Below are 72,089 nucleotides of genomic sequence, written 5' to 3'. Positions count from 1 at the left end.
GCACTTCTATGTAACAGCCTGCTCTGCAGCAAAATTCAATATCTGTGAAAATGTCAACCTTGAATTCACTCATTCACTTAATCAACACCTTCCCCAAATGCAAATCCAGCACTGAAAAGTAGGATAATATAAGACCTAAAGAAAATTCTACCTTAAAGACAAAGTGGAATAAAAATATATATATTTTGTGAAGTTTAAACGTTGATTTCCAGACCTTCAGAATGCAAAACTATGCACTCTTCAAACCACTTTCTATAGCTCAAAGACCTTGGTAAACTACACTGGGAGTTACAGATTAATTATTCTTTTTTAAATTAATAGTCAGGAATTCTGCTATTGAGACTTCGTTTTACTTTTATTTGGCAGTGTCAGTGATTTTGTACTTAGACTGCACGCAACACATCTATTTAATAAGAAAACTTTCTGCAATGGCTGAACATGCTGGGGCTCATGTATAATTGGATATATATTTGTTTAGAATATATGTGGGGAACAATGCATGTAAAAAAAGTGTATTTATGTGCATATATTGACTCATTTCAAAATACTGCCAACAAAAAACAGAAGCATTTGCCCCAAGTGCACATGAGACTTAACAAGTGTATATACTTATGGCCCATGATAGCATAAAGATGACAATGGAAAAGGCGTAGAAATAGCACATACTTGCCAACTCTCCCTGAATGTCAGACAGACTCCCTGAAATAGGGGTAATCTCCCTCACTCCCTAAAGGGTCTGGCATTCTCCCTGATGCTGAGCCAGGACAAGACATGGTTGGCTTCGTCATCTGTGGCATGATGACACAGTTCAGAAATTGTGTCCTAAGTCCATGTATTGATGCCTATGGAGGTGGCCATTTTCATGGAGACCAAGATTTAATCATAGACTGACAGGTAAGACAACATGACTTCAGTAATGGAGAGAGAAATGTAAATGACACTTCAGTCTCTAGAGATTCATTAGCTGCTTTTCTTTAACACGTAGTTGCCTACTCTACCGGAATGTCTGGGAGACTCCCGCATTTCTGGGAGACCTCCCGTGCTCCCGGGAGAGCAGGGCAACCTCCTGGTTCTTGCGATAGATAAGTGGTTGGGGCAGGGCTTAATGACACAAATATTGCATCATCTTAGCCCCAATAGTTTAGGGGGTGGGGCTAAAATGATATGATTCGACAAGCCCCGCCCCTGCACGCCCACCTCCCCCGGGATCTCCCTGAAGCTAATGAGGAAAAGTTGGCAAGTATGAAATAGCATAGTAATGTGTCTTAACAGTGTTGGTAGTAATTGGTAAAGTTGCATTACCCTATTTGTACACAATTAAACAAAGTGTTATACACAAGAGAGAATGTTGTCTTGACATTGTTATTAATAAAGGCAAAAGTTGCATATTCCACAAAATATAATTAAGTGCAAACACAAATGCAAAAATTCAACCAGAAGTGGAGTTGACAGTTATCATCATTATCGCATATTGTTACATCAGCTTTCTAGCGCCCCCTAGAAGTATGCCTCCTGAAAGGCATATCTGTTGATACATCCACGTCTTATTGTGTCACAAGTAGATAAACACACCCATGGTGTACTGCACTCAGCCTTTGCCCATCCTTATCTACCTGTGCTTCCATGGGTTTCCTCCGGGCGCTCCGGTTTCCTTCCACACTCCAAACACATACTGGTAGGTTAATTGGCTGCTATCAAATTGACCCAAATATGTGTGTCTGTCAGTGTGTGTGTTAAGGAATTTAGACTGTAAGCTCCAATGGGGCAGGGACTGATGTGAATGAGTCCTCTGTACAGCGCTGCGGAATTAGTGGCGCAATATAAATAAATGATAATGATGATGAAGTGCCGAGTCACCAAGGTTATAATGACCATGACGCCCAAGCGAGAGATGTGTGTACGATAACACAGACTGGAGAGCAGCAGACAAATAGTTTTATATTAATTTTATATTTATTATTAGTGGTTTCTGATATTAGTGGTTTCTGTGTTTTTTACATCTATCAAGGAGAATATTTCTATTTATATATATTTTTTTTCAATATACAGTTGGTGCTTTGATCATTCAATATATTTATTTGTACTATATCCAAGGTGTAAAACAACTGTTAGCAACATACCCTCCCCAAATGCTTGGGGCTTCCTTTATCTGTAACAATGGGTAGAGCCACACTCTACCACTATGCATGTTGTATGGTCTCCCTGCTTGAATCCAAAAGTGTACACTACCACATAGCAAACTATGGACCTCATTTAAAATGTGCGTTTGATGCAAAGTGCAAAATGCGTGACTTTTTACGCTGCACCTGGACAGTCTGCGTACTAGGTGTGCACCTAGTTGCACCTCTAAGGAGTCACAAACTAGCGCAAATGTCACATTAAATTCCAACCCAAGTGTACCTGGAAGATAAATAAAAAATAAAAATAACCATATAGGATGGGAATTGAAGAACCAATAGCAAATAATGGCTCTGGGCATCTCTAAGGTGCATGTTTTTCCTGCCGTATCTCTTGCTCCAGCTACAGGTCGGGTGTAAGTGTCGAATGATAGTGATGACGACTGTGTATACAGTTAGAACATGTGTTTGCAATCAGGAGCAACTGGAAAAATGCATTTTATGTGCAGTAGACATTAATAACATCCTTCTAAATGAAAAAAAAACATGTTCTTTTGTTGCAATTTTATCGCTCATGACTATGGGCCTCATTCAATAAGGATCTTAACTTGAGAAACTTCTTAATTCAGTCTCCTGGACAAAACCATGTTACAATGCAAGGGGTGCAAATTAGTATTCTCTTTTGCACATAAGTTAAATACTTACTGTTTTTTCATGTAGCACACAAATATCAACTTTAAATTTCAGTGTACAGATAAGCTATCAAGTATTTGTGTGCTACATGAAAAAACAGTCAGTATTTAACTTATGTGCAAAACAGAATACTGATTTGCACCCCTTGCGTTGTAACATGGTTTTGTCCAGGAGACTGAAATAAGAAGTTTCTCAAGTTAAGATCCTTAATGAATCAGGCCCTATATTATTAACAGGTGACGTTAATTGAATCATTTATTTTTTGTGCTATCTGATAGGACTTTATATTCCACATATGTATTGGATGTATATTGTGTATTGTGTCTGAGCAGAACGTATCTAGACCTGAATTCAACAAGTAACGTCTCTTCAGATCTGCTTGCAGTTGAACATGGATGTGCATATCCCGAATTCTGAGTATTTGTAAAAAAAAAAATCCAATACTTTCATTATGTGTGTCCTAATTAATCAGGCTCTTTGTCTTCTTCTCTGCATTGCCTCTGCTGATTTAACTACATTTCGTTATGCGAAAGTGCTGCTTTTAAGGAAACAATGATTCTTTGATCTAAACACAAACAAAGTCCAGTATAATGTGTACACTAACAACATATCAACAAGACAATCAGGACAACACAGTAACAATTGGGTTGTCCGTATCTCTTGAAGTATTTACATGGAAGACTGCGTATATTCTCAGGTATTACATATTTGCGCAGTTCTGGGTAACAAAATGCCAAGGTGTCAGTTATCAATCATGGTAAACGAGTGTGGGCATGTCGAAACCTCCAAAACCTCCTTGGTTTTTGAAAAAGTGGAGATGTTGCCTATAGCAACCAATCAGAATCTAGCTTTTATTTATTTATTGCACTCAACAAAATGACAGCTAGAATCTGATTGGTTGCTATAGGCAACATTTCCACTTTTTCTAACCCGCAGTTTAGTAAATATACCCCTATGGGGCATATTCAATTCTCGCTGTTTTCCGCAGCGAGAATTCATAGTAAGCTGAAACCCAGCGAGAAAACTACCATAATAACGGTATTTAAGCGCACTATTACCGTAATAACGATAAAAGTGCACGCGCCGCGGGATTTTTGGCTTTAACGCCAATAATTCAATATGCCCCTCTGTCATTTTGTAGAATGTACAAAGTAAATGACAGCTAGCATCTGATTGGTTGCTATAGGCAACATCTCCACTTTTTCAAAACCGCAGTTTAGTAAATATACACCAAAGAGGCCTTGCTTCCTTGCCTCCTATATGTGTCATATACATTGATGAACAATGATGAGTATTCAAGTTGAAGATCAGAAATTTGACTGAATCATATTTCCTTGATTATTCCAAGTGCCGTATTTCATACATACAACCCTCTCAAATGTGACATTCATGATGACAGCAATTTGATATTTTTTTTCCAGCTTTCAACAAGGATTATTCTTTATCTGGTGTCATCATGATGTAGTAAATCCACCTGCCCCGGAATATTTTATCGCTAACAACATGTGGCTCTTAGAATATGTCATTTGCAGACTGGCGCTTCTTAGAAATCTAACGTTTTGACGGCAAGGTCATATTGTTTTTGTATTTCTAAAGGTCAAACTGACAAATGAGAAGATCAGCAAAGAATCAATGAATCTTTTAAGTCTCTGGAGCTCTATAAATTCAAGTGTCATCTGTGATCGTGGTTTGAAGTTCTTCTGCTTTGTGACTTTATTCTTTCTTGGTCATAGTGAACTTAAAGAAGTTTGTACCACACAGATACTCTCCAAAGTTGACACATACGCCTTGTGCGTGAATTTAATTTGCTGTCCGATTATTCATATGCTAAACAAATTATTAACTAATAAAATATTACAAAGCTAGTGAGTAAAAACAGAAAATAAAACTGCTGATTTGTATCAATTTTGCATTCAACCGTTCACAAAGTTTCCAAATTTCCTTTCATGCTTAGAGAAGTATTCTTTGAATTCTGATGAGTATGTGCCCAAAGAAACATAACTCAGGGTTAATAACATAATTAAAAAAATTAAAGAAGGAAAAAATAAAAATATGCTATTCATTCTCAACTTTGATCAGAAATGTTACTATACCTATTATCTGTAATCCTAAACCCAGTCCTCAGGACCCCTAACAGTGCATGTTTTCCATATCTCCTTGCTGGAGCACAGGTGTAATCATTACTGACTGATACATTGTAACAGATCCACAGGTGGTATTAATTATTTTACAGGTGACCTGGAAAACCTGCACTGTTAGGGGGCCCTAAGAACTGGATGTGGGAAACATTGTCTTACAGGAAACAAATACCATAACAATGCTGTGCTAATTCAATGAGGCATACTTTAGGCAGTTCACTGTAAAGCCAAGAATTTACCAAGCTTCTAGAAATGGGGCATCAGCATTTGATCTGCAACCACAAGCCTTCTGGTGCCCATTGCAGCTGGCAATTCTGCCTGCCACTAGTCTAAGCACCACTTTTATTTCCCTTCTTCATGCAACACATGATTGTTTTGTCAGCAGTTAAGTGCTTCTGGCTCTCTTCCATGTATATATCGATCAAGGGTTGTACAAAAACAAGACACCAACGTCGGTGGTACCTGTAGAACAACATCATAAATGAAATGTTCTAAATTTAGATTTTTGCTCTTACCCTGCCTTAGGTAAACATTCAGCTAACCTCAGTGTATATCAATTTTTGGAAAATGTGAAAAATACAGGAATTCAAGGTTGGTGTTCCAAAACAGCTAACTTCTACTTAGTTGTAGATGGGGTATGGAACCAGAATTTTTTAGAAAATGCTGATGTTGAGCGATAATAGTACGCATACAGACATAGTCATCAATGCAATATTGTGAATATTGGGCTTGGTGAAACAAGAATCATTATCTAGTCCACCCTTAGTCCCAACATTCCCGTACCTATGTATGCATTGTAAAATATCAGCCTGCATATACTCAAAACACACATATACACAGTGTCAAAGTCGTATAATTGGATGAACGAAAGTATATTGGTTAATATTGTTTTATCATGCGATTGTGATCAGTATGCGACGTAACACGTGGCACGGCGCGATCACACGGTAAAATACGAACGCACACACTCGCACTCTCCCATTTAGTTATTTATATATTTCATATTTATAATGGTTCCATTCCACAGTGATTTATGAGCAGATGGTATTTAGTTTATAGTCATATATATATTAAGGTTATATGTACTCTTTAGTGATACTTAAGGTGCAGGTTACAGGAAACATGTCATGTTTAGTATCATTTTAATCCCCTATTCATCCGCAGTTGTCCGGTTTATTCGCCGAAGGGATCGCACATTGCATATTCTAGTTAGCAATGTTAGGGAATAGATGTTACTGACTGTGTATTATGAATAGACTAGCTTAAACTTGCGGGAGAATCATCTGGAATGTTGACCCTCACCTCTAGAGGGGGTTGTTTGAACTGGCCTATGACCTGTTTACACTGGACCCTCCTGAAGCCTGAATCTATAGTAGCAAGCCACATCATCTGTATTGTTTTCTCTGTAGCACTGGGTGTATATATACAAGCTCCCTGGGACCAGCTAGCCAGTCATTCTCTGACCACAGTATTCTGAAGTGAAGTACTGTAGCTGGTACCAGCGGAGCGCAGCTAGCACAGACGGGCGCAGAGGTATGTATGTATCTTTGGTATTGGCTGTACTGTATTATAATTATGTATGGAACTGCTAACTTTTGCATCTGCTAAATAAATTATTTTGTGCTTTGGAAACACAAAAAATCGCTTAGACAATGCTTATTGGAAAACAATAAAATTACTTTAATACACAGAATAATTACCTTTGGCTTATTACTGCTTTATATGAGATATTTAACAAATTACATGTATCTGTGAAAATAATTGTTGGAAAAGGGCAAAGTTTTGCAGCTCTCTAGATAAAAGATAATAAACTTACATTTTTCCAATTAATGAATAAGGAGATTTTTCAGGCTCTGGTTTGGTCTTAGGCACTTATAATAATTTAATTGGGGTCAATAATTCTACATCTCAGCAGAGAAAGTCACACTATGTTTGTTATAATCTGTGAATTGTTCCACAACATACTTATATTAATGGTAACTGAAGATTTGAAAAAAGCACAAACAAAACAACATGGACTAAAACATGAAAAGATTGGTCATGTGATCCTGAAAATGTCATCCAGTGATTATAAATAGAGTTGCAATGATGAAAGTCAATTTATTCTGATGTGTAATGTGTTTTGGATCAATAGAGTCCAAGTTCCGTCAGCCTAGGGGTAGAACAGCAGATTATCATGCTCACCTTCTGGTTGCGCCCTCTATGTTTTCCATAGATATAGCACGGGTCTTCTCCTGAGCCTAAAGTGCAATTATCCCTAAATTATTTTCAGCAGGGGTTTCCTTTAAATGTTCATGTTGCAGAGAAAATCAGCTTATAGGCAGTAAAATAGAAAAAACTCAGAAAAGCAATAATACATATATAAAATGCAAACACGCAAAGTCCTTCTGAATGCAGCCTGTTCCATTGGATGGTTGTGGAACCGAATACAAACAGACATACATATTGTCAGTTTAGAACAGATGTTCAATTACAACACAAAGGAAAAGAAATACACATTTCAATTTTCTTGATGTTTACATTATATGAGCACATCATTAAGAAATTCATCCATCTTTATGTCGACAGAAACATTGGTGAAGTCATTTACAACATCCTGTGCAAAAGACAAGTTTGTGCATTTGCAAACAGTTTTACAGGCAAATATGATGTCTCTGCAAATGCATGCCGAATTTACTGTACAATGTGCAGATGAATAGATAATGGCAACAGAATAGTGCATGTGGGGGCCTGGTATGTCGTCATCATCATCATCACCATTTATTTATATAGTGCCACAAATTCCACAGTGCTGTACAGAGAACTCACTCACATCAGTCCCTGCCCCATTGGAGCTTACAGTCTAGATTCCCTAACATACATATACACACAGACACAGACTAGGGTCAATTTGTAGCAGCTAATTAACCTACCAGTAAGTTTTTGGAGTGTGGGAAGAAACCGGAGCACCCAGGGGAAACCCACGCAAACACGGGGAGAACATATAAACTCCTCACAGGTAAGGCCACGGTCGGGAATTGAACTCATGACCTCAGTGCTGTAAGGAAGAAGTACTAACCACTTAGCCATCGTAAATTCAAACGTATATTAACTGGGAAAAGTTGAAGGCCTGACTTCCTTGTGTAACAGGTCCCAAAGCTTTGCAGATATACAAAGAAGCTCGCTATTATTTTGGTTCTTAGGCTGGGATATAATTGGGACAATGTTTGTTCATTTGGATGGATCAGTGCATCGCTGGGCCTCTTAGCAAACCTTAGGTAGGGGCCTGGTGATCTCTCTGTAGCCTCCTGGGCCCCCCGTTCTGCTCTGCCATGCACCGCTCAGAAGAGGACTTAGCTCTGCTCTTTTCAGAGGAGTGTTCCAAGGGCCTTAGGCAGCAAAGCTGGCACCCATGGTAGTCCCACCACTGTTTGTTCCCCGAGGACCTGTACTTCATCTCTCTCGGTTGAAACAGAAAGTTAGAGATAATGCCTAATACATGCAAACAATACATTGCCTTCCCACATTAAATTATCTGATTGTTTAAAATGAAACTTAGGCTTAAACAAGCACTAAAACCTAATTCACAAAATAAAAACTGTACATTGCTCAGTGATTACATTTGGGTTACGTTTAGGGGTGTCTTGTCTTTTCTCTTCAGATTAGGTTGCTTATTAACATCTGGTTGCAATGTCCAGAAAAATGTGGTCTGAAAACCACTCCTGACTATGTATATGGTCATCGTCCAGCCAGACTAATGGCTTCCCGTCTGTTCCAACCAATCAGCCCAAAAGCCAAAGTGCTGGGTCTTGCAGATGTGGACACACATGAATGACCAAATCTAAGAGAGGTCATGATGCTGGATTTTTGGACTGAGCAGTTCTATCATTCATTGGATGGGCAATTATTGTCCTATGTTATAGCAAATTCTTACTGACACAAACGTGTACTCACTCATTTTAATTAAATAAGATGAGTCTGTGGGCATGAAAACAACAGAAATTCAACCTCACATTTGTTTATTCAATGAATGATTAGTGGATATGAGATCAAAAGACCTCAGGGTTAAAAAAAGCCAATTCTCCTCAGACCATGCAGCATAATATTACAGAAGTACAAAAACATTGTCCCATGTTCTGTACTTCCCATTGTTCAGAATCACATTCTGCTTTATCTCTGCTGGTAACACGAGCCGATGCAGATGTTCTCACTCCGGACTCTACGCTTAGAAGAACAAGGCACTTAAGATTTTAATTAGTTGCATTTATTGATGTGGAGCAAACGCTTCATTCCCAGATGTTCAGATTCAGCAATACAGATGTTAATTAAGGAGGTTAGAGCTGCAGAACAGTCACTCAGGATACACAACAGCAGCTATCCTGAATTATTGTGATAAATGTTAATCAACAGGTAATGTCTAAATTGGGCACTAAAAGATTGATTTCATAATGTGCTTTAAATGGTATCCATAGCAGTAAATCAGACATTTGAATATATTACTCGAATCTACATAGATTCATTTAAGTTAATATTATATCTACCAAGCGTCCTAATTTTTGGTAACCAAAAGGGGGCAGGCTTGTTGAAAGAGGATGTAGAGTTGACACTAATGGGTGTGGTTTGGGTAAATCTGGGTGTGGCTTTGATTTTCCAGTTTAGAATGTTGATACATGTGCGATATCAGATTGGTTACTGTGGATCGCTGCAGCCTATCAGCTCGCTAGGAACCAGTGACATCACCAGGGTTTGTAGCATCACTACTTTCTAGTGAATCAATAGACAGCAATGTCATGGATGTTGGTTCATAAGATAAATGGCTGCTTTAACCAAATAATTTTTTTTTAAAAGCACAACTTAAATAGCATTGGTCATCTCCATATGTGCAACTACGTCTGCTTTACAGGCCTGCAAATGTATATGTTTATGCCTTCATAGTGTATTATCAGATGACAATGACTTTTGAAAAGTAATACCGAGCTGCAAGAACATTGACATGCAGAGAGATATTGGTAAGGTGAATTGATGATGGGCTTTCAAGACAAACTGTTCAGTCAACGTTGAGATCATTTTACAAAATAATTTCTGACAGAAACTTAAGCCTCTAAAACTAAAGACTGGCGGAAAAGTTATCCAGTACTGTCATAGGATTTAAATAAGTAAAAATAAATATCCCTCCTCTTGTGGGGGTTTTGCCCATTCCCCTACAGTCTGCTTTTTAAGGTGGAGAAATTGGTATCCTATGCACAAGGGGCAGGGTGACCCATTTATTTACCAAAAATTATGTTTCCTCCATGTGTCACTTTAAATGAATTGTAAAGATTTTGCAATATTATTTTATATTGCATGTGTTGTAATAATCATTGGTTGCTGATGTGATAGTTGATGGGTTTTGTGCGATGTTAATGATCAGTGAAATAATAGCATCTGAAATGGAATCAATTACATGGTGATGTCATATGTCATGTGATGAGGTCAATAGAAGCTCATTGGGGGAACCTTAACTGTGCTCTTAACTTGATGGGGGGAATTCCAGGTATTGCGCAACCCCAACAGCGTAGATTGTTACATTGTCGCAGTTTGCCCCCAATGTACTCCACGGACATTTCAATTACCCCCTAAATATCTTCAGTCCTTATTTAAAGAACGTTAAAAAATGATATCTGAATAAACAGTCAATATAGATTTCTCTGATTTGATTAGAATTTATAGTGGGGTAAATGAGCGCACTTTTACTTTGATTATAGCTCCAGTTAATGCCACAAATCTTTACAATTGTTCCTGGTCAGATGTTTCTCAGTTGCAGAGAAACTTGTTATAAGTTCTAGAATGTGTGCAGTACAGGGATCAGCATTCGGGGTGTAAGATGTTTTGTATTACTGGTATCAGGGTGTTACATAGTGTTTGATGGAAGGTGTTGGAGTGTAGAAAGATATGAAGGCACCAGTAAATTTGAGATAGATTTCAATGCTTTCCTACCAGTAAGAGCCTGAGAGATTAGGTTAGATGCAGAGAATATTCCTTTCAGGTTACTTCAATGATGTTTCTTTTAAGCAGTCAGTGAGACGGCAACAGGTGGATGGGGCAAAATGAAAGTGAAAGTATGTGATTTAGGCCTCTCGCACCACCAGGAAGCCTTAGAAAATGTGCTCGGAATGCTGCACTCGCTCTCACCCCAAGAGAAGAAAAACGCTGTGTTTCCAGCCAACTTCTACATAGAAGTAACTAATAATTATAGTTTTGCCTGCAAGACACCCCTGTCGAAAGTTGCATATGACTAGCTCATACTTGTCAACTTTTGTGTCATTTTGGCACAATGCTTGCAACGCGACGATGCAACCGCGGCATTTCCCTGCACCAAAATGACGAGAATCGACGCAAATCTCATCATTGTACAGCTCTCTTCACTAGGAAGAGCTAACGGAACTCTGGAATCTCAGGACATTCCGAGAGGGTTAGCAAGTATGTATTAGCTGTAGCACCTAACACTCAAAAAAAATACCCTGTATGTTCAGCTCTCATACAAACAGGACCTGAACATCGCTTGACAATTTTTATTCAACATGTTTCCCGTGGGCTATTCCTGAACTATTGAGTTTTAAACTAGAAGTTGCATTCCCAGCAGGGCAGGGGACTGAGTAAGTTAACCAAGGTCAAAAACATTCAAAGAAAATCAAGCAATCTGTTATTAGTAATTGTAGTGTTAGCAATCTGAGTTCATGTAAGTGAAAAATTTTTGTTTTAAAATAATACATCAGTGCTTTGCAGCAAAAAGAAAGTTTAATAAAGATCGCTGCCAAGTTTGCCAGTGCATTGAAATGCCAAAAACCCATCCCCTAGCTGAAATGTCAAACTATACGGACCCTTAAAAGTTTAAAGTTATTTTCTTTTAGACATATGTGAAGTAAATTAAATTAAGTAGTTTCGCAACTGTTCCTCTTAGACAGGAGCTTACGTTAATTGTGTGCATAAATCATAATCTACCATAAGTGGTGATTTAATTCGGGATACATTAATATTCAGCCAGCAGCTTACCAATTAAACCAAACGCCTTCCATAACAGCCTAACGTACAAAATTTAATTCAAAGCTTGATTGCTGAAACACTTGGTAATTTAAGAACATTGATTAGTAATTTAAGATGATCAAACGAAGATGGGTGTTAAACATTCAATCCCAAACCTAAAAGTGAAGATAACGTACACACAAGCCAAATTAACAAGGTACATTTCCGACACAGAGACATCAGTATTGGGGAAAATTGGTCAGAAATCATTGAATGTTTGAAAGCATAGCAGGTGACACCGTTAACATTTATTACACTCCATCCATCGGTGCACTAATTAATTTAGCTGAAATCAGCACATCAATGAGAAGTTCGGTATTAATAAAGATTAAATTTTATCACATTGTTCAATAAACTTCCTTCAGTAGACAAGTCGTATCTGTCATCTTCTCCTCTACAAAACAACAGCATAAAGTAGATAAAAATGAGATGAGCCAACAGTTTTATTCTGATTTGGACTGTGTACAAATATTGATATTTTGTTGACGCCAAACAGTCCAATTAAGTAATATGAGTCAGGGCAGGTTTTAGACGGAACTTATTAAAATAATGAAAAGTAATGGTCATATTGTGGGACAGGAAATGATGTTAGCAGGTCAGGGTATTTGGCATTATTTAAGTTATTTAACTAAAGTTACAGGTTTGCTACGTTAGTTCACAGAGAAAACCCATATAACAATAAAGTACACAATTGGTTCGTTAATTAAATTTACAATAGGTTTCTTTATCCGCACCTATATAAGGGTTATTGCTGATAATGTCGACTGAATCTGTATCTCTCTATATCCACACATGCCACCTCATAGCCAGTAGCTCTCTATATCGCCACCAAATAACAATCCAGCACGGTGGCTCAGTGGCAAGCACTTCTGCCTCACAGCACTGGGGTCATGAGTTCAATTCCCGACCATGGTCTTATCTGTGGGGAGTTTATCTGTTCTCCCCATGTTTGCGGGGGTTTCCTCTGGGTGCTCCAGTTTCCTACCACACTCCAAAAACAAACTGGTAGGTTAATTGGTTGCTATGAAATTGACCCTAGTCTCTCTCTATGTTTGTTTGTGTGAGTATGCTTATGTTAGGGAATTTAGACTGTAAGCTCCAACGGGGCAGGGACTGATGTGAATGAGTTCTCTGTACAGCGCTGCGGAATTAGTGGCGCTATATAAATAAATGGTGATGATGATGATGAAATAACGAATATACTGCCAATTAACCGTGCATGCCACCACATAGCCAATTTCGCTTTATGTAATGTCACATGCTACTAGAATGCAACATATAGCCAAAATACTTCAATATAGCTGTAAGAAAAAGCTCAGCCTATTGGCCTGTCAGTCTCAAAAGAACAATGGGGACCAGAGTTCATTGTGCAATATACTCTGGTCCCTGTGTGTCACATGGTAGAACTGTCAGGTCTTTGCTAAGTTGCATTAACTCATAGCAACCAATTAGCTTGTATGGCTCTACTGCACTTTATATCACGAAAGCTCATGCCTAATTGGTAGCCTTGGCTTATTGCACATTTTTGCCTTTACTAAATAAATCCCATATTTTTTTTAAATTCACTGTACTATTAGTTATCCATCGGTCCTTAACAGGGTTGTGAACTCCATATAGATCATTTAATTTCTTTTTTAGATATAGATTCATCTAATACCACTTTCATACTGCCGCCCCGGCAATATCCCGGGTTGTTTACCCGGGATATTGCCGGGGCAGAGGGCAGTATAGATAAGAAGATTCCCGGGTCGGGCGGGTTCATACTGCACCTGCCCGACCCGGGTTTTACAAAAAAAAAAGGTGTAAAAAAATGATTTTAATTAATAAAAAATACATAACAAATGTTTACTTTACTTATTTTCAGCCAGTGGTGTCTCCGGTGCGTTGCCGCCGGCTGTCAGGGGGATCTCTGGGTACTAAAATGACGTAATTTCTAGTCCATTAGAAATGACGTCATTTTAGTACCCAGAGGTCCCCCTGACAGCCGGCAACGCACCGGAGACACCGCTGGCTGAAAATAAGTTAAGTAAACATTTGTTATGTATTTTTTATTAAATAAAATCTTTTTTTTTTACTTCCCCATTTTTTTTTTTTACAGTATGAATGGTGAGACGCGGGAATTACACGGGTTGCACCATTCATACTGCAGGCGAGCGGGGTCCAACCCGGGAATTACCCCTCGCAAAATCCAGGGTCTAAGTCCCGGGATTTTAGACCCGGGATTTTGTGGTTGGACTATTCATACTGCACCAAGACCCGGGTTTTTCAGCGTGCCTCTGCAAAAACCCGGGTTTTTGGTGCAGTATGAATGGGGTATTATTTCCTTACTTGGGGGGTATTCAGTTGTCAGCTCCTGTGGGTTTTTGACGGCAATAGCGACCATTTTTAGTTAGTGCAGCGGGAAAATCCGTGCTATTCAATTGAAAAAGAGAAAACACTGACCCCGCATGTTAAATGTTGTGTTTGCGAGCTTTTAGGGGAGTGAAGGGGAGTTTTAACACGGTCATGTATAACACACAAAAAAGGTTTTGCATACATTTCCATACATTAGATTGCATTACACATTGATAATATCTACATTACAGCATATTTTTTAATTGAACTATTTTTTAGAATCATCTATACCATGTCAAAACACATTACTATATTCATATTTGTACTAAAAACATACATAAATATAATTAATTAGTGATCGTATTTATTTATTTTTTTTATGTTTATTTTATTTCATTATTTTTTCACAAGAAAATTAACTTACACAAGTTAGGCATTAGGAAATTTAACTTTTTTTCCACATTATTACATGATTTCAAATACTTTTCAGAGGTTTTTTATTTTTAACACAACTGAAAGAGGTGCAAGATAAAACAGCATATTTTCCTGTTTAACCCCCTGCGTTAAAAAACAATTGAATAGCTTTTAACGCGGCTGCCTCTCGCATACCCTATACTTTCAATAGACCGTCTACTGGAGCGCGAAAGGACCGTTTCATGAAAAAATACTGAGCGTTAAAAATGGAATTGAATCGCAGGTAAAGTTCACTAACTCGAAAATGATAAAAAACAACATTAAAATGACTTAACGCGGTCAAAAGAAAAACTTGCTGACAATTGACTACCCCCCCCCTTAGTATACATTTTCTTGGAGCACAAATAATCTGTCATGAAAATCATGAAAAAATTATGGCTTGCATTTTTTTTAGATGTGTACATTTTTTTTGGTGTGTTTGAATATGGTCAGAGCACCTAGTCATTCTTCATAACTGGTTACTCACTGACGTACAGGAGATGAGATGGGCAGAGTATTAGAAATATAACAGAAGCACAAAGTATTTCAGCTCAATCCATCTTGGGCAGCACAGTGGCGTTGTGGTTAGCACTTCTGCCTCACAGCACTGGGGTCATGAGTTCGATTCCTGACCATGGCCTTATCTGTGTGGAGTTTGTATGTTCTCCCTGTGTTTGTGTGGGTTTCTTCCGGGTGCTCCGGTTTCCTCCCACATTCCAAAAAACATACTGGTAGGTTAATTGGCTGCTATAAAAAAAAAAATTGACCCTAGTCTCTGTCTGTCTCCCTCTCTGTCTGTCTGTGAGTGTGTGTCTATATTAGGGAATTTAGACTGTAAACTTCAATGGGGCAGGGACTGATGTGAGTGAGTTCTCTGTACAGCGCTGCGGAATTAGTGGCGCTATATAAATAAATGATGATGATGATGATCTTGGTATCGACATGTGCAAGAGAGGGATTAGTCCAGTGTTTCCAAAATACGGGCCTCAGGGACCCCTAACAGTGCATATTGTCCATATCTCCTTGCTGGAGCACAGGTGTATTCATTACTAACTGGCACATTGTAACAGATCCACAATTGCTGCTAATCATTTCACTTGCTCTGTTAGGGGTCCTTGAGGAATGTATTTGGGAAACACTGGATTAGTCTAACATAGCCATTCCTACCATCTACTCATTAACAGCACAGAATTGACATGTGGGGCAACCTGTCAGTCTGGTATGGGAAGATTGTATAATAAATCCACCGTTATATATGCCCAAATTTCATACTTGCTATCAAATTTTTAGTAAAAATATTATAAATGGATACTGTGGCTCCTTTTATGTCAGATATGGGCCGTTGTGCCTCGAGAGGTTCTGGGTACGCCCGCACATAGCTCGGAAAGCAAGTGGCATAAAAATATGAAATTCCTTTGTTTAAACTAAAATAAAATGTTGCAGAAAATGAGTTAGCGAAAATAGAATTGTTACATCAACAAACTAGTTGCAAAACAAAGGAGGGGAATTAGCTCATCTCTGTTAGTGAGGATAGAATGAGCTTTGGACTATAATCATAGAAGACAGTTTTTATAGTGCTCAATATCAATTGGTAGCTTAAAAGCCAAAAGAAGATTATCATGTGTAACTTTTTTTTTTTAAAGCAAATGAAGAATAATTGATTTAACAACCTTTCTGTCAGGCCATATTTTTGTAGTTGAGTGAAAAACAGCATAATATCACAGTTTCAGCAGATTTCTGTGTTTTTATGGTGTTTCGGGACACTTAATGTCACCATACCAAGTATTGTATAACTCAATATAGGGACATTGTGTGTCCCAAACATTGGAATAGGCATAGCAAACTGCTGATATTGTGATCATGTGTCAGTTCTTTATTCAACTACATAAATATCTGGTTGCATGTAAGCACATCACGCATGAAGCTATGGAAGTAGGCCTTACTAGCTACAACTTCATGAGTTAAAGGGATTTCTGTGAGTGTGGTAATGTCAGGATCTGCCTGCAAGCTTATGCATTACATGCTGCTTTGCCTGGCAGTTGCTGCCTTTTTGTCCTTATTATTGTATTTGTACTGGCAGTATCTCCATTCACCAGAGGTGCTGCTATTGTGTCTTATTGTTTGCATTAGGGGTTTACCTGCTCACCAATTATTCCTTGCACCTGGGTGTGTTCTCATTTATACCTGTCACTCCCAGCATACATTGCTGGTTATTTTTGTCACATTCTGTTGTTCCTGCCTTCTGCTGTGCTTATGCTTTTCATGCTGCCTGGGATCTCTCCATATCACTGCTTACCTGCTACCAGGAACCTCTCCATATCACCACTTAACTACATCAGCCATCTACCCGGTATTTATGCCTGCATTTTCCTGTATGCTCAGTATTACACTATCAGATTGTAATTCCAGCAAAAAACATTGTGTGTTTTCACCTCATTCTTGGCTCCTGAGCTGTACTTTTTATTTGAATCATGACAGGTAATAACTTGTTTAGTTGTCTAGCTAATTATGTTTAATCAGACATGTTATCTTATATGTAGAAAAGCAAGAATAGGTGTATTATAATCAATATGGTGAACCTGATTCATCAAGGAACGCAAAATGAATGTACTTTGCGTTTATAGCAATGGTAGTCATGTTTTCCCCAACAATAATGCCGACACAAGTTACGTTGACGTGAAAATTCCGATGGTCACCAAAGCAATAATGTGAAAATATAGACTTACTATCTAGTAGACATACTACATTGTCCACACGCTTTGTGTCCGCCACATGTAAATTCCAACTCTGTAAACTCTCTCCACTCATAATGACGTCACTTCCAATAGACAAAGTCACATTGCCAGGTTTAAGGCGCCAATGGTCTGACCTACCACCTGTATAATATAATCGAGGCAGCGGGTCTACCCATTGCCGCTTTAAAACTCAGTCGTCCAGTTGAAAATAGCAGATTTGTGGCTTTATAACTTGGCCCAGCTGCCTGGTCGGTCACATTTGTATTTTCTTATTCTTTTTATATTTAGGACGTGATTCATGCGTCATCGTGGCCCCGCCCCCTGCTGTAATAGCCTAGAAATTGTTATGATATAAGACCAATGGAGGGAGATTACTATAGTGCAATTTCAGCCTTATAAAGAGAGTGAAAGGGGCAAATTTAACATCTGTGTTCCAGATATGCAAGAAAACAAATGTATTCTATATAAAAAGCAGTTTAGTAAATCAAGCCCATGGAGTCCTTATGTGGGTCCTCGTGCAGATCGAGGTTCAATGCCTGTGTCCACTGTTAATCCAGATCTGATTGGAAATGCAGCTGCTTTGTACCCCTACGGCTAAAGTTACACCTAAGAGGAAAAATGGAACAAGTTGTTATATAAGGTATGCAGCAATGCAAAATAAAATAATATAATATAAAAAAGACATGGCTAAAAATGTTAAAAAAAAAACCCTTGCTTCCTTCTTTATAATTACATGTATGGGATCTTTTACCAGGAAACCCAGCATTCAAAACCAGAAAGACAACAGCTCTCATCAGGCAAGACCCAAGTCCCACGATAGCAGATCTCAAACCTGTATTATCTTTTTACTGCTTCTCTGTTAAAAATAGACAATAGTGTTAATATTATACATGGGTCAACATAGCTGCCCCATAAAAATCAAGAATTGGATTAGTTTGAGCCAAGTGTTTTTCTTCCCTTTAAATAAAGTCTGAAATAAGTTGAACTTTAGATTTATCGCTGGGATTAAATCTCTCCAGTTTCATAACTATATTAATCCTGTTTCACAGACTACACTATTTCCACTTCTATATTGAAGTTTCAGATAACCCCGTCCAAATAAAGACTCAGTATGGGCTTATCATGATATCAGCTGGATACAGACTGTCGCTGGCTTAGGACTGCTCAATGTTATATAGCAGAGCGGGTCAGTCAGTAGGATCGCCAACAGGCCTTCTACGTTTACCGCAAAACTAACTGTGAAGCCAAAGATTTATAGTATAAATATAATGTATATTTCTGTATAAAGTGGTTAAAATGTGACTGTCTGCTAGGAAATGTTTGTCAGTCTCCTGCAGCTCTATTTCTCTGCTTTTTGGGGTATTTGCAAGAATACCAACTTGCTGCTGAGATAGATAGATAGATAGAGATAGACAGATAGATAGATAGATAGATCGATAGATCGATAGAAAGATATGATATAGATAGAAAGATATGAGCTAAATAGATAAATAGATAGATAGATAGATAGGTAGATATGAGATAGATAGAGATATATGAGATAGATAGATTGATAGATAGATAGATTGATAGAAAGATTTGAGATAGATAGCTAGATATGAGATAAATAGATAGACAGATAGATAGATAGATAGATAGAGATATATGAGATAGACAGATAGATAGATGGATTGATAGAAAGATATGAGATAGATAGAAAGATATGAGATAGATAGATAGATAGATAGATAGATAGATATGAGATAGATAGAGATATATGAGATAGACAGATAGATAGACAGACAGATAGATAGATAGATAGATTGATAGAAAGATATGAGATAGATAAATAGATAGATAGACAGATAGATATATAGATAGATAGATAGATAGATAGATAGATATGAGATATATAGATAGATAGATAAATAGATTTTTTAACATAATTACAGTCTATTGAATTAAATGTTCACCAATTTTAACATAGAAAACTATTCCACATTATCTAAAGCTGCACTTGAATTGTACTATGATTCTACAGATCCCCTATACTTTAATTTTTTTAGAGTAAGCCCTCTGCAGTACACCTGTGTCTCAATACCCCGATTTCCATTTTTGCCGAAAATATCTTCATTAAGAGCGACATCACCGCGAAGAAGAAAAGCACGAAGATGCCTCAAAAGAGCAGGAAGACTTTTTTCCATGTAAAACACTGAAAGCAAATTCCCATAGTAGACAAGCTGTTGTGATTGTGTCCTGGTCCCGCTGCTGCTTGTTCTTTCATTTTGCATTTAGGTGAAGAGGATGAAATTGTCACATTGTTCGTTAATGCATTTACAGATAACAGAACACGCTTTATACACTTTGATTCTTCTCCACTCAAGCATGAAATGTTAGCTCTATCCAACAAGCTGTGGATTTCAAGCACCTCCTGATTTGTTTTGGACTTTTAAATTAACGCTTGTAAAAATGCATCACATTAAAATATTACATCTCCTCTCCATCAGACAACTCGGAGGCAAAGTCTAGTCATGTCGTAACTGATAACTTAAAACTTGAAAATGTAATTTGCTGAAAACCAGGAAAGCTTTCAGTGAGTGTATTTTTATGCAGGAGTTTATCTTTTTTTCAAAATGGCTCTTACACTTATTAGTAATCAATTATAATTGTGTGAAGTTATTGAACAGTTTATAGAATGAATCTAAATTGCATTTAATTTTTAAAGGACTTTTGGTTTAGAAATAATTAGGGATGAGCGCGCTCGGATTTCTGAAATCCGAGCCCACCCGAACGTTGCGGATCCGAGTCGGATCCGAGACAGATCCGGGTATTGGCGCCAAATTCAAAAGTGAAACTGAGGCTCTGACTCATAATCCCGTTGTCGGATCTCGCGATACTCGGATCCTATAAATTCCCCGCTAGTCGCCGCCATCTTCACTCAGGCATTGATCAGGGTAGAGGGAGGGTGTGTTAGGTGGTCCTCTGTGCTGTTTAGTTCTGTGCTGTTTAGTTCTGTGCTGTTTAGTTCTGTGCTGTTTAGTGCTGTGCTGTGCTGTGCTGTTTAGTGCTGTGCTGTGCTGTGCTGTGTTCTGCAGTATCAGTCCAGTGGTGCTGTGTGCTGTGCTCTGTCCTTCTGAGGTCAGTGGTGCTGCTGGGTCCTGTGCTGTGTCCTGTTCAGTCCAGTGGTGCTGTGTCCTGTGCTCTGTGCTTCTAAGGGCATAGTTATTTCCCCACTATTCCCAAGTTTTTAAAAAATAAAAAAAAAGTAAAAAATAATAAAAAATTAAAAAAAAAAAAAAAATATATAATAATTATAACCAAATTTGCAAAACCAATCCAGCATTATAAGTCCATTGGTACTGCAATATTACCAAGTTCACACATTCTGCAGTATCAGTCCAGTGGTGCTGTGTCCTGTGCTCTGTCCTGCTGAGTTCCGTAGTGCTGCTGGGTCCTGTGCCGTGTCCTGTTCAGTCCAGTGGTGCTGTGTCCTGTGCTCTGTGCTTCTAAGGGCATAGTTATTTCCCCACTATTCCCAAGTTTTTTAAAAATAAAAAAAAAGTAAAAAAAAATAAAAAATTTAAAAAAAAAAAAATATATAATAATTATAACCAAATTTGCAAAACCAATCCAGCATTATAAGTCCATTGGTACTGCAATATTACCAAGTTCACACATTCTGCAGTATCAGTCCAGTGGTGCTGTGTCCTGTGCTCTGTCCTGCTGAGTTCCGTAGTGCTGCTGGGTCCTGTGCCGTGTCCTGTTCAGTCCAGTGGTGCTGTGTCCTGTGCTCTGTGCTTCTAAGGGCATAGTTATTTCCCCACTATTCCCAAGTTTTTTAAAAATAAAAAAAAAGTAAAAAAAAATAAAAAATTTTAAAAAAAAAAAATATATAATAATTATAACCAAATTTGCAAAACCAATCCAGCAGTATAAGTCCATTGGTACTGCAATATTACCAAGTTCACACATTCTGCAGTATCTTGTGCTACATATAATGGAGACCAAAAATTTGGAGGATAAAGTAGGGAAAGATCAAGACCCACTTCCTCCTAATGCTGAAGCTGCTGCCACTAGTCATGACATAGACGATGAAATGCCATCAACGTCGTCTTCCAAGCCCGATGCCCAATCTCGTAGTACCGGGCATGTAAAATCCAAAAAGCCCAAGTTAAGAAAAAGTAGCAAAAAGAGAAACTTAAAATCATCTGAGGAGAAACGTAAAGTTGCCAATATGCCATTTACGACACGGAGTGGCAAGGAACGGCTTAGGCCCTGGCCCGTGTTCATGACTAGTGGTTCAGCTTCACCCACGGATCTTAGCCCTCCTCCTCCTCCCCCCCCCTACAAAAAATTGAAGAGAGTTATGCTGTCAGCAACAAAACAGCAAACAACTCTGCCTTCTAAAGAGAAATTATCACAAATCCACAAGGCGAGTCCAAGGATGTTGGTGGTTGTCAAGCCTGACCTTCCCATCACTGTACGGGAAGAGGTGGCTCGGGAGGAGGCTATTGATGATGTAGCTGGCGCTGTGGAGGAACTTGATGATGAGGATGGTGATGTGGTTATTGTAAATGAGGCACCAGGGGGGGAAACAGCTGATGTCCATGGGATGAAAAAGCCCATCGTCATGCCTGGTCAGAAGACCAAAAAATGCACCTCTTCGGTCTGGAGTTATTTTTATCCAAATCCAGACAACCAATGTATGGCCATATGTAGCTTATGTAAAGCTCAAATAAGCAGGGGTAAGGATCTTGCCCACCTAGGAACATCCTCCCTTATACGTCACCTGAATAACCTTCATAGTTCAGTGGTTAGTTCAGGAACTGGGGCTAGGACCCTCATCGGTACAGGGACACCTAAATCCCGTGGTCCAGTTGGATACACACCAGCAACACCCTCCTCGTCAACTTCCTCCACAATCTCCATCAGATTCAGTCCTGCAGCCCAAGTCAGCAGCCAGACTGAGTCCTCCTCAATACGGGATTCATCCGAGGAATCCTGCAGCGGTACGCCTACTACTGCCACTGCTGCTGTTGCTGCTGTTAGTCGGTCATCTTCCCAGAGGGGAAGTCGTAAGACCGCTAAGTCTTTCACCAAACAATTGACCGTCCAACAGTCGTTTGCCATGACCACCAAATACGATAGTAGTCACCCTATTGCAAAGCGTATAACTGCGGCTGTAACTGCAATGTTGGTGTTAGACGTGCGCCCGGTGTCCGCCATCAGTGGAGTGGGATTTAGAGGGTTGATGGAGGTATTGTGTCCCCGGTACCAAATCCCCTCGAGATTCCACTTCACTAGGCAGGCGATACCAAAAATGTACAGAGAAGTACGATCAAGTGTCCTCAGTGCTCTTAAAAATGCGGTTGTACCCACTGTCCACTTAACCACGGACATGTGGACAAGTGGTTCTGGGCAAACGAAGGACTATATGACTGTGACAGCCCACTGGGTAGATGCATCCCCTTCCGCAGCAACAGCAACAGCTGCATCAGTAGCAGCATCTACAAAATGGCTGCTCATGCAAAGGCAGGCAACATTGTGCATTACAGGCTTTAATAAGAGGCACAATGCTGACAACATATTAGAGAAAATGAGGGAAATTATCTCCCAGTGGCTTACCCCACTTAGACTCTCATGGGGATTTGTGGTGTCAGACAATGCCAGTAACATTGTGCGGGCATTAAATATGGGCAATTTCCAGCACGTCCCATGTTTTGCCCACACCATTAATTTGGTGGTGCAGCATTACCTCAAGAGTGACAGGGGTGTGCAGGAGATGCTTGCGGTGGCCCGCAAAATTGCTGGACACTTTCGGCATTCAGCCAGTGCCTACCGCAGACTAGAGGCACATCAAAAAAGCTTGAACCTGCCCTGCCATCACCTCAAACAAGAGGTTGTGACGCGCTGGAACTCCACCCTCTATATGCTGCAGAGGATGGAGGAGCAGCAAAAGGCCATTCAGGCCTACACAGCCACCTACGACATAGGCAAAGGAGTGGGGATGCGCCTGAGTCAAGCGCAGTGGAGACTGATTTCCGTGTTGTGCAAGGTTCTGCAGCCATTTGAACTTGCCACACGAGAAGTCAGTTCCGACACTGCCAGCTTGAGTCAGGTCATTCCCCTGATCAGGCTGTTGCAGAAGCAGCTGGAGAAAGTGAGGGAGGAGCTGGTAAGCCATTGCGATTACAGCAAGCATGTAGCTCTTGTGGATGTAGCCCTTCGTACGCTTTGCCAGGATCCGAGGGTGGTCACTCTTTTAAAGTCAGAGGAATACATTCTGGCCACCGTGCTCGATCCTCGGTTTAAAGCGTATGTTGTGTCTCTGTTTCCGGCGGACACAAATCTACAGCGGTGCAAAGACCTGCTGGTCAGGAGATTGTCCTCTGAAGAGGACCGTGACATGCCAACAGCTCCACCCTCATTTTCTTCCACATCTATGGCTGCGAGGAAAAAGCTCAGTTTTCCCAAAAGAGGCACTGGCGGGGATGCTGATAACATCTGGTCCGGACTGAAGGACCTGCCAACCATTGCAGACATGTCTACTCTCGCTGCATTGGATGCTGTCACAATTGAAAAAATTGTGGAGGATTACTTTGCTGACACCATCCAAGTAGACATGTCAGACAGTCCATATTGTTACTGGCAGGAAAAAAAGGCAGTTTGGAAGCCCCTGTACAAACTGGCTCTATTTTACCTGAGTTGTCCCCCCTCCAGTGTGTACTCGGAAAGAGTTTTTAGTGCAGCGGGGAACCTGGTCAGTGAGCGGCGAAGGAGGTTGCTTCCTCACAACGTTGAAAAAATGATGTTTATAAAAATGAATAATCAATTCCTCAATGAAGTACAGCACTGCCCTCCAGATACTACAGAGGGACCTGTGGTTGTGGAGTCCAGCGGGGACGAATTGATAATGTGTGATGAGGAGGAAGTACACACTGTAGGGGGAGAGGAATCAGAGGTTGAGGATGAGGACGACATCTTGCCTCAGTAGAGCCTGTTTAGTCTGTACAGGGAGAGATGAATAGCTTTTTTGGTGTGGGGGCCCAAACAAACCAATCATTTCAGTCAAAGTTGTTTGGTAGGCCCTGTCGCTGAAATGATTGGTTTGTTAAAGTGTGCATGTCCTATTTCAACAACAGACCTCTCAACTGCAGCTCATCCCTCCTCTGCGGGGATAATGTCTCCTGTGCTCTGACACGTCACTCTGTGTACTCTCAGCCTCAGGATCTGACACTACAGCTACCATGCCTCTTGTAGCAGCCCTCACTCCAGGGCCTCTTCCATGTGCAGTGTCCCCCTCTCTCTTGGGTTCACTATAGTGGCATGGAGTTCTCCCCCTCATCCAGGGCACACATTCCTTGCCCTGGCTCAGTCACCACGCTCAGACTTCCAGGCAATGCTGGGGGAGCCTGGGAGCTTCCACCCCAGGTCCCCAGCTACAACTCTCCTCTCCTGTGTCTTCTCTCTCTTTCTGACACTTTAAAGATCGTGCCTTTAAATGAAAAAGTCAGTCTTCATTGCACGACTATGTGCAAGTGCAACAGGGACATTTTTTTGGGTTTACAAAGTCAAACAATAACACTACGACCCTGTCTGTCTGGGGTCTGTCAATGACGAATTGTCTGGAGCATGTTTGGAGGAGGTATTGTGGCCCCGGTATCAAATTGGGTACCGGGGCCACCCCACTATGCAGTCCAGATACTTGTTTGGTGGAATTCCGACACGTGGAGGGTTTTTTAATTATATTGTGGCCTCGGTACCAAATTGTGTACCGGGGCCACCACACTACGCAGTCAAGATACTTGTTTGGTGGAATTCAGACCAGTTGAGGGTTTTATTATTATATTGTGTGGACCACTCTATCTATACCACACTACAACTCTATACCACTCTATTTCCTACTTTAATTCTATTTAATTCTATTTCCTACTTTAATTCTATTACTAATTAATTAACATAAAGAGGAACAAAAAAAACCAATTTTACCAAAAGTATAATATGACTTAGACTTACAAACACTACACTTGAAAGATCGTGCCTTTAAATGAAAAAGTAAGTCTTCATTGCACGACTATGTGCAACAGGGACAGTTTTTTTCTTTACAAAGTCAACTAATAACACTTGGACCCTGTCTGTCTTTAACATACTTGATGGGATCTCAATGACGAATTGTCTGTAGCATGTTTGGAGGAGGTATTGTGGCCCCGGTATCAAGTTGGGTACCGGGGCCACCCCACTACGCAGTCCAGATACTTGTTTGGTGGAATTCTGACACGTGGAGGGTGTATTTATTTTATTGTGGCCCCGGTATCAAATTGGGTACCGGGGCCACCCCACTACGCAGTCCAGATACTTGTTTGGTGGAATTCTGACACGTGGAGGGTGTATTTATTTTATTGTGGCCCCGGTATCAAATTGGGTACCGGGGCCACCCCACTACGCAGTCCAGATACTTGTTTGGTAGAATTCTGACACGTGGAGGGTTTTTTAATTATATTGTGGCCTCGGTACCAAATTGTGTACCGGGGCCACCACACTACGCAGTCAAGATAGATAGATGCGTATCATAGATAAAGTACATTCAGTGGTGTGGGGCAAATTGAAAAATATTCAAAATGCACTGACATTATCAAAAACAAGAGGTTGTCACACGCTAAAACTCCAACATGTATATGATGGTGAGGATGGAGGAGCAGCCGTATGTGTAGTGTAATGCAGACCTGTTGAAGGTTTTTTATATATTTTATTGTGGTGCCCAGTGCCCACTCCTCTAGGCAGTCCAGGTACATTTATTGGTGCGATTCATAAAAGTTCAGGGTTTTTAATATATTGTGGTGACCCACTCCTCTACGCAGTCCAGGTACATTTATTGGTGCGAATCAAACAAGTTGATGGTTTTCTTATTATATATATTGTGGTGACCCACTCCTCTACGCAGTCCAGGTACATTTATTGGTGCGAATCAAACAAGTTGATGGTTTTCTTATTATATATATTGTGGTGACCCACTCCTCTACGCAGTCCAGGTACATTTATTGGTGCGATTCATAAAAGTTCAGGGTTTTTAATATATTGTGGTGACCCACTCCTCTACGCAGTCCAGGTACATTTATTGGTGCGAATCAAACAAGTTGGTGGTTTTCTTATTATATATATTGTGGTGACCCACTCCTCTACGCAGTCCAGGTACATTTATTGGTGCGATTCATAAAAGTTCAGGGTTTTTAATATATTGTGGTGACCCACTCCTCTACGCAGTCCAGGTACATTTATTGGTGCGAATCAAACAAGTTGGTGGTTTTCTTATTATATATATTGTGGTGACCCACTCCTCTACGCAGTCCAGGTACATTTATTGGTGCGAATCAAACAAGTTGATGGTTTTCTTATTATATATATTGTGGTGACCCACTCCTCTACGCAGTCCAGGTACAATTATTGGTGCGAATCATAAAAGTTCAGGGTTTTTAAGATATTGTGGTGACCCACTCCTCTACGCAGTCCAGGTACAATTATTGGTGCGAATCATAAAAGTTCAGGGTTTTTAAGATATTGTGGTGACCCACTCCTCTACGCAGTCCAGGTACAATTATTGGTGCGAATCATAAAAGTTCAGGGTTTTTAAGATATTGTGGTGACCCACTCCTCTACGCAGTCCAGGTACAATTATTGGTGCGAATCATAAAAGTTCAGGGTTTTTAATATATTGTGGTGACCCACTCCTCTACGCAGTCCAGGTACAATTATTGGTGCGAATCATAAAAGTTCAGGGTTTTTAATATATTGTGGTGACCCACTCCTCTACGCAGTCCAGGTACAATTATTGGTGCGAATCATAAAAGTTCAGGGTTTTTAAGATATTGTGGTGACCCACTCCTCTACGCAGTCCAGGTACAATTATTGGTGCGAATCATAAAAGTTCAGGGTTTTTAATATATATTGTGGTGACCCACTCCTCTACGCAGTCCAGAAAGATACCTTTTTGCAACGTTTTGGACTAATAACTATATTGTGAGGTGTTCAGAATACACTGTAAATTAGTGGAAATGCTTGTTATTGAATGTTATTGAGGTTAATAATAGCCTAGGAGTGAAAATAAGCCCAAAAACTTGATTTTTAAACTTTTTATGTTTTTTTCAAAAAAAATCCGAATCCAATACCTTAAATCCGAACCGAGACCTTTCGTCAAGTGTTTTGCGAGACAAATCCGAACCTCAAAAATAACGAAAATCCGGATCCAAAACACAAAACACGAGACCTCAAAAGTCGCCGGTGCACATCCCTAGAAATAATTACATGTGTCAACTACCAAAGTTCAGGCAAATCCTTCTGTTATTCTATGTATTAAATTAACCCAACAGCAAAGTGTCTGGATCCTTGCAGGCACCATCCCTGGCTAGTATTTCCACAAAGGTTTTATCTGCTATAACTTTTTGTCCAGGAATATCTTACAGTTTGTCAGGCATTGTGAGATGATTTGGTCCGAAATCTCTGTTCTCATTGGTTTTCCAAGATGACGTGTTTGATTTTTTTTCCTGCGCCAACTGTCTGCTGATGTCAAACAGAAACAACTTGGACTTTGAGCATCTGCACATGGGTGATGTCTTCCTTAGTCAGCAACAAGTGACCGGCCCTCTAAACGATGGATGTGGCCAGTCCCTGACTCTTCTACCATCTGGTTACCATGTCTCACTCCCGCATTCAAGATTTCCCTTGAGCTGCACCCCATCTTTGAAGCAATCTCCCTTGTTCTTTAAGGCTATCCCCTAACCCAGTGTTGGCTGACCTGTGACACATCAGGTGTTGTGAAACTACAAGTCCCAGTATACTCTTCCAGCAATAGGCTGCTATATATTGGCAAAGCATTCTGGGACTTGAAGTTTCACAACACCTGGAGTGTCACAGGTTAGCCAAAACTGCCCTAACCTAAACTACCCTTCCTCTGTCTAACTTTCGCTTGCCCTCATCTTCCCCTCTACATGATCCTTCTTTAATATCATAGTATCCCTCACGCTCATCCTTCCTCCGCTCCTCTTACTACCAGCTCTCTTTCATCACCCCCTTCAGGATTCTATTCAGCTCACCCTGACTCCCCACTTTGCATTTCCTGTTAGTCCCCCCTTTTCTTTAGATTGTAAGCTCCAATGAGCAGGACCCTCTGATCCTCGTGCCCCCCTCTTCCTGCTACCTTTGTCTTCAGCTCTCCAGCCTCACTTTTGCACTTTTAGAGGAATATATTTCATTATACATTATAATGTGAGGCTTTCAGAGAAATGTTATAACATTTTTGATAGTCTACTACAAAATATTAGAATCTTTTTAATGATAGATAGATAGATAAATATATATAAGATAGATAGATATGAGATAGATAGATAGATAGATAGATATGAGATAGATAGATATATATGAGATAGATAGATAGATATGAGATAGATAGATAGATAAATTCTTTACCATAATTACAGTCTACTTAATTAAATGTTTACCAATTTTAACATAGAAAACTATTCCACATTATCTAAAGCTGCACTTGAATATTACTATGATTTTACAGATCCCCTATACTTTAATTTTTTTAGAGCAAGTCCTCTAAAGTACATTCGTGTCTCAATACTCCACGTCCATTTTTGCCAAAAATATCTTCATTAAGAGCGACTCCACTGGGAAGAAGAAAAGCACAAAGAAACCTTGTAAGAGCAGGAAGACTTTCTTTCATGTAAAACACTGAAAGCTAATTCCAATAGTAGACAAACCATCGACTGTTACACTAATCCCCTTCCCTTGGTTCTCCTCTTCTCCCTTACCTTCGCATCTCCATCACTGCTCTCTTTCTGTTAGTAGCCTACACTGCTGGGCACAGGTTGAGCTTACTTTAGCTCATTCCCCACCTCTCCTCCTTCCCTTTCCTAGCTTATAAGACTTCTGGAATTCACTCATACCTCTTTGCCCTGTGCACCTGTCCTCAACTGAGTTGGTTTTATTTCATTCTGGTTTTGTTTTTGTACTGCCCTTTATGCCGTTCCGTTATGTCCATGCTCTATGTTACGATGCTATGCATAGGCAAACCGAGGGGTGGGGGTGGGGGGTTCCTAGTGCCTGGAAACTGCCCTTCAAGCCTGGGGCACTGTATAATTGAGGTGGCTGGACCCTGTCCCTGCATCACACGGCTCTGCTTGAAAAGGGAGTGCTGCGTTGACCTAACAGTAGTGCACGCAGCATTGCCCATGTATATTATGGGGATAGGGAGAGTTGGTGAGCAGCCAAGTACTGTCTAATATTATAGCCTTGCCCCCATGCATTCTGGTCACGCCCACTGGTGGCATGGTGTGGAAACCCCCCTCTACAAATCCTGCGTTTGCCCCTGCTACTGTATCCTTTGTGGCGCATTAAAATTCCATAGTGCCAACATCCCTGAGCTTGTTGTCACTATAGCAGGGCCTTTCATGGTCTCCCTATTATACTTGTAACCAGCCCAGGGTGACTGTCATTGCGGCTGGATGAAAGTTTCAGAAGATATTCTGTCTGTTGCTTGTATTATATTGTTTTTTTCAAATTATACAGTTTACTATGTATGTGAAGCACTTTCTGTCCTTAAAGTATAGGTCAACACCTGAGGGTAAGTGTATCAAGCTGAGAGTTTTCGATGGGTTTGAAAAGTGGATATATTGTCTATAGCAACCAATCAGATTCTAGTTATCATTTATTTAGTACATTCTACAAAATGAAAACTAGAATCCGATTGGTTGCTATAGGCGACATCTCCACTTTTCAAACCCATCGGAAACTCTCAGCTTAATACATTTAGCCTCTGACCTCTGCCAGCTCTGAACTGGTGAGGAATTACAATCGATTTGCAGAGAGAGAATTGCCAGACATAGCAAGGGATACTCCAGAAAATGTGCTCTCTCCACCCATTTGTCTCATTACAAGAATTGCATTCTGCAAAATGAAATCAAGCATCTACTCCTCTTAACAAAGCACCCAATTGTGCCTCTTTTATTCTAGGAAAACTTTCACACCTCCCAACCCTTCCCCTTCGCAAAAGCAGGCCACTTTGCTCCACAAACCTCTGCACCCTGGCTGAAATCTAGGCACAATTGTTCATATAGTCATTCACAGAGGGTCCAAAGGGCTGCTAGTCTTTGACAAACCAGTTTCATTGTGAAGGCATGCAGAGAAACGCTTACTTTCAGAATACTCTGGATTTGGAAATTTCACCCAGGACAGCAGAACATAATACCTAAAACACATGTGTATACATACATATTGTGATGGTTGTATACCTGATGGTGATAGTTTGCTACCTGTTTATGTCCTAGAGTTTGGAATCCACCTCAACAGGATGGAATGGGTGTGTCCACATCTATCTGGTGCTCAGTAGGGTAGAGGTAGTGGGTGAATGTGAGGCCGTTGGGTATCCCGCAAGAGGCTGGAACGATGAGAGGGCCAGTTAGAGACAGCAAGAGGTCCACCAAAAGGTGAACTGGACAGGAGCTCGGGATAGTGCTTGAGTTGTAGGACAAAGATATAAAATCACAAGTCTTCTACAGTGGTCAGACAAGCATGAGCCATGTCCATGTAGACCTGGAACCATGCTAAGTGACCCAGTGACTGTCTGAAGAAGGAGCCTCGACAATAAAAGAACAAGGGAGGTAATACTAGGTGTTTGTTTTCTTTAAGTCAGTTCTACTTTCAAGTTACTGTAAATTAAAACTATGTTATGTTCAATTTTTTTAATTACCTGGTGGAGACCTATGACCTATGTTTTACAAATAACTATACTTTCTCTTTATGCTTTTGGCAAGTGCTTCCATGCAAATACATTGCATCCCCATTTGTGGCTCTGTGTCCCATACACACATTGGGAACGGTAAAATTGGCACTTCAAGGTCCCTCCTAGCTTTACTCTTTCATTGACACTTAATTTAACTTCTTTCTGTTTCCATTGTAAAACTTAATTTCTTTCTGTTTCAATTATAGTAGAACAGAGTGACTTTTCCTTGCGTTCCTATTTATTTTCATGAATTTACTTTAAGTTTGTCTCAATGAATAACAACCCTCGCTGACAATTTCGAAGCACAAAAAATTAATAATTGTCTCAGGACGGGGTGAATAAATCATAACGGAAACCTTAATGCAATGTGTAACTTGGCATTTAAATAGAGATATTCCTATTTGCATTTCCAGTTCATATTTGTGGATGTTAGGAAAGTATGTTTCTATGTTTTAGGCACATCTGAATCTTTAAGTAGAGTATGGTATTAATAATGAATATATGCATATCTCTGTCTTCTTTCAATATGATTACATAATGAATGAATAGCTCCCATCTAACTAAAGTTGCTTTTAAGTTGTAGAGGTCTGTTATTTTTAGACACCATGGGGAATCAATTGCAACACACAGCAATTTCCGTTCGCCCTTATCTCCTTATCTCTTTTTACAGATAATATGTCGGACTCTGTGCTCTTAATTAAATAAAACGTTTATTGCTTTTTTTTTGTTTTTTTTATACATTTAATTGAAGAACAGCTTCTTGCAATTCTTGCCGAGCACCTAGGCAATAAATTTCCAGGTCTTTAGCCGAGATGAGAGAAACTACTCGGAAAAGTTCAAATTAAGTTAATATTGGTGTTTCCCCAGTTGGTAGAACAATTTGCACATTTAGCACAATTATAGTGTTAGAAATCAGTTAGGAAAAAGAAAAACAGCCCTTTAGTAGTCAAGAATCTATCCCATACCTCTAATTTCAATAATGTTATTACCATTCTAGGGTACTGTTTTGATAGGGAATCACTTCCGGCATCTGCTAGCAAAAGTATCTACTTAGCATACCTAAAACAGTAGGTCAATGTGGGACAAGCTGAGGGGGTACAGGGAATAAGGCCAATAAGGGAAAATATGGAGGGGCTTCCCTTTGTAAACTAAATATTTGCTGTACAATATGAAAACACAGGAATGATTCCTTATTGATATATGTGACTGCAAATAACTATCACCGTCTCCAGGCCACCCAGCAGGTCACATGCTCCAGGTCACCCAGCAGGTGCACAGGGAAAGTTCACTAATTGTCACAGTTATCCAGAGCAACCAGCAGGTGTACAGGTGTATTGCCGACTGTCACATTTTCACAATGGTAATGCATTGTTGTAAATGGAGGGTGGACATTTTGCGAAATAACTCTGAAATGATGCAGCCGATTATTTTTTTACAAATTTACAGACCAAGACCTTTAATTTGGTATATGATATGCCCTGCTCAGACAACAGCATCATGGACATCTGTCACTCATAAAAGTCGTACTTATGTGACTTTTTTCTAAGCACCAGGAAGTGATAACTCTGTATCTTGCTTTGTAAATCAGCAGAGAATTCAAGATTTCAATTTGAGTGTTTGAATCCTAAGGATTCTGACTACATCTTGGTAAATCCATTAGGATTTGTTTGAGTCCTGAACTGAGTCCTGGGCTTCAATACAAAATTTAAAAAAAGTAAAGTTTCTCTTTCATTTCCCTATAATAGATATAAAACATTTTCTTAGAATAATTGCAGGGTGGAAAGACATTCACATGCAATTTTAAATGTACCCTATAAAGTAGTTTTATGCAATCACCACTTTCCTTATACAGTTTGTTTAAATATCATGATACAAAGCTTTCTAATCATCTTCCATTATAATACGAGCTAAATTGGCCCTGCCAGAGAGCACCTTACGAATCATCCGTTTTAATTAGTGTGTAGGTATGCAAATGTTTTGCAGTTTTAGAGCAATGTTGAATTATACTAATTAGCATAAGAGGACTATAAATCTTAATGGTGTTTTTATGCAACGTTAGCACAACATGACCTATCTAAGAGCTTTTAATTGAATGAAAAGGATAAAAGTCCAATGCAGGGAATATTTGTTTAAGATAGCACAACTACAGAGGTTCCTACTCTCCATGTTCTCTTATTTTTACCAAGAGAATCCCCTTTCATGGGAAAGGATGCTCTGGAGAGAATGTAGTTCTAAAAAAAAATATATTTCATTCCTGAGAGGTTTGTTTAAATGTCAGAAGCACAGCTGTGAACAGTTTTGTCTTTACTCTGCTGTAAAATATTTTTGTACTTCTAACTTATGATGTGACCCAACTTAGGTTCCATATATCAAGGTATACTGGGCACTCATTAGCGTTACTGGCTCCCAGCGCTAAGGCCAAGGGGACTATCTGCATGACATTTGTAAGTTCTCCTGTGTTTGGTTTTCTCCTGGGATCTTCGGTTTCCTCCCATAGTTGTGTCTGTATGGAATTGTTTGTTCACTTGCTCCAAAATTTATTTGCATTATGTTCTGTTTGTGTACTGCTTACATGTTTGGGCAGAATCTGTGGCACTTCATAAATAAATAAATGATGATGATGATGATGATGATGAGATGCATGAACAGATAAAATCAAGATTCCATTTATGTTTCACTGATGGATACTATCACTTACAATCGTTTACAATTGAATGAATCGTTCAAACAGGTTTGGATTTATAATTTATTATAATTAATTATAATTTATAATTGTGACTGGTCTGTATTGTCTTTAATTTTACCTGTAACAAACAATGGTTCATTAAAATATTAATACTATTACAAATAATATTATAATAAATAAAATAATAAATAAATAATATTATAATCTATTATATATTGGTGGAGTAATACATAATATTCACTGATGAATACTATCACTTACAATCGTTTACAATTGAATGAATCGTTGAAACAGGTTTGGATTTATAATTTATTATAATTAATTATAATTTATAATTGTAACTGGTCTGTGTTGACTTTAATTTTACCTGTAACAAACGATGGTTCATTAAAATATTTATTTTTTATTTTAGTGATATTAAGGAAAACATGTTAGGTATGGAGATGAATGTTTCAGAAAAATATTCGTTTCTGTGAATTCCATTGTTTCACAGACACAGAACTGATTCACAAAATTCAAGCAGAAAAATCGGACCGCAATTTTAGTTTAAAATGTTACGGGTTTTTCTTTTTAGACTAATTTTATTAAAAAGATAGCACAAAACCACAAAACAACAACGTGAACAACCATTAAAGAAACATTTGTGAAACTAATTTGTGAAAACAATAAATAAATAATAAGAGTTGTTTGATTTTTGGTTTTACAAGTTGATGAACCCAAGGGCTAAAATCAAAAAGTCAAATAACTAAAATCAATAAATCTAATAGCTTAGGTAACTGAAGAGTTTAGTCCCCATTTATCCCAGAGCTGTCTTGCACTAATTGTGAAAAATAAGAAAAATGTCCTATAGTAGGGGTGGTTATAACTATCCAAATCTCATTGGCACATAGAGTCCATGCTTTAAATTTTAAACAACATTCAACAAGAAATATATATAGTTGCCCAAATATTTTAATTTCCAATTGATTCACTGAATCTATTAATGTCATCATTTTTTAAATTAAAATCTATTGCTTTCATTTATTAAATTATTATTGATTAATGGATACAGCGCTTCTCTATTTCTTTTTTACAATCCTTCATTGACAGTTTCAGATATCTGTTGTGGGGAGCTTCGGTCCATTGCTATACACTATTTTTATGATTTTTTTAGTGCCTGAGTAAATAATTGTTTCAGAATCTATTAATGAACTCTCGTATTCGCTTATGGTCAAGGCAGTGATGCCATTGCAGTTGTATCCATATAAGCAGTCTTTCGGTCACTAGTTTCACACTGTATTATGTGTCTTCTGTTTTTTGTGGGGTACCATAAGGGTAACGCCATCAAACTTTTACTTTTAACAAGTCTGCATTGAAAAGTTAAGGAAACTCGGCTGCATTTTACAACCAACGAAACTTTTACTTATTCAGGTTCAAATGCCCTTTGAATTTCTGGATTCAAGTCTTAAAACTTATTGAAAGAATATTTTGAGCACATGTATATTTTAAAATGACTGTTTTGGAAATTTTTTGAAAAGTTTGGGTCTTCCAGAAAAGATTGATTTTATTAAAAAAAAATAAAAAAATAAGGAATACCCTAAGTCTCAAGAAGAAGTTTAGCAGCTATGGTAGGAGGTTCAATAAGAAATGTGTGCCCTTTGATGATGTACGAATCACTAGAGACACCGGCTTCAAGATAGGTGAGATCATGTGAGGAAGAGAATCTCAAAGGATTGCTCTTCTACACCTGCTGAAATCCCAGAAGCTTTGACACTCTACGACCTATTCTCTTTCTCATTCATTACCTCTTCAAAACCTCACATCTCTTTGTCATGTCTAAACAATGTAACTTTAAATTGACATTTTAGTATGTCTCCCCAAGCTGCAACGTGGTTCATTATAAAGTTTACTTTTTTTCCAGAAACATTGTGAAGTTGCTCAGAGGTAGCCAGGAATTTCTGTTATTACCAGGTAAAGGCGTTTTGTTGCAAAGGGACAAAAATGTAGATTTTACTTTTTTCCAACTTTTCTCCTGCATCCTTTTCACACTATGCCGATAAACAGACCTATAATTATATTGTTAATTATTAATACAGTTTAATTCTAAATCAAGCCACTTCTTCTATTTAACAAACTTAAGGGATTAAAAAATGACATCATTTATTTAACAACACTTACAGGACATCATTTAGATTTCAGAGCAAATCCAGGTAAAGTGTGCAAATTTGCACGTGCTCAAGGGGTGCAAACGCAATTTTTTGTTTTTGCATGCAAAAAAAAATACTTCTGGGGTAGTAAACAAATACTGGACAGCTTTATTTTTATGCTGCGATATTGAGTTGAGGTAGGACGCTACCCCTCCAAACTATTAAAATATTTTTCTAATAACATGAAGTGCATATATTTTGTGCGAATGCATCATTTTGTCTGCTGAGTACATACTCAGACACTCAACAACACCATCCCTTCATATATCTCAAACCTCATATCAAGATCCTCTCTCTCTCTTACCCTCTTAGATCTCCCTCTGATCTGCACCTCGCCTCGTCTATAGCTATCGCCTCTCATTCTCACCTTGCAAGACTTCTCCCGTGCTGCTCCCCGCTTATGAAATTCCCTACCATGCCCAATCAGACTTTCCCACAGCCTTCAAATCTATAAACAGACTCTATTTTTTAGAGCTTGCCCTACTCCCACCTATACCACTCACAAATCTGTCCCAATCTCCACTCTGAGTCACACTAGCTCCTCTTGTTTCTGCTCTTCCTTCTTCCACTTAGAATGTAAGCTCTCTTATGAGCAGGGTGCTCCCAACCTTTTGTTTTCATGTCTGTATTTATTGTGTCTATCTTGTATGTCCCTGTTTTATGTATGTCCTGTTTTCCCCACATTACTGTGCTGCGGAGAACTGTGGCACTTTACAAAGCCATAATGATAATAATAACCTAGTGAACTGTTGTTCACTAGGTTACCCTGCGATCTTTGGTTCAGGAATCACGTAGGCAAGGAGGAGAACGAAAGATGCAACGATATCTCTACTTTTCCTTCAGTAACACAACTGAGCTTAAGACTGAACACTTTAAACTATACATCAGCGGATCACCAGTGTCAATAGGAGTCTCAGCAAAGTTTCCCACCCACCTAAGCCATGCAATAGTTCCTCAGGCAAAAGTGTCTGTCAACAGTAGGATCAGGGAGTCCTGATATCTTTACTGTTCCTGGCCAACTCCCCACTAACATAGTTGGGCTCTGAGTATCAGTCTCCCCACTCATCCATTCATGTGAGTGCACCAATTTACTCAGAACCTGGAAAGTATCTCCCATTGGAGTGAGGGGAATGACAGGTCCCCACATGGAACAATAACCTCCTTCCCAAGGACAGCAAAGATCACCGGGTCTGCAGGTAGAGAACAGAAACTCAACACCAGTCAGCCCTGCACCTTCCAGGATATCAATCCTCAGAAAATTCCCTGGAGTGGCTCCGTGTATCTGTGGTCAAATTCCAACAGTTTTTCTCCCTCCCCTGGGCAAACCCCTGGGTCACTCCTTCTTAAACATTAGTGGGTGCTGGACCAGGTGGTTGGAGTAGAAGTGGAGATAAATCAGCCTTCCACAGTGGCTCCCCTGCTGTGTTCCTGCCACAATGACTGGGCCAGTCCTGTGCAAGACAAAGGCTTGGCTTTTGCCACCTCCAGATCTTTGCACCCAGTCCCTTCTGAAATTAATCTATTCCACACATTTGGTACATGTCACGGCTTCTAGCTCTCTCTCACTTCCTGTCCCTTTCTTCTTACTCCCCCATGTGCCTGCAATAAGCCCTTCCCATATCCACTGGACAAAATTTAAGAACTCATCCTGGGGTGACCATGTCCATGTAACCCTGCAAATTGACGGGCCACGGGGAGATGTTATCTTGGTAGTGTGGCCCGGTCCTGTAATAATAATAGTAATAATAATTTTGCATCTCTTCATATACTGTATGACAACTTGAGTGTTGTAGCGCTTGTCTAAAATCACTTTTGGACGCCTAATTTTTGCAACGTATACCTTTTTTTCCCTTAAAATAATGTAAAGTGTAAGGGCGCACAAGGGCTGTCTTTAGTGTATGGGACACATTTCTACTTTTCAATATTTGAATTATATTGGTTTATGTGCCATTATAAATGAGGTTTCTGTATAAAATATGCCTCGGTGTTGCAGAAGATATCCCACTGAAAGTAATGCCCAAGCACGTGGCATGAATTAATAAGGATATTGTGTTCTGCTGAACAAGATGTTGCCTTTGCATTGAGATGAAGTATCAGAAACAGGCTGACCTATCTGGTATCTCCCATCAGATGCAACAAAATGTTGCCCCCCCCATGGTCAGCACCGGCTTGATCCTCTAGCTAATGTATGTAATTGTATCAATGGGATGTTCCAGTATGGATCTGGGGTAACCCACAATATTTCACTTTCAAATGCTTGTTTGCCCATCGATTGAATCCACACACATTATACATCTTCCAAAATATGACAGTGTTTTAAAAAGTCTTTAATTCTGCTAAAATTCTCCCCTCTTAAAACATGCTAAACCATTAATGTCCATATTTGCGTGCATGACTAATTGTCATATTTTTGTCACCAGAAACAAACCTGAACTTACAAATTTAAAATTCAGTCCTTGGTTACCCTGGAAACAGGAAACTTTCCCGTCCTTATGCAAAAATAATGTTACTGCAACACGTATCTCTGCCAGCCACTAAAAGTTTCAAATATATCTTGTGCCGAAAAATTGTGTGAGGACAAAGAGTTCAAATGTTCTGAATAACAGCAAATATTTGTCAGAGTTGTAAACTTTATTCCGCTAGTTGGGGTTTAATACTTTCTGGCTAATTATAGAGAGTTTGCAGACACATACATGTTGCCTTATATAGCATAAATCAGTTAGCAGGAGTCTAGTGAAGTAAATAAGTTTGATTTTCCAATTATTTTACAGCACGAAAGTAGATAAATCATGTAGAATTATAGTTAAATTAAGTGAAAAGAGAATGCAAACCAGAAAACGGTTGCAGAGGGAAAGATAAACTAAGGGTGGTTTACTTACCATAAATGTACATGATCTTTGCAATTGCAATTACTTTAGGTGGCTTCTGCGTTCATAAATGCATCATCATCATCACTATCATCATCATCACCATCATCAGAATTTATTTGTAATGCGCCACAAATTTTGCAGCACCTGACAGTAAACATATAAATCGAGTAAGTAAGAACAAACAACTTAATAAAATACACAACAGCAAAACATGTGAGTACAAAGACAAGAACAAATCGGAGACATACAATTAAAAAAATGAGTTAAATGTAAGATCATAACAATCACAAAAATAGAAAATAAACATAAAAACAATAGAGATACATACATCATCATCAACATTTATTTATATAGCGCCAACAGATTCCGTAGCGCTTTACAATTGGGAACGAACAGTAATAAAACAATACTGGGTAATACAGACATACAGAGATGTAAGAAGGCCCTGCTCGCATGCTTACAATTTTTGGACATAAGACAAACGGCAGAGAGGGCAATACTCATGAGAGCTTACAATCTAGACGGAGGGGAAAATATGAGATAGTAGGATCATAAGTGACAGGAGTGGACATTGCAGGATGCAAAGGAGAAATATGTATCATTGTTATTATTATTATTATTATTATTATTATTAACTTACCATATTCAATTTCTCTAGGGATTTGTGGAACATCAAAAGAAATAAGGAACAGACTGTTTGCTCTTCTTAAAGCATCACCTGCTACAATAAAAGCATCATTATAGAGGGATGAGGCTTGGCAACAAATGGAGGTAGCTTTGTAGTTCCTGGGTTCTGGTGTCTGTAAGGCTTACACAGTGGCATGTTACATCTATTTAATTATAAAACAAGGTACTTTCACCCAAACAGAGAGACAGCCTGTCCGGTAGATTCTTGTAAGAACCTATAATCTAAGCAAAGATGAACTAAAATGGTTTTATTCCCTCAAAATAGCACTCCTACCAATAATCACATGAGCTACAGCGGAAGCAATCCATGAGAGATGAGAAACTGCTCCTGATTGGCTGTCTGTCTTTTAAATAGGTGGGCTTAACGGACATGAACTCATTTCACGTTGGTGGCTCTTCGGGGGCAGTCCGTGTCATATATGAGGGTTTTTTATTTTTTTATGAATCAAGAACAAAATAAAAAAATCAAGATATGCATATATTTATCCAACTGCACTACAGAAAAATTGGTGGCACAATTATGTCCGTTATGGATGATGGAAATGTGTTTGATTTAATTACTAAATGGGGGCACTATGATCTATTTATTTTATTAAATGGGGCGCAATGATTTATTTATTAAATGGGGCACTAGGATTTATTTATTAAATGGGGGATATTATGAATAATTTTTTATCAAATGGGGACACTTTGATTCATTTATTTATTTATTAAATGGGAGATAAACCATATGTGATTTAGGGATTTTGAAACAGCCACGCATCGCCATACATGGAAAGTGGTTTGGGTTTTCCTTCACCGATCCACAGAGTAGTAAACTTGGTCAGGGGGGAAAAACACCAGTGTATTGTGGGCATATGTCCTTTGTTTCTCCCCCTTTGTTTTTGTCTGTCTTACCTTCTTCCTCCTCTTCTGCTGATGTTTAGGATGGTGTCCTAGTGGCTGCTGACCAGAGCGACGATGACGAACAAAGGTACAACCATGTCTAACACCACATAATTTAACCTAAGGATGTCAGGCAAGCACGAACTTCTGATTTTAATAATTTTCCTTATATGCTATGCTATGGTGCTAGCCATGTCCACTAAGGACCATGGAATAATCTCCCAGTAGTTGTGACTGATACAGTAAAAGACTTCAATAATTCATGGGACAAATATGTGACTGTTACTAAAACTTGAAAGTAATGTATAATTTCTATGGGGCATATTCCATTAGGATTCGCGTCCGTGATTACGTGCGGTTTTCGGGTGCGCACAGAAATCTGTGATGTTTCGGTAACTTAATGACACTTTGCAAGCGCAGCTGCACGTGTTCGCGGGCGCGAATCATATTAGAATATGCCCCTATATGTTTCTATATGTTCCTAATTTCCTACCACAGGCATGCACACAAATTCACAGGCTAATTTTCCTACGCAGCCAATTGGCCTACCGGTATGCCTTCAGACTGATCATGTAAACAATGTGAGAATATTGAAAATGCAGTCAGAGAGTATCTAGGCACCTCTATACCAGAGCTGCATCATCCATTAGGTGACCTAAGCACCTGCCTATGACCCAGAGGCCCAAATTACCCTACCCCATTTGCCCCATTTAACAGTTCTATTTAACTGAAGGGACGGATTTACTCTAACCGGTTTGTATGTAGCTGTTTTTTTAACAAAGGAGGAGGAATGGGGATCAAATCAGTATTTTGCCTAGTGCCCCATGGGGGGTCTTTATCTGGTTCTTCTCTAAAAGAAAACCCTACTCAGAATCACAACTTTTGGATACACTGTAGAATGCTGTATTAATACTTCTACACTAACTAACACTCTCCAAGCGGAGTACTTGTAATATACAATGGCAGAAGCATTCTGAGAGTTTTTCAATAAGTATAATTTTATGAACTGTGTTTAATAATTGCCTGCCACTTCTAGCCAGTAATGCTACACTTGTTATGTTCTTCAAAAACACTTATCCCATACTTACATAACTTTGAGATATTATAAGAACTATTATTAGCGTTAGGGAGGAAAACAGTTTTTTTTTTAATTATTTTTATTTGTTTTTTTTAGTTTAATAACACTGATACCAGGAGATACCAATGAGTTGTCGTTATATTAATTTTGCGTGTCAAAGTCTTTTTTACGCTTTTGAGAAATGTGATTAATTTCATATTTTTTTTCATACAATACTTTTTATTTCATTTTATTAATTTTTATGTTATATATTTCCTTAAATACAACAATTGATCTGCTGTGTGGATGCAATTGTTTCCAATGTACAGAACGGAGTATCCAAGGGCAACAGCAAAAAACAAATAGGCCCGATGACATAAGACCCCTTTAATTCACATTCTGGCACATTTTGTACAAAAATCTAGCGTAATTTGTTATTTTTATTTATTAAGGCAGAATCTCCAAGTATTTAAAAGTGTGCATCCATCATTGATGGAAAGCTTTTGTTGCTTTTATTTTAAACTCAGATACAGATGATATAAACAAAACTAGATTATGTGTATTTTATGAACATTCACTCTGTTTTAAGACCCTTTTAGAGATATTTATTGAAGCATTGTTTGTGTTCTATAAACTGTATGTAAAATGAAATTGAAATTACATTTGCCAACATATAAAAAACAACATTTAAAGTTTGTTTATCTAACAATTATTTCAACATCTATAAAAGAAAAAAAAAGTCTTTAAAGAAATTAATAAAAGCTTGGCTCTAACAATTTAAATATTCTTGCGCTGTTTCTTGTAATAGCAAGTGTTTGAGTGTATCTGACACTGTTCTATGCAAACCATTCATAAAGTTTATCATTCTCGTTATGGTTTGGGCTGTTTCACGTTCCTGTACAATGGATGATGGATCGAGCACCATTACCTTACCGCAACAAAGCCGTTACACCTTCCAATCATAATAAATCCTCGCTTTTACTAGGGATGAGTCTTATATTGCTCCCATCTCTTTCTAGTTAGTGGGAAATGTAAAATCTAAGGTAATAGATAGCAAACAGTAAAACAAAGTCTTTGCAGCAGTTGTTCATAAGGAACATCAAGTGTTGGTTTCCAAAGAGCACTTTAGCAAATGCTTATGTTACAGATAAAAGCTTTGAAAGATGCATTGGGACGTGATCTTCGATAATGTGACTCTGAGGCTTCCATCTATGGGGTCTACCTATTAATGTATAGCATTAGGATATATGAGCAATGCCCAGCTTTTTCAATGATACATCCAGAGTTAACTTACCTCTATACGCATGTGTGACCCCCTTGCCCGGTTGCAATGAACACCCACAGTTGAGACTTCAGTTCCACTAAGTAATTATTTTTTTTAAATAGTAAAGAAAAATGTGTTATTCTAATAATAAAACATTTTTTTATCCATTATCTTTTGTTTTCACCATCCTGAGATGGCGATTACTTTGCATGGGGAAACTTTCACCGAAGAAACGCAAAGTGAAACTTAACGCCAGCAGGGACTTTTCTCCCTATAATAAATAGACCCCTATATTTTGATCAAACATAGAACATGCTAACTTTTTTTCTATAAAAGAAGGGATAAAATTCATATCTGATCTGTAAATGATCCTAGGCCTGGCAATGGGTCGCATGTGATTGACAAAGACAACGTCTTATTGGCCAATTTCCACTGACTAACTTGACACATAAAATAAAGACAATCTTAGGGTTAGAATCAATTTCCTGCGTTGCTCTTTAGAACAACATGGGTTGCGCACTAGTACCGTTACTACGGTAATAGATGTGCATTATTTGCGTTACTATGGGGGCCCTGGCCCTGGCCTGCCTGTGTAGTTGGAGGAACCACCAACTTGGTGTGGTCACGAAGCTTTGGCAGCTATGTAAAGGGCCCCAAGAAGTTGCTGTCCTGGGGCCCGAAATACCTCTTGACGGCCTTGGACCTGGTATTATGTTTCTTTTGCTTGTAGACCAAATCTCTTTGCTCAAGGCAGTAATATGTCTTTCTGCCACTAGAATATGACATTAGACGCAAATGAAACACATTGTCAGAATAGTCCCAGTCAGGTAGTCAGATCACAGTTTAATAAACAATACGTTTCCTACTACTACTTAAACAAGATGATATTGGACACAAATGAAGCAGAGTGGCAGAGCAGCCCAGATACGTAGTCAGATGTCTTATTTCGGTCTGTGTGTGTGTGTTAGGGGATATAGATTGTAAGCGCCAAAGGGGCAGAGAATGATGTGAATGTGTTCTCCGTACAGCGCTGCAGAAGTAGTGGCGCTATATAAATAAATAAAGACATGGGGATGATGATGATGATGATATTAATAAGAGAGACATTTCTTACCAGTACAACTAGAGTCCAACATTTCTTAAAATTGCAAGGAGATGGCAGTGGACACAAATGAAACAAAAAGAGCAGCCTCACATATATAGTAGGATGGTAGTTGAATATAAGATGAAGGTGGACAAAGTCCAGTATTTCTCAACAGCACAAGAAGATTACATTAAATGTAAATGGATTAGGGTTCAGGGCCAGGGTGGGCATTTTCCTCAATTTGCTAAACAGTCTCATCCTCATCAGTGTCAACCAAGACGTCAACAAGACCATCAGCAAATATAACAATGTCAGACTGTGGAATATCAAATATACAACGCATGGACGCTGTTACAGTCTCTTCATGGGTATGGGAAGATTAAATTAGTTTCTTCTTCTGATTCTCTGATTACCTGTTTTGGAGGTGACAGCCCAATGAAAGGCGATGCATGAGAAATGACAGGCATGGTACAACCTTGGTGGCCACTAACTTTGTCACTGGGCATTCTAGTGCGAGCAGTGGCAGGGCAAGTACAAGAAAAGAAAATGCCTGTGTTCTGAGCCTTTTCTTGCCACCGTGAGTGTGAACGGAATGTTAGGTTTTCCCTTTTTTTTTAAGGTTTTTGTTTTTAATAAAATTCATAACAATCATTATTTTTATCATTATGTTTTATGCCTTTAATGCTTGAAAGATATTCTGTTTCGGGTGCCCTGTCTGACAATTTCTTCCTACATGATTGTTACTAGCAGTAGTCCCGCTGCCAGTGCTAGATGCTCCTGTTCAATAGACTAATCAATGACAGCAGCAGTAAGGCCATGTGCTGCAGGGTTACTGCAAAATAATCTCTTGTTTTGCTGCCAACACACCAGGTGAATGCACAATGAGGTAAGGAAAACGGCTAGAGAAGAATTGTGCTATCTTGCAAAACATCAAATGGTGCACAATATTTTTTACTACATTTTTTTTTTGCTTTTTTATTACATTTTATTTCAAATAGTGATTTACATTTGTTTTGTGTGCGCTTCACTGAGCGCTATTTTTATTTGCTGGTCTTCATTTCTTTTTCCTGCTTGCTACGCCACATTTTCCCCAGAATAACAGTTGTGTCCATTTAACACATGTGCAAAGAAATTAATTAAGAGAAGCTATAATATCAACTTGATCTGTCAATGGAACACACATAAGGGTAGATTCATCAAACCTTCTAAAAAAGGAAAAGTGGAAGTGTTGCCCATAGCAACCAATGAGATTATAATTATCATTTCTCTTGCATAGGCTAGAAAATGATAGCTAGAATATGATTGGTTGTTTTGTGCAACATCTCCACTTTTCCTTTTTGAAAGTAAGATACATCTACCCCATAATATTGTTTAATGTGAGATTTTCTACTTAGCAATATTAATAATCATTAATAAATAATATACTAATTCAACTAGAAGTCTTCTTAACTTAGTTGTTTCCTCGATCACTTTTCGCATAGTATCATACATTTATTTTATATAGTGTTTTGTGTTCGCTTGTTTTGTGTGTGCTGCACTGAACGGTCTCTATAGATGTTGTTTTACTACTGTTTTTTTGCTACTTGTAAGATTTTCAACTTAGTAATCAATAATATTCAATAATCATTCACGTAAAAGTCTTCATGAATAGTTTTAGGGTTTTTTTGCTTTCTGACTTTTATCTCTCATAATCCCATAAATATACTTTAGATATATTTTGCTTAATGTATGTTTTACTACTGCATTAGATATACTTTAGAGGTTTTATTGAATCATTAAAGTTAAACATTACATGCCGTTTTAAATAGATGAAGGGAGTCAAAGACACCATTCATTACAATCAGGAAGCATAATTATTTTTTCATTGTACAGTACACACCACTCCCATTTCTGTCTGTCACCATTTCTATAGGGCTGTGATTACCTTTACATTCATTAATTAATATTAATTTATTATTAAAGTCAAAGGTGACAAACCTTGACACCCATAAGACCCCTTCTGGTTCAGGTACAAATACAGCGATGTGAGAAATCACACACAGTTGTCTGTCAAATCAATTCTGTTTATTGAGCTCACAAAACATTTATTTATACAGAACAATTGTGCGTTCTTGACGTTTCTTGCTCACACCAGGTTCCATATCTTTGTAACACTTAGCACATTCCTTTTCTTTACACACTATGGGCCTGATTCATTAAGGATCTTAAATGAAGAGGTATCTTATTTCAGTCTCCTGGACAAAACCATGTTACAATGCAAGGGGTGCAAACTAGTTTCTGTTTTGCACATAAGTTAAATACTGACTGTTTTTTCATGTAGCACACAAATATCAACTTTAAATTTCAGTGTACAAATAAGCTATCAAGTATTTGTACACTGAAATAATATACCTCTTCATTTAAGATCCTTAATGAATCAGGCCCTATGACCTTTGTAGGTTCTGCAACACATCTGCTCAAGGTTGGCTTCCTCGGTCAATCTCGCATACCATTGACAAGAACATCTTGTTATCGAGTTTCTCAAAAAACCTTAGCCTTGAGAAATGCAAACACTTTTATATTTCTTGTAGTTAAGCAGATTACACTTGAAGCATTTCTGAAGCATTAATGGGGAGATCATTACCACTTTCTCAGTAGTATTACCGTATTTATTTATTAATGTTACTTACAGAGCACTATAGGCCACAGACCCATTCTCACCTGTTTCCCAGCAATAAATGATGGCCATCATCATCATCATCATTTATTTATATAGCGCCACTGATTCCGCAGCGCTGTACAGTGAACTCATTCACATCAGTCCCTGCCTCATTGGAGCTTACAATCTAAATTCCCTAACACACACACACACACACACACACACAGACAGAGAGAGACTAGGGTCAATTTTGATAGCAGCCAATTAACCTACTAGTATGTTTTTTTGGAGTGTGGGAGGAAACCAGAGCACCCAGAGGAAACCCACACAAACACGGGGAGAACATACAAACTCCACACAGAAAAGGCCATGGTCAGGAATTGAACTCATGACCCCAGTGCTGTGAGGCAGAAGTGCTAACCACTTAGCCACCGTGCTGCCCCACACAAGAGGTAATAGTATATACACATTGCAAACTCCAAAGCTTGAGAGTTTAGGGCATCGTTGAAAAGTGACATTTGCCCTGCTTTCTATCACAGGTGAACAGTAAATACTGAGACAATCTCAATTTTCTCCTACATAGAAATAAAATAAAGTAATATTATTCAGTTGTAATAATATAGATTTTTTAATATTGCATTGACTCTCCAGTGCAGCTTTGTTAACAATCTGCAATTTATTAGAATTTATCTCCAATGAAAACCACATACTGCAGTTCAAAGGCAGCGGTTAAAGAGAAAATAATGTAAAAAAAAAAAGCTCAAATGGCAAATGTGACATGTCAGTTATGTTTGCTGTGACATCGCTGGCCATGCACCTGTGTGCAAATCTACCAGTGTGTCTCCTTTTATCCACATAGGGTCGCTTAGGCTTCTTAGAGAAGCACAGAATTCCTAAGGATTTAAAGGTATCTGCTTTCACCAAAGAGATGGGATGGATATTATTACAGTCAGAATTAGTTAAGTGCGAAATCTATAGTTAGTTCAAATTTCTATTTTATCTCAATAACTCACAGCCTGTAAGATATTAGTAGCAATGTAGGGTTAAGTGTTTAAACACTTAACCTTAGGGGTCCCCACAGTGCCGCTTTAAATTTCTATTGACAGACGTCACAATGATGTCAGCCTGCAGAGCCGAACACTCGAACCAACGCTCCCATCGGAGATCTCCTGCGTCAGGTTGAAGGTAAATCTGTTTATTTTCTACTCTATTTTTCATGATTTCAGATTTTCTTTGTAAGACTTCTCCATGTCAGAATAGTGGTAATTATAAAAACGATTACCACCGTTGCATCACACAATACTAAAACACAGGGGGCATTACTTTAACTAGCAATAAGCAACATCTTGGTGAACTTTTGTATGAATAGAGGTTCACTGAAGATTGTTTCACTGAGGTGCAATGTTCCGGCAATAATCACAACCTCTGGTTTTGCTTCACCATTGGGGGAATGCTATTCCGTACTGTATTTGTAAATTTTCATATCTAGGAATTTATAGTTTATGAATAGAGCTGGGAAGATTACATTCATTTTATTCTTCTGTGATGTGTAGTTGGGATAGGACTGGGAACACTTCGTTCCACCTCAGAAAGATGCTAAATTGTAGTGGCCAAATGTGAAATAAAGCAAATATTCTGTCGAACAGTTTTGAAAAATGTTCTCATCTCTAATGATGACCAAGAATCGGACAAGGAGATACTGTATATCTAACAATTAAACAATAGCAGATAATCAGAGACTCAGAGACTCATTAGTTGCATTGTGTTCCTTTGCATAGAGCAACCCCCTTTTTTTTTTTGAGAAATATTCCTCGATACTCAGGGCCAAGACTGAGACTTCATAAAAATGTGAAAATTGGTAGAATGAGACCAAGTGGCCATGACAAGTTTTGCTTTTGCTATACACACACACACACACACACACACACACACACACACACACACATATAAATACAGCTCTGACACTCATGAATGCAAAATAATGTATACAATATATTGCAGTCACTTTCAAGACATCTCCGAAGAAACATGGAGTCTATGCTCAGAGACATACGAGTTGGTAAAAGTCATATAAAAGTGTCAGACTAAGTAAAGAGAAAACAATTGGAGGATATTGACACTAATTTAAAGAACGAGATTAGAACATCTCTTATAAATAGTGAATGAGTACAATGGGAGGCAGTAATTATTGTAAAGTTTGTTCAGTTTATTTGTTCTGATATCCAGTTCATTAGCCCATTATAAATTAAATAAAAAAGCCATTTGTTCGGAGGACAGAGACTTAACCATTTTTGAGCATTTATAAGTGCATTTTAAACAGCAGTTGATTTAGCACGTTAATAATGGCTAAATCACAAGAGAAAGGCTCAAGATTGATTGCTGAAAGGACAATATTGTACTTTGACCTGATATTGCTACGTGTGTGGGCCCAAAATTATTGTCCGACTTGTGTGTGGTCACAGGACAACTGAAGACATTGTGCACTTGTAATATGATTGTTCCACCCTCACAGTGAACAACTGGAAAGGCCCAATTTGGCCATATACATGGGCCAAACTTGGAAGCACATCTGCTTGTTTGGAGTTTGTGTGAGAATCTTTACTAAAAGACCTTAGTAGACTTTCTGACCCCTATACAAGAGGGGTAACTTGTAACTGATTCCCAAAACTACAGTGTAGTAAGTTTTCATAAGATATCAGTGTCAGTTCTGATGTATGTGGGGTATCTTTCCCCTTTAGAGCTATGGACAGATTTGGAGCTTTGGTTTCAAGAGAGATTTTGTCCTTGAATTTAGTTGCAGAACGACTGCAGATTTAGGTAAAACTTAAAGGTTTAAATTGTGTGCCAATATCTCAACTAATGTTCATAGTTATCACTCAACATAAAGTTGAGGCTAGCAAGCTGCATTTTTAAAACTCTTTATTTAGAAAGGACACATGTGAAAACAGGTACAATAAACCAAACAATATCAATACACAGATGATTTGCTTCAGATTTTGCATTTTACAGCGGTGAAAGAGGCAGTGAAAGGACAGAGGTAGACAAACTACTTCGGCTTTCCTTAAGGCACCAGGGAGCCCAAACAAGGTCAAAATTGTGTGGCTTGTCGTGGAGATTGTAACTGATACTTTCCATACTTGAGATATGCCCAACATAGTTCTTAGGAGCCAACACGTAGGTGGGGGGGGATATTCCAGTGGTTGGCTAACGGGGATCTAATGGCAGCAGGGATATGGGAGATCAGCTTATTAGAGCAATCACTGTACCGAGGAGAAATTACAACCATTTGAACAAGATTAAGGTCAAGGTAGTATTTTAAAACTCATTTTAAAACTTACCCTGGAGTTGATGATAAGAGAACCGTAATGTTAAAGAGAAGACTTACGTCATGTCATACATGGGTACCTAAGATAAATACTCTTTGATTACTTTTCCCCATCCATGGTACATTTCTAAGACATTTACCTTCCTTAAAACCTATTCCCGATTAGACAGGAAAACAAACTCACAAATTTATCAAAGGAGCTATCAGTGCTATTTAAATGCAAGCTACTAATTTCCCATTAATATCATTGAAATTTTCATGGCAGGACTCACTCTTGATTATAATGCCAAATAACATAGACACATGAATGGAGGTTTTCTCTATAAAAACTCATGAACATGGTTTATTTAATATCTGTAAAGAAGGCGTATAATTCTGAACCACTTGAAGATAACAGATACTGCAGTCTGTGCATAAAATTGGGTCCCTTCCCCCACTGCTTCCCATGCAAAAGAATGCAAAAATTAATAGCACTTCAAAAATAATCACACTCATTCTTTCCAGCACCAAGAACACTGTGAAACTCTCCCTTCAGGGAAGATCCATTAAAAATACAATGTAGCAATAATATACAAGAGCAATTATCACGCAATGCAGCGTGTTTATTACAGTGCTATTATATCTTTATGAGTCATTGCATATATATATTATATATATAAATATATATATATTTTTATATATACATATTGCTCCTGAGGAAGTCTGGATTGACCCAGACGAAACGCGTTGAGCTTGCCTGTTACTTTATGCAGGTTCATAAACCCGATGTAAGTGCTTTTATTACTTTGTCAATTAAATTGATTTGCTTACTACATCGTATTCTCTCCTATCTTATTCTGCCGCCATTTGGGAGAGTGATTGGTTACGGAACACGTGTTCTAACAAGGAAAATCCTGGTCTATAATCTGAGAAGTGCCATTTGGAAAGTGCTGTTTTCCTAAGAGATATCTGGTACGCAGATTGTATTTATACTTTAATGTGAACGGGCTTTACACTGGGGTCATAAACACCCTCTTCACTATAAGTGATGGTGGTATTGGCACATGGTGTGGTCATCATTGTCTCATGTGGTGTGATTGATTATACATACAATACTACACTATGTTTGCTTTTTTCTACATTATCTTTCTATTGAGCTGAGGTCCAGAGGTATTGCCATTGAGGAGGACCCAGTATATGACAAGATCTTCATGCTAAACCTCACGGTACGCATGTTAATACATTTCCAAGGTTCTATATTTTGATTTACACTATGAGGAGCCCCACCTGTCTTCTGTTGCATATATATATATATATATATATATATATATATATATATATATATATATATATATATATAGAATAGGAGGGGTAGAAGAAATTGGTGGATGATATTTTTAAAAAGAGACTTAGGGCTAGATTTACTAAGCTGCGGGTTTGAAAAAGTGGGGATGTTTCCTATAGCAACCAATCAGGTTCTAGTTTTCATTTATTTAGTACCTTCTACAAAATGACAGCTAGAATCTGATTGGTTGCTATAGGCAACATCCCCACTTTTTCAAACCCGCAGTTAAGTAAATTTAGCCCTTATTGTTTATTGGTATATAATGTAGGAAGGTCATTTAAATTCATTTTCATCAACTCATCAACTTTTACAAGGATTTATCATTTTATGTAGCGTGGTGTCTTTAAGGACTAAGTTATATAAAAACATATTAAAGTATTATTTTATACATTAGGCACCAGAATACATACAGGCTTTGCTAACTGACCTTCCAGAAACAGCTATTTATCAAATAAATTGCTCTACACCAGATCTAGGATAATATATTGCAACAAAAACTTAAGAGACGCACTTTGTTCTTTAAATATGTAGCACGTATTTTGCAAAAAAATGTTTGAGTAACTTCTCTCAAGGCAACCTGAGGCGTTTTGAAACATTTCTCCTGCGTTTATGACCTTCTTTGCTGTAGAAGAAAGCTGTTTTTTGAAACAGCTGCATTAATGAACAAAAGGGTAATGACACTGTCTAGCAGACGTTGGTCTTAGTGTAGCTCTAATACAAGGTAAAGGATTCTATTTTTAAATATTCTATCTGTATTTTCCATAGTATGGTAAGGAAAATAATTTAGTTTAAATAAGGCTTATGTTTAGTTATTTTCTTAAACATTCACTAAAACATAATCTTACATTGCTATAAAGATTTAAAGTAAAAAAAAAATATATAAATTGAAATTAGTGCTTCAAAACATAACATTGTATAAAAGTAAATATAATTAAACATTGCTACTTATTTAATTTATTTAATTAAGATGAAAATGTTCTCTACATAACTTCTGCTTTAAAGCCAGAACACAATCTACCCAGTGTAGATCTACACGGTGCAAAGATGCACTCCCAGGGATGCTACGATGCTTCGGAAAGGATGCAGAGATCCCAGCTTCTGATGGGGTGTAGACTACACCCAATCAGAAGCTGGAATCTCTGCATCCTTTCTGAAGCATCGCATAGCTCCAGTTTTGGGATGAATGGTGACCGTTACCGCAGGTAGGGTGATTTGTTTCACCATCCCTGGGAGTGCATCTTTGCAAGTAGCCCCACAAAATGTATAGATATGATGTAGAAGGAACGTAGACAAAACACTACCAAAAATATTGTCACCATCACAATTGTTGCCCACTCATCTCAGTACTCATGTTTTTAGCGTCCACGTGCATTCACTGTGTTCTACCAGGTGAGTAAATAATAAAAACCTTACACAAAGTATATATTATAGCAGCCCTATTGACACATCATTGGAATAAGAAGAGGTGAGGTGTCTGCATAACACAAATATTAATGTAATACTAAGCTTAAAATATACAAACGTGACACATCATCATCATTTATTTATATAGCCAGCGGCGCACGGAGTATTGTCGGGGGGGGGGGTTTCCCCCCGCCGACCCAAACAGCAGCAGCTCCGTTTTGCCAGCGCTGTCTTATACAGCAGCTGCGGCGCTGTCTAAGAAGCGTCTGCGGCGGTGCTGTATACAATACAGCACCGCCGCGGACGCTTCTTTGACAGCGCCACGGCTGCTGTATAGGACAGTGGCCACTTAGCGCAGGGGGGGGTTTCTAGAGACTCAGAACCCCCCTGCGTGCGCCACTAATTCCTCAGCGCTGTACAGAGAACTCACTCACATCAGTCCCTGCCCAGTTGGAGCTTACAGTCTAAATTCCCTAATACACACAGAGAGAGACAGAGAGAGACTAGGGTCAATTTGTTAGGAGCCAATTAACCTACCAGTATGTTTTTGGCGTGTGGGAGGAAACCGGAGCACCCGGAGAAATCCCGCACAAACATGGGGAGAACATACAAACTCCTCACAGATAAGGCCATGGTGGGGAACTGAACTCATGACCCCAGTGCTGTAAGGCAGAAGTGCTAACCACTGAGCCACCGTGCTAAAAAAAATGTTTAAAATAAAGACTGTCCTAAAAGTAATCAACACAGGAAACAATTAAGAGAGAATTAAGTCCAAAAGTTATATAAGCAGGACTTTAACAATCAGCCATGCGGAGCCTTTGCACACGGCTACTTCCCAAAGTGAAAGATGGACGTGTGACATGTTATGCGCTGCATGGAGAGACGAGCGTATTTGCACCAAAACTACCTTACATATCTCTACTTTGGTACTTTAATAAGTGGTTAACGAAGTGTTATTCACAAATTGCACTACAATGTTTGTATTGAACTGCAAAATGTTATACATAAAACATATAGGGCCTGATTGAACGAATGCAATGAGAACGCAACTTGCGTTTTAAGAAATTGCACGTAACTTGTCCGCAAGTACACCCGTATTCAAGTACAATCGGATCTCAAGAACGCTTGCAAAAAAAAAATATTTTATAAAATAAATGAACAATGCTTAAAACTATGATTAAAAAAATGTGTTTTATTTTTTTTTACATGAAATACATATAACAGGATGTTCTTAATGCCTACTGAACATAAAATGCATTGTTATAGTTTCTCTTCCTTTCAAACACATGTTGTGGCATGCATATGTTTAGTCATCACTATCAGTCAGCATTTACACCCCCTCTGTGCTGCCCATCTAGTCGTAGGCAGTGGAAAGTGTAACTTGGGTGCCGACATAAATTGGTTGCAATTGTGTTCACTGGTGTAAGGTCCGTTGTCTAGCATGTGCATTTGAATTTAGAAGGTTCCTTTAATCCCCTTATTTATAGACATAGTCTAAATGCTATGTTGATTATAGATATATATATATATATATATATATATATATATATATATATGCACAGAGACCTTTATTACTGCCAGGATTATTGAAAAGGTCGCTGAACTCAATGGATCAACGTCAACTTTTCTTTGCTGAAACTATACTGCCGGTGAATTGTTAAATTGTTATTTGTCAGCTGTCTAATGTACTTTAAAAGATTGTGGAATGCACTTTGGGCACTTTTCCGTAAAATGACATGCCATGCTTATTTTTCCGGAAACATGTTTTGCTGAAAGATTTCTCCAAACTGATGTACTGCATTCTGCATGCTATATTAAAATCCCCTCAACCTGTTGCCTGTCGAAACCTTCTAAAGGTGAATTATCAGTACAATTTTAAAATGTACATGTAAAGTGTAATTGTAAGCAAAAGGGAATATTAGTTATTAGAAAATCCTATGTGCTTTTTGCAAGTAACGATCTTCAGTACGTATGGCTTGTGTGCAACTGCAAGGGATTAATCAAAACTTGTCAACTTTTATAACCTGTCTTCCGGGAGATACCAGAGGATAGGTCATGTGACAGGGGGTAAAATAATCTGAGGCTACGGGGTCAGTTAGACTCAGGTGCAACATGTGATGTGATGAGTTTAAGACACAAGATAGACCTAGAACTTTGCTACAGCCAAGTAATGCCAAACTAAAGCTTTAATCTGGATAGCTGATGAAACCATTAGAACGGTTCAAGCACACTTGCTTGCCTTTGAGATTGTGAAAGCACAACTGAAACCTTTACGGTCTGGTTCTACATGTGTTAGTAACTGGGACTGATGCAATTCACTATTGCATTTAAACTTCACAAGATAGAATACAAGCTTTCTGTACCAGTGACAAAAGAGCAGTTAATAAATGCCTATAATGATATATTCAAAGGGACAGTGGAGTCCGACCCAGGGAAATTACATTTTGAACTCAACCCAAGTGTCTCACCAATTCAGTGTGCCCCACGCAATGTGCTCACAGCCAATTTGCACCTGTGACAAATCCGACAGACTGGATAAGCAACATGGTCATTGGTGCAAAGTCTGACAAGTTTAGAATTTGTATTGCTGCAAAATTTCTAAACCAAGCCCTGAGGAGATCTCACTACATCCTGCCAACATTGGAGGATGTCTTGTACAAGTTGCCTAAAGCAAGCCATTATATGACAACCTTTTGGACTCCCTGGGGCAGGAAAAGATGGCTTACACTTCAGTTTGGAGTCTCAGTCGCACCTAAAGTCTCTCAGCAAAAGCAACATGAGCTCTTGACTGGGCTTAGTGACATTGAGCCAATAGCGGATGATGTTCTTGTGGTTGGCTGTGGCAAGACAGACAAAGAAGCAGATGTTGACCATGACAGTAAGTTACTAGCACTGACTGAGTGTATCAGACAAGTAAAACTAAGACTTAGTGTAAAGAAACTGCAATTTAAGCTTAAAGAGGTCCATTTCTATGGCCATATCCTGCCCTCTGAATGTTTAAAAGTCGACTCAGAAAAGATTAGAGCAGTCAGCAATGCCAGACTTCGGTGGACGTTCTCCCCCTAGCCTGACAGTGAAACCATGCAGTCCAATGGTGCAAGGAAGGTAAAAAACCACGGAGTAAATGTATCAAGCTGAGAGTTTTCCAGTGGGTTTGAAAAGTGGAGATGTTGCCTATAGCAACAATCAGATTCTAGCTGTCATTTTGTAGAATGTATTAAATAAATGATAGCTAGAATCTGATTGGTTTTTCAAACCCGCCGGAAAACTCTCAGCTTGACACATTTACCCCCACATGTCATCATACCAGAGAGCCATCAGAATGAAAGCATGGAACATTTAACTATGGTGGAGAGTATTTCACATACACCATTGAGGATTCCTCAGTAGAGCTCATCGACACCTATTAAAGCTACGCAGACTCCTACCTGACAGAGCATTCCTTGCTCCCGGAGCGGTCCTCAGCTATGTCCCAATGACAGATTCAATTTATAGACGTATAGTAAACGTTTAGCTGTGTCATAATACAAAAAAGAAAAAGTGAGATGTTATAGATATTATCCTTATGTCAGACCCACGATGTGGTGCAATGTTATTGGTTTATATTGCCAGACTTTACCTTTGACCTGCATGTGTTGTGTGTTCTGTTCCTGTTTGAACATGACTATAGCTATCTAGCGGTTTGTGTGTGAGTCCTTATTGAATACATCAGAGACATAGACCATCTTCCAGGAGACAAAGATAGATTTACTAAAGTGTGATTTTGCAAAAACACACGTCTTTTGGCACCACCGCAATCAATACAGTTCTGTAAAATATTTTCCCTTTTCCATGTTTACCTACAAAATCTCTTTGGCTACTGGAAATTCAGTCTTAACTATCGTCTTCCCAGCTTAATTCTTATACAAACATTATGTACACTGACACCCATTCTTTTTAAATTAAGAAATAACGGCACAGGAGGCTTGCTTGCTGGAGAAAGGTCACAAATTTATTGAATTAAATCAATTTCAGCGGTGGTGAAGAAAAGCATAAGCCAATCAGCTCCCAGACAATGCTAACACAAAAATGGAATGACCCATCGCCCATGACGCTTCTAGGCCGCAAAGCCCAAATCTCACTCGTCTGGCTCAGTAGCTGGGGCCTGTCCACACAGCTGACACCCCATAACCCCCCCAGAGGGGAGGTATTGCTAACAATGAACCTCCCTTTTGAGGGAGAGTGATCCAATGCCACCCGAATGCGTCATCTGTGGCCGCTGATTGGCCTGCTTCCTGTCGAGCCAAGACCCTTCTGAAAAGAAAAGACATGTTAAACATACAAATCAAAAACCACAAACCATAACAGGGACTGGGTAGGTGAGACAATTTTCAGTGACAAGAGGAAGAAAATCAGCTAGGCTTAAGTCAATATAATGTCCACTTGCCTGAGGCCATCCCCTGTTACCTCTTCTGATTGGCCAGCACCTGCCAACTATACACAGGCTAAAATCTTAACTGTTGCAGGATCACACACAACCTAGGCGCTTATGTGCCTTCAGGCCAATACCAGCCCTCAGCTAGCTAATTTTCTAATACAGTACAGAACGACACTCCGTGTAATGGAAAAGCAAAAGGTGAAATTGAACTCAATATTTCGTCTGTGAAATGGTCTGTTCCACTATGAAACATATTTAGAGCAAGTTTCTCTAGCCGGCTCTGATCTGATGCAAAATCCTTTTGCGAAGATAAAATTGCAATGCGCAAGAAACACCCCTAAAAATGCACCTTTCCACCCCCTTATTTCATCATCAAAGTCTAGGAATACTTGTATAAATCTGACATCTAAGGTGAGTTTTAAACCTTATTTATTAAGACCCTACATTATATAAGATTTACTATAGCTGCCTATCTCAGTGATTGAAAATTTTATATTGGGATATTTAGAAAAAAAAAAAAGTATGTTGGGACTTGGGCTTCCAGTCCCAGCTTAAAATAAAAAGACACAGAAGAAAATGTAAAATAACAACTATTTTATAAAAGGATAAGTGCTTTATTTTATTTTACTTATTTTACTTATAAAGTATAAAGATAAAAGCTTTATTTACTTATAAAGCATTTTTCTGAAGATATCCCCTGCTAATGTCATTCTGATATGGTGGTAGCAATTGGAGGACTTTTGCCGCTGCTGTCCAGGCGGAATCTTCACCGGAGGCCACCAGAGAAGGTCACAATACCCGACGACAGCCTTCACCAGCCTGGGGGCATTGGAAAAATCCCTAAGCCTTTCGAAATCTCCCATTTTCCCCGGATCTAGGGATTATTTCCTGTGATAAATAGACCACTATTTATGAAAAAGTCAAATAACAATATAAAATATATTTTATTTAAGCAATGCATTTTTATTATTGATTGAAGATAAGGTTACTGCACAACCGTCTCATGCTTTCAATTTTACTTTTGTTCTGAGTTTGACATAAAAATTCTACCAGCATATTTTAATTTCATGCTGGTAGAAAATAAAGAAGAGCTCATATATAGAGAGGTCACGACTGCCACTGATCAATACTGTGATGTGCAGCATAATCTAAGGCTACCAATCTATCTCACTGACTTTCTTTAAAATTACATCTTCTCTACATCTATCCCTACACACATGGTGACTGAAAAGTCAATACCTATTACAACCTATCTCATTCTGCCTTTTGCCTGTTGGTTCTTTCATCTCTGTAAGATTCCTTGTGTTCTTTGTTTAGGCAGAAAACATTTTAATAACATCAAATTGAGGTCTTTGCAGAGTGTTAGGGGAAATCGTTAATATTTTTTTTAAAGAAGTTATTTTAATCTCTTTTATAGTTAGACTGAAAAGTACAAACACTGTAGTCCATTTTTAACTTTATTTGCTAATTAGTAATTTCAAGGGAAATTTGACCATTATATTTCACATAACACACGTTCATGATGAGCAGAGTGGTGGAACCTTGTTGTAGAGGTGACTCTATACACACCTTCATGATGAGCGTAGTGGTGGAACCTTGTTGTAGAAGTAGCACTATAACAGACCTTCATGATGAGCGTAGTGGTGGAACCTTATTGTAGAGGTGACACTATAACAGACTTTCATAATGATCAGAGTGGTGTAACCTTGTTGTAGAGGTGGCACTATAACACACCTTCATGATGATCAGAGTGGTGGAACCTTGTTGTAGAGGTTGCACTATAACACACCTTCATGATGAGCAGCGTGGTGGCCTTGTTGCAGAGGTGGCACTATAACACACCTTCATGATGAGCAGAGTGGTGTAACCTTGTTGTAGAGGTTGCACTATAACACACCTTCATGATGAGCAGAGTGGTGGAACCTTGTTGTAGAGGTGGCACTATAACACACCTTCATGATGAGCAGAGTGGTGGAACCTTGTTGTAGAGGTGGCACTATAACACACCTTCATGATGTGCAGAGTGGTGGAACCTTGTTGTAGAGGTGGAACTATAACACACCTTCATGATGAGCAGAGTGGTGTAACCTTGTTGTAGAGGTGGCACTATAACACACCTTCATGATGAGCAGAGTGGTGGAACCTTGCTGTAGAGGTGGCACTATAACACACCTTCATGATGAACATAGTGGTAGAACCTTGTTGTAGAGGTGGCACTATAACACACCTTCATGATGAGCAGAGTGGTGGAACCTTGTTGTAGAGGTGGCACTATAACACATCTTCATGATAAGCAGAGTGGTGGAACCTTGCTGTAGAGATGGCACTATAAAACATCTTCATGATGAGCAGACTGGTGAAACCTTGTTGTAGATGTGGCACTATGACAGACCTTGATGATAAGCAGTGTGGTGGATCTTTGTTGTAGAGGAGTCACTATAATACACCTTCATGATGAGCAGAGTGGTGGAACCTTGCTGTAGAGGTGGCACTATAACACACCTTCATGATGAGCAGAGTGGTGGAACCTTGTTTTAGAGGTGACACTATAACACATCTTCATGATGAGCAGAGTGGTGGAACCTTGTTGTAGAGGTGGCACTATATAAATAAATGGTGATGATGATGATCCATCCTCTCAGCCCCTTCTATGTAATTATGATTTAGCATCATTTTAATAAGGGTACAAAATGATTGAAAAGTAACCCCATAAGTAAAACACAGTGCAAGTTTCGTTATGGTAGAGAAGCCAGCGTCCTTCTCTTTGATAGTAGGATGACACATTTCATTTAAAATATAAGAGGAAAATTAAAATGGTAAAATATAATTGGACTTAGCAATAAATCACTTTAAAATTCAATTTAATGGTGTTGTTCCTTTATTGTTTATGATCTTGCATAATCTCTATGTTTGCTAATTTAATTGATATCATAATGAACGGTGTGATGTCAGTGATTTAATCATCTTTAACATGATCCTCAGTGACATCATTATTGATTAGAGATGCTCAGATTTGTTTCAAAGCGGTTTCCAAATTGATTCGTTGAATCTATTCTAAAATGTAAAAGTTTGTGATAAATTCTCAAAAAATTAGATATACTAAAAGTGAGCAGGTTTGACAATGATGGAGCCGATTTGAACATATATGAGGTTGTTCGAGCTTAAATAGCTTCATTGTACTGAATTTACATACTTTAAAATTGCTATGAATGTAGCCATTGAAGTCAAGCCACATACTTAAACTTTACCCAGAAATATGAATTCGAAATTTAGTTGGTCCAAAAATAGCAACTAATCTGCCAAATTTGAACAATTAAGCATCATTATTAATGATGTAATTTGTCATGTGATTTTATAAATTATTTCATCAGAAAACTCTTGCATGCTGCTTTAACAGCCCAATTTCCTGTTTCTTTTAGTTTCTCCTAAACACATGGAAGAGAGGGTCACAACCACCCAGACCCTATGCCTTTGTCATTTATTATGTATATTTCTTAGTACGTATGGGAGAGGAGCCACCATGCAATCATAATGGAGCTAAGTGTTCATTTGCAGAACAAAAAGAATGATTGCTTATCATTGGTGCACATCCGGGATGCCAGAAAGCAATTAAAATCTAAATTTTTATAGTATTTATCTAAAACATTCAGAATTATAACTCCAGATATTAGGCAAATGTATTTAAAATTAAAAAAGTGAATAAAAAAAAAGAAAATTAGGTGATTCAAATCTGTACTGTAATATAAAATGGGTATATATATATATATATATATATATATATATATATATATATATATCTAATGCATGCCTGGCCAATCTGTGGCTCTCCAGTTTTCCTGAAACTACAAACCCCAGCATGCTTTGCCAGTAGATAGCCATCTGACAGCTGGCAAGGTATGCTGGGACTTGTAGTTTCTGAAAAACTGTAGAGCCACAGGTTGTCCAGGCCTGTTCTTAAGAGAAAAGGTAGTTTGATTGCTGCTGCTATCTTGAATAAGTATCTTGAGAGAAGGCAATCTATCAACCTACCCTTTTATTCTCTTCTGTGAAGTCCACACTGCACAGATGTTGGGATTAGGTTGTGAGGGGGGTGTTTTTTCCCCCAAACTGACTGCTTCGGATCAAGTTTTCAATAAAGATATGCTATGGATTAGAACTGATAAAGATTGAGAACGATGGCTTTGATTGACAACACATAGAGGGAGATTCAACTCAGCGCAAAGCTGAAATTCCGCTGGATGTTACAGTGCTAAACTATTGTATATTTTTGCTGGTACAGAATATGGAAATGCGGCCAGTAGCACAACACTCGAGGCTCCAAAGGGACTTGTTGCCAAATTTCATCTCACCCATAGAATGAAAATCAGTAATTAATTTAGAGTCTTAGGAATATATTTTAAAAATGGGTGTTTCTGTGTGTTTTTATTTTAACTTTATTATGGTTTTTTTTCTGTACCAGACATAGGAAACATATGGCTCTCCAATAGCCAGAAATAACTTGCTGGGATATGTAGTTCCCCAACGGTGCTGTCAATGTGAGGAGAGGTGCAACACAAGACAGTTCTGTAATCCTGTGCTTACTTTTATCATTATCATCATTTTTAACAATGTGGGAGTGGAATTGCGGATAGCTCAAGGAGCGCCTCTCCTTACGCTGACAGTGTGCAGTTGTGTGCTAGTTGCATAACCTCCAATATTTCATTTTTATAAACACTTTATAAGGATGACACCAGGTTACCTAACATTGGCTAGACCCAATTTCCCTCTCTGGTCACCGGCCACTGGTTGGCATCGGTTGCAATCCACAAAGGTGCAGCAAATGTGAAAAGTGCAGTACAAGACAGTTCTGTAATCCTGTGCTTACTTTTATCATTATCATCATTTTTAACAATGTGGGAGAGGAATTGCGGATAGCTAGAGGCGCGCCTCTCCTTACGCTGACAGTGTGCAGATGTGCGCTAGTAGCATAACCTCCAATATTTCATTTTTATACTTGAATGTCTCAAAATTGGTGAAAGGTAGAGACTTCACTTACACTGAGAAAAGCAGAAAATGATTTCCTAAATACAAATACGTATAGGCAGGATGACAGAATCACATTCCCGAGCATCAAATAGAACTGTCTCCTATATTTTCCTTATCGTTCTGAATCCCACTTCTGCCAGCTATCCACTTCTAATACTTCCTTTTCATTATTACCTAACTACTCCTCTCATCACTGTCACCAATGACACATCATTAGTCCGTAATCTCACCTTCGTCTGCTGATGTCTGGAAGAATTTCACACGAGAAATAGACTAACTGGTAACTTGATTTTCTCACATTTATAAGAGAAACCTGTCTTTTTGCAGCTTCTCAACTTGAAATTTCATAAACATAAAAGTGTCAGCTTTGCCTATTCACTCGGATTTCTACTGCAGGGTGTATTTCTGAGCTAGATGCCATGGCAAAATGTGTTTACAGCTCCAATCTCTCTGCACAGTGGAATTTTACAGGATTGAGCTAATAGACATTTTGCTGTAAAATAAAGTGAAAATTGGAAGTCTTTACAAGATAGCAGTTCTAGTTTGATCTACGGATTATCTTCGCTACCCTCTCCATTAACTTATTCGGTACATTTCACACCGAGATTATTAATGTATTAGTGTGTAAGAATATATATCCAAAATATACTGCAGTATATTTTTACAGTTTGTGATATATGTGATATAGAGTGCTATTTTCACAGGTTGAATACTATTGCATAGAGCCGTAAACAGCCTCGATATTCTAAGGGTTGTCGGTATAAGTAAATATATTATAGACAATCAGATTGGATTCCACTGAATCTGACAGGTCAGAGATTTACTGATCCGAGTTGGAACTGTGATTGAGTCTAAATTTTCCACTTACCTGAGATCTGAAAAGTAACTTTTTCGTGATGTCGGAATTTTGCGAACTTTGGACTATGCAATGTCTATATATATCACTCCCTTCTCATAATAGCCATCATTTTGTGTTGGGGAACAAGTAGGAGAAAGTCCAAAGTTTAAAACGTTCTGCAATGCCTGCAAACAAGAATGAAAAAAACATGATTTGATATTGGTATTATAGCACTAGCAGACTTCTCCTGATGCAAACATGAACAATTTCTTGCTTGAAATAAATGGTACTTTCATTGTTCCTTCACAATAAGACAGCAAACACATTATCAGGATGACCCCAGGCAACCAAACACTGGCTAGCCCCAATTTCCCTCTCTGGTCACCGGCCACTAACTGGCATCGGTTGCAATGCACAAGCGCACTATACAGTCTTTTATAGTTGAGACTCCTCCCACAGCCTTAGCTTAACGGACAGGTGACACTCCAACCTTGCCTTTAGAAGGAATTCTCTTCAGGTGCTCTGTAATTCCTCTTCATTGCAGCCAAACCTTGTCAGCTCTGCTATTAACGGTGGAAGAGACTCTGTCAAAGCATGTAATTTAAATCACATTTTATGCTTTTACTTTGTCACACATGTGTTGCACCTGTATATTTCTGACCCTAGGTACACTGCTATACCTGTGTGTAACCCAGTCTGCAGCCTTTACCTACAGACTGTCAGCTGAATAGCTGATTCCTCTCTTAGAAGCCTGTGGAAAACCACGCCCTTTGTTACAGTATTGATCATTTACTGTATTTTGCATGCACTGCAGGAAGCTATACGCTTTGGACTCTCTCCTACACGCTTCCCAACACAATATGAATCCTTATCTGCTACTGACTGTATAATGAAAAAGTGATGCTTACATTACTAAAAATAATTGTACTTCTCAGCGACAGTGGTGAATGTTAGCTATTCTGATATCTCTGACACTTTTTTTTATTTTTAACAGCTAGTATTTTTAAGTGTAATAATAAATATAGTATAGTTATCTGCAGCTCTCTGCGGTGGCAGCTAAAATAGACTATTGTTTGTCATTTGATGTATTATGCAGAGCCAGAGTACATACCATTCTTATCTAGGATCAATCTACTGAACAGGAGCATCAGGAGTACTACTTCTATGTGTCAAGATCATGTAAGAAGAAGATCTCAGACAGGACCCTCCAAAAACGCTCGATGATCTCTCTCCAAGAAACACCTCTTCCAAGTGTTAAGGGGAAAGCATAATGATAAGAATGATGATTTTCGTAAAAGAAAAAGGAAAGAGGAAAAACATCACAATTAAAGGCTCAGACCATGACAATTTTTTCTTTACTAGGACCGGCCCTGCTACTGCTTGTACGAGAATGCCCAGTGCCCAAGTGAGTGCCCACCCATGTCATACATTGTTTCTGACCTCTCATGCATCTCCTTGTAGCACTAACTATAGGTGTCTCATCTCCAAATTGGGCATAGCAAAGAATCAGAACACTGAGGGTAAAGAAGAGCTGGTTGCACCTTCTGATAAGCGGTGGTCAGCGGTGGAACTACCATTGGTGTGCAGATGCCGTGCACCAAGGCCCCCGACCCTCTGCATTCGGCCCCGGTTCCCTCCTCCCTGTCTTCCTGCACCAGGACCCACAGCTCGCTAGTTCCGCCTCTGGCGGTGGTAGTCATATTTCCAACGCTAGAAATACCGGCGGAAATATGACTGACATGAAAATCCCGATAGGCAAAATCCCGTCAAGCAAATTTCACTGATACGGATAAAATACAGACACTGAGATTGCTGGTAGGGATTTTTTTTGTCAGTATTTTGATGTCGGTATTATTTCTGTAAGTCTTTCTACCTATGGATCATGGGCATTGACTAAAATGTCCTGATATCCAAATAAAGAATACTGGGGGGATATGCATTCACCCCCAGCAGCAGGGGAAGTTTTACTTTTTTACCCCCTGCCCCAGGCCACTTTGATGTCCTTCAATGCCATAGCTGTAGATCTACAATCTTCTTAATCTCATCAGTATCAAAGGAATAAGGGATTAAAGACATAAGTCATTACTATTCCTAGCAGTACCAGTAATTCAAAATAATACTGGCAGGCATACATAAGTAAGATATTGAAACAGTATCCCGTGATTTCCCGGGTTGGGTGCGCTTTACCTATTACCAGTATTCCGACATGGAGAACCCCTACAAATAAAATCCGAAATTATGAAAAACCAATTTGAAAATAGACATACTTACCTTCAACCGTCATCTGTCAATAGAAATTTAAAGCGGTAATGTCGGATTAAGTGTTTAAGCACTTTACCTTAGGGGTCCCCACATTGCCAATTTAAATTTCTATTGACAGATGTCACAATGATGTCAGCCTGCAGTGCCAAACACTTGTTCAATCTGAATCACTTGCTGTCAGCATCATGCTCCCATCGGAGATCTCCAGCATCGGGTTGAATGTAAGTCTGTTTCTTTTCCAATCGGTTTTTCATAATTTTAGATTTTTTTTGTAGGGCTTCTCCATGTCAGAATAGTGGTAATCGTAAAAACGATTACCACCGGATTTCCCACCATTTTGAGGTTCAACTTTCTATTTTCTACCTTTAATTTTCAACCCTGGTCTCAGAAATACAGATTTCCTATCTCACAATATACACAATATAAAAAATAAGTGCATGTGCAATTACATAAACAGTTTGCAAAACCAGCTCGTAGCTATATTCATGCATTCTCGAAATACTTCATGCATCTCAAATGCAACAGTAAAACGGGAACCACAGCAAATTTTGAACTGCCGTTAATGCTGTAAAACAGATGGAAATTATGCACTGATTTTATTAAACCGTTCTAGAAAAGCATTAAAGAGAATTAGTGAAAATCGGAATGTCTTTGACTGTGATTGAATGTATGACTTTTTTCTCTACCATTTCATGAACACAGATTTTGACATAATTAACATTTCAATGACAGCAATGTGTTCTTCGTTTCTATGTATTTTCCCTGCCAATGTGAATATGTCAAATACAGTTTCCTCAGGATAGTTTATCTATTTGTTTGGCGAGTAACACATTTGAACTGAACATGCATATAGACGTCCACATGGGGGGAAATTTGCTGAAGTGTGGCAAAACCGTCGGAAAAGCGCCACATCCAAAATTGCAGTCGCAATTTAAATGTAAAGAATGTAAGGAATACAAAGTGCTACATTTATACATTTTGTCAAATCGACGGAAAAAAAGGCCAAACATCCCACCAGAAAAAAAGAGGTGGTTGTGAGAGGCAGAATAGCCCAAGTCACAAGGAGATTGTCTTCCACTCTGACCTCTGGCTAGCACAACTCTAGAATGAAACTTTCTCTCCCATGAAACTTGGGTCAGCATAGTTTCGTTCAACCACTAGACAAGACCGAGACCAGTGGCGGAAGTGAAAATTTAGAAGTAGTGGTATGAAAAATGTAATGGGAATGTAAGTAAATGGAATGTGTTAGTTTTACAATGAAGGCAGTCAGAGAATTGACGGTATGGCGTACCACCGTATACACCCCCACTTCCACCACTGGCCAAAACTATATTGATGGGCTTGAACTTTGACTTTAAAACAAGATGTTGTATACAAATGGCCTTCCCAAAGGAGGGGGTACAGCTTTCTCCCCAGACTTTTCAGTGTGTTTTTAAATTCTCCATTCCAACCACCCACTCTGAAACCTACCCTGGGCTGGTACTCTCTATCCCACTAACAAATAATATTTTAATAAAATATCACAATGATATTTTATTATAATGTACTATTCTATCATACCTAAACTGTACAACTATGTATAACTATAAATCCTTGTTTTTTTTTTAAACATGTATTTGTAAAATATATGATACCAGCAGTTACTTTTGTATTCATGGTATGTAACATTTTTTTCTATAGCCACAGTAGTGAGCGCCTGAAGGAGTCACAAGTAAAGAAATTTCAAAATTGGCCTTCTCATTTCTGAAGTAGAGAATTCCTTTGGAAGTCGGCGAACTGTGAAGCGTATGTCCCAAAGGCTAGTGCTAACAAGGCAGTATTTTGCTTTCAATGATAATAAAACAACAAAATAACACAGGACACTGACAAAAAGGATAACGTAGGATGTTAACTCCTTCAATAAGATATAAGCAGTCTATTTGTGCTTCTCTTACATATTTCTTGGGTGTTTACGTCATGGACACACTGAATGCCGGTCCACGGCGATGTATTGTGCTATTTAGTGTTAAGCTCAAGGTATAGGAGCTTCTGGATTAGAGCCTTGAAAAAAACAAGGTTGTTCTGATTCACTGTTGTGCTCAAGGAACAGTCAAATGGTTTCTTAAATAAAAATGTATGGCATTCTTATAGATATTTCGCTGGAGATAAAGGACCTTGTCAAGAGGACAGAGCAAAGCAGAAAAATGGAGCAATATTTGCTCCTGGATCATGTTGAAATGTAAGAGGTGCGAAAGTAGTTATTGTTTTGCATGCTTCTGCTTTTGTACATAGCACACAAATACTGGACAGCTATATTTTTACACACTGCTAGAGTTGGGCTAGGACCCCCCCTCAAAACTTTAAATCTGTGCTACTTTTAAATTTGCCCTCCCCTTTTGCAGTGCAAAATGGTTTATCCCAAGGAGAAAATTTGCCGCTTTAATTGCTTTTCTACTAATTCTAAGGGGTCTATTTACCATGCATCGTTTTGTTGACTTGAAACTTTTCAATCCTTATCTCCTTGACAAGGATTGAAAGTCCGGCAATGTATCAAGACAGTTATCAGGGACAGCAGTGCCGATAGCCTGCTCTCCCTGAGAAGTTACTCACCTCTTCATCGCTGTCTCTTCTCATCCAAAGAAAGGTGTGTTGAACATCTTCTTCTTTTTTTGTTAGTGCGCATGCGCCGACCGAAAACCTCGGGCATGCGCACTAACATCCTGGACGGTAAGAAGGTGAGTCATGTGACAGGGAGGGATCACATGATCCCTCCATACATGCGCTGTCCAGCTCTGCTCTCCGGAGAGCAGAGCTGACAGCTGCAAAAGTCTTCATTTATGTTAATGTTCGCCAGCTTCAGGTGGCGTACATTAACATGTAGCAAAAGAGAACAATTTCACTAGGCAGACTTCAATACATAGCAGTAATGAGCACTCCTATAAACTGTTATGGGTAGTGCTCAGAAAAACGATAGGAACTGCAAAGCAGCAGATATCTGAGATATCTGCTGCAATGCTACAATAATACATAGTGATTTCACAGTAAATCCCCGAAAACTGTTGTTTTCAGGGAACTAGACTGTTACAACTAACTTAAAGTGCTCAGACATAGAGCAATCCAACCACCTAGTAGACAGATCTCTGTTAGATTTGACCACTGAAGGCAGTTAGCACGGTAAGGTGATGACCACATACACGGTCAAATGCCGCCATTCTCCCACTTGATTTGTCAGCCGTCCCTGTTAACATTTGAAAATCCCTGTTCTAAAAATATGGGAATCAACAATGTGTTTGGCTCATACAGATTGTAGATTGATGTCATTATTGACCATCAAAATTGTAGGCTAATTATACCCCTCCCACTGCCAAAACCTTTAATTTACCCAGCATCATATTGTCCTTGTTAATTAAATGAATGATTACAGTTCTCATTTATTCAATGAATGATTTTTATACGCCTTCCCATTTAAACTCACTTTTTTTTTTTAAACGTCTTTGTGTAGACAACTCTTAAGTGGATGTGGGACTAGAATCAACATCAGCTAACAAAGCATTAAAACATGCATCACACAAAAGACTCGACTGCAACAGAAACATAACAACAACACAACATAACAACATGAAACATGGTTTATGTACTTGACTTGTTTTAGTATATTATTATCATTATTAGCAGCAATAGTGGAAATTTAGAAGAGGCTGTAGGAGAAGTGGCGGTATGGCAAACCACTGTATACCAGCCCACTTTGACCACTGATTAGTAGTAACAGTAGAAGTAGTAGTAGTAGTATTTACTTGAATAATGAAATGAAAATACACTTTCCCACAACTTCTAGTAGAAAGAGCAAGACATGATATTCCTTCATTCCAATGAATAACAGCTGACCTAGTTTTCAAAAGCTTCAAATTTATTCATCCACCTGACTATGAGCTTGAATTACACATTAGAAATCATTAATATCACACATTTTTCTCAAATTTATACTGGAAAAATATACAAGAGTTACTAAAATTTGCAATTACTAAAACTTAAATGGGCAAACCCTCCTCCTTGAAGCCCATTTTCCCACAACGCAAAATGTTGTTCTTGAATTTGGGTGCAATACAAGGCATATTACAGCATCTGGTCCCTATTCAACAAGGAGCACCTGCGGAATAGTCAGCAGTAGCATCTTGGCATACTAACCCATGTACTTGTAAGTGGGAGTAATAGCGCAAAAATTGCCACGTGATGACGCAAAACAACATTTCAGTTATGACCTACTTTCTCTCGGATTCATAAATGACCCATTATTTTTGCTGTGCCAAGCGCATTGTTTACCTCTATAGTAGTGTAATCCCTGACAGTCATCAAAGAAATGTAATAACTGAGTGACTTCCCAGAATGCTCTGCTTGAACGAGGAAAGTATGTGCCACTAACCTTAATATTATATATTGGCCCTGCATAATAAGACTCTCCTCTGGTCTACAAACTTTCAAGCGTTCTCTGAAAACCCACCTCTTCAGACAAGCTTATAAAATTCCTCAACCACCCTCTTAACCTCACTACATTACCCTATTACCACCTGTTACACAATTTCACAAAAGACAACTACCCCCTGACCAACATTGTTGTGTGACGGGATCATTTCGCTTATGAGTCACTTTTACCTTTGCAGTCTGGCTGGGCCAAAATGCAAAATGTAGACTTAACCTCATGTGTCAAACTCCCATTGTCCCATAGATTGTAAGCTTGCGAGCAGGGCCTTCTCACCTCTTTGTCCGTTTTACCCAGTTTGTTTATTAGTTTACTGTGTTTGTCCCCAATTGTAAAGCGCTATGGAATATGTTGGTGCAATATAAATAAATGATGATGATGATGATGATGATGGTAACCACTAAATAAAGCCTTTTCAAATAATATCGACTCCATAATTTAGCTCACAGACATAGTTCTATATTTCTAGATGCAAAAGAACTAATGATAAATGTGTTTTGCAGACACTGCAATTATCAGCAATTGCATAACACATGGGATGAATAGAAAACTGGGTCTGGCGCTCCCATCAAAAGCAGCAGGTACAGGCAATTACCCAAACCGCTGGCCTTTTCCAGCTCCGTTTTCATACATTTCTTGTGTTAATTGCATTTGTACATCAGTACATAATTATGAACTTTCAAGATGAAGGCATTCGGAAAGTAATAATTATTTCAACTCTGTGATACCATTTTTTGAAAACATTGTGATCAACGTTAGAAAACAGACAAGCCCTAATTAGCAATTAATTTACAGTGTCAGAAGAAAGATAGCTGTTCCATGTCGTTTGAATTATTTGTAAAAGGAGAGGACTTTTATATGGCACAGAACTCAAAAGGATAGTTTGCCAAAGTTTGTATGTAAGGTCCATATTTATTGCACTACCTTGCTACAAGTAAGCATGTCAACTTCCTAACTGTGTCCCAAAAAAATGATTTACTAGATACATGCAAACAAGTTACAGCCAATCAGTGAAGGCCTCTGGTATGTATAGTTACAATGTATTCACTGTTATAGACAAACAAAAAGTATTTAAACCTCTTTGGTGTTTGAGATACAATTCTAAAATGTGTTTATATGGAGTATCCGGTCACTTGATCTGTATTTTAAGCAAATCCACCCATATAGGCTTTCAAGTACAGGCATACAAAATGATGACTACATAATATTTCGTACTTGTGGATATGGTGATGGATAGAAAACACACTAATCCATCTACATGGTGGGCCCTTAATTCTACGTTGCTTGATGCCTACTCACACTTTGGTCTAAGTTGCGGTCACCCAGGTATCCCTTTAGTGTCCGTAGTTATATTAGACCTGAATTGGGTGAAATAAGTAATATTTTGGGAGAAAAATATAAAAGTTTAAATGAATGAATGAACTGGAGAAACTTGGCAGTCATGGTTAGTCCCAACAGAACATCATTATACCCACTTTGGTCCTGATTCATCAAGGTGTGTATTCTGAGCACAACCCACATTCAGTATTATACACATGTACTTAGGCTTTAAGGAATGGATCTCAAGATACACATGCTTTTAAAATCGGGGGTAGGTCTGCTGTGCTCTAAGTACACCAGACACTGCAGGATGTCATCCAATACCTATTTGGATTATAAATTCGCAAAAGAACGCACCAGAGAATAAACAAAAAATGCATTATTGTTATCTGATAACAATAACAAAGGCATTAATATTAAAACAGTAATAAAAAATAAAAAAATTATCTTTTGTTATTTTTCTCTCTCCATGAAATACATTTATTAGAATGTTGTTAATGTCTACTGAGCATAAAATTAATTTTTACAGTTGCTCCTGAATGCAAACACATGTTATAGCATGCATACGGGACTGTCATCACTACGGATCAGGACTTAGACTAGCCCTGTAGCTGGAGCAAGAGATACGGCAGAAAAACAAATAACTTTGAGCTGCCCAAAGTTTGAATCTGACATGGCTGCATGCGCTCGAGTTTGATACGCCCCTAATGTACATTCACTACGGCAAACACCCCTTCCCCACCCAGTTCACTCCCCAAAAACTTAGGCAGCAGTAAGTATCCTTTGTGCTGGCAGGTGCACGAAACAGGACTGTGTTTACGGATATTCCTGTTGTTCTGGGCATGCGCAGAGTGATTTTGCTTACGATACGCTCAAAAACGACAGATACATGCCTCGATGAATCGGGCACATTGTACGCTACTTTTAACGTAGGCCGAGAACAGTACGGGCGTGGTTGTACAATTGCAAACAGATGCACACCCGGGACACAGATGAATATACACCTGTCCAAGCCGTACTATTTGTGGGTGGCAGGTACACATAGCGGGTGATGATGATGACTGTCGCCAGCAAGATGCTTGTCAGTTGGC

This window comes from Mixophyes fleayi, chromosome 12 (genome assembly GCF_038048845.1).
Source record: "Mixophyes fleayi isolate aMixFle1 chromosome 12, aMixFle1.hap1, whole genome shotgun sequence".
Taxonomy (NCBI): Eukaryota; Metazoa; Chordata; class Amphibia; order Anura; family Limnodynastidae; genus Mixophyes; species Mixophyes fleayi.
The sequence above is the reverse complement of the archived record's forward strand: the minus strand, read 5'-3'. Positions refer to the sequence as shown.